Source organism: Rutidosis leptorrhynchoides, chromosome 4 (genome assembly GCF_046630445.1).
Source record: "Rutidosis leptorrhynchoides isolate AG116_Rl617_1_P2 chromosome 4, CSIRO_AGI_Rlap_v1, whole genome shotgun sequence".
NCBI classification, from domain to species: Eukaryota; Viridiplantae; Streptophyta; class Magnoliopsida; order Asterales; family Asteraceae; genus Rutidosis; species Rutidosis leptorrhynchoides.
In genome coordinates this window covers 369,594,577-369,666,665 of record NC_092336.1, presented here as the reverse complement: position 1 = coordinate 369,666,665, position 72,089 = coordinate 369,594,577, and the positions used below count along the sequence as shown (strand labels likewise).

The 72,089-nt window shown below is 33.7% G+C and overlaps 1 protein-coding gene across 1 annotated transcript; it reads left to right on the top strand.

The window, feature by feature from the left end:
• The first annotated feature begins 27,583 nt into the window (after positions 1–27,583).
• Positions 27,584–40,433, top strand: LOC139841825 (uncharacterized). Its single transcript, XM_071832020.1, has 3 exons — positions 27,584–27,742; positions 27,808–28,440; positions 40,035–40,433. Exons 1-3 carry the CDS (start codon positions 27,584–27,586, stop codon positions 40,431–40,433), a joined length of 1,191 nt encoding a protein of 396 aa, XP_071688121.1.
• Positions 40,434–72,089: the final 31,656 nt, after the last annotated feature.

Genomic DNA, 72,089 nt, shown 5'->3' with positions numbered 1-72,089 from the left:
TCTCCTCCTCCGGTTATTATTCATCGACCACACAACAATTGGAGATCACCTTCGATCATCATCATTAAACGGTCACTAAACTGCTACTATTCCGGACATTGCCAGTACCACCATAACAACCAGACTGCTCTTCATGTTTCGTGTGCAGTTTCAAACCCATTGTAAACTACTATTACAATTTTCTGTTGAGATATCATCAAACATCATAGGTAATAATCATCATCATTAATATCCACACTGTTGATATGTTTACGATCATCTCATAAACTTGCTGCATACAAGAGAACACCAACACAAACACACACATATAATAATTAGTCATTACTATCCGATTTTAATCTCCACCTCATCGAAACCCAACCATATTTTCTTTTTCTGTTATTCGATACCTCCCACATATTGACTGTTTTCGATACAAGATTCCCAAATCATCAACAAAAATTGTTACATGTCGTAGCTGTCAGTATAATTCTGAACCGATCACAACAAACCACCATGTTAATCTTCTGAGACTGATGTTATTGTTCGAAGACCCAACCACAATCAATCATCGAAACCCATTTAATTATTGTTGTTGTTGCATATGTGTTATGTGTAAATAATCATGAAGTTGGGGATTCTGGTGATACGTGTATTCCTATTTTCCAAACAATCACAGCGATATATCTAATTAAATATGATGATGAATCAAACTTTTGATTATGGCTGTTTTATTTATTTTTTTGTAGCCAACAACTCCAAAAACGTTTTGTGGCCGACAACCACAAACAACTTACAAATAAACAAATTATTAAACTTGCATGCGTTTTTTTTTTTGCCGTGATTTGTTTTAGAGTGGGCCGAGTGCCTACTTTCCTTGTTGGGCCATCGTGAACTTATTTACTAGTTGGGCCGAATAGATTTCTTTTCTGTTGTTGGGCCGTTGAGTTCAAGGTACTAGCTGGAGCCAAAACCCAAATTAGAATGATGATGATTAATGCATAGTTGATGAGCATGTTAATTATGCTTATGATCATGATGATTATAACGACAATGATAATGAAAGGATAATTATGTTATACGTTTGATAATGATGATCATGAAAGGATTATGATAATGGTTAGGGATAAAATGTGTTGGGTATGATAATGATATTATGATCATAACGAATGATGATGATAATGATGAAAAAGAAGAAGGAAAAACAAAAATATAAATGGTTAAATAAAAATAATTACTAACAGAGAAATTGATACGGAGTAATGGTTAAAGGTGGTGTTGGTGTTTAAGCGAGAGGTTTCGGGTTCGAGCCTAAGTTATGGCATTTTTTTATAAGAAGAAGAAGAAGACATACATTTGTATTAGGATAAACAGATTTGGTGTATCCATTAAATCAGAAGTGGGGTGACAAAGGAATGGTTAAAAGCATTATCGGGTTAGCGGGACGTCGCGGGTTCAAACCCGGACTTGGGCATTATTTTTAGGGCTACTTCGTTGAGGTAGTTTACTTATTACTCATTATTATTATTATTATTATTATTATTATTATTATTATTATTATTATTATTATTATTATTATTATTATTATTATTATTATTATTATTATTATTATTATTATTATTATTATTATTATTATTATTATTATGATTATTATGATTATTATGATTACTACTCTTAATATTATTATTATCATAGTTATTATTATTATTATCTGTATTATTATTATCATTATTATTATTAACATAACTTTTATATAATTTAATTTACATTATTTTTATTATCATTATTATTATCATTAATATTAATATTATTACAATATTATTATTTCTACAAACAAAAATGGTTATTATTATTATTATCAAAAATTATTATTTTCATTTTCACTATGAAGATTATTATTATTAATGTACTAAATAAATATTATATATATAAGAAAAATATATTTACTACATATAACATAACTATATTAATATTTTTATGATGAATATTAAGTATTTATTTAAATATATATAAAATAAATACAGTTAATTAAGTAATGAAACATAAAATTTATTAATATAAAAAGTATATCACTAATAATAATATATATATTTATTCGATTACGATTATATATATTAATGAATACACAAATGATATAGGTTCGTGAATCCGAGGCCAACCCAGCATTGTTCAATGTCGTCATATGTATTTTTACTACAAAATACAGTATCGCGAGTTTCATTTGCATTTTTACCCTTTATATTTTTGGGCTGAGAATACATGCGCAATTTTTATAACTGTTTTACGAAATAGACACAAGTAATCGAAATTACATTATATGGTTGAATGATCGAAGCCGAATATGCCCCTTTTGCTTGGTAACCTAAGAATTAGTAAACCGATCTACTAATTGACGCGAATCCTAAAGATAGATCTATTGGGCCTAACGAACTCCATCCAAAGTACCAGATGCTTTATTACTTCGAATTTGTTTTATCATGTCCGAAGGATTTCCCGGAATGATAGGGGATATTCTTATATGCATCTTGTTAATGTCGGTTACCAGGTGTTCACCATATGAATGATTTTTGTCTCTATGCATGGGACGTATATTTATGAGAACTGGAAATGAAATCTTGTGGTCTATTAAAATGATGGAAATGATTATTTATGTTAAATTAATGAACTCACCAACCTTTTGGTTGACACTTTAAAGCATGTTTATTCTCAGGTATGAAAGAAATCTTCCGCTGTGCATTTGCTCATTTTAGAGATATTACTTGGAGTCATTCATGACATATTTCAAAAGACGTTGCATTCGAGTCGTTGAGTTCATCAAGATTATTATCAAGTCAATTATTGTTGGATATATTATGAAATGGTATGCATGCCGTCAACTTTCGATGAAATGAAAGTTTGTCTTTTGAAAAACAAATGCAATGTTTCTAAAATGTATCATATAGAGGTCAAGTACCTCGCGATGTAACCAAATGTAATGTATTCGTCCAGATGGATTAGGACGGGTCCTTTCAGTTGGTATCAGAGCGGTGGTCTTTGTGAACCAGGTCTTGCATTAGTGTGTCTAATTGATAGCTATTTAGATGCATTAGTGAGTCTTGACTTCGACCGTGTCTGTATGTCAAAAGTTTTGCTTATCATTTCGTGTCGAAAATTACCTGCTTATCATTCTTAGGGAATCATTTGCTTATCATTCTTAGTCTAGACACATCTTACTGCATTGATTGCATGAATAGCGAATAGACAAAATTCATATCTTAGTGTATCTGTTATTGTTACCTTTGCCTGACAGCTTCCGTAGATTCCTCCGTAACTTATGGGATTTTAGTATTATATATGCATATGTAAATTATGTATTATAGGGTACTAATCTACATCCTATAATCTATTTCTCATCGAAAATCCTTCATCTGATCGTACAAGATAAATCCCTCAACCAGTTCGAGGCCCTCAGATTTCGATAGCTATTCCGACAGTTATTCCGACAGCTATTCTGACATGGATATCCACCTAAGCTCTGAAAGCAGTGTAAATGAAATGAATCAACCAATCAGCCATCCCCAATTCATCTGATGGGTTCGTAGTCGACTTAATCAATGGAGACGCGAAGGAGGCGATCCTTTCCACCAACCAAATTGCCCTCTTGGCGAAGAACCTGAAGCACTCACCGGCGAACCAATTTGAAACACTATTTTCGCCCTCATTACCCGAATATCTCACCATGATTATATACTATCTAAAATTCTAAACCTTATTCATCCGCTCGTTCCAACGACAATCATCCAGGAATAATTGAAGAAGTCAACGAGCTTCACGCCCGAATTGTAGCCTTGGAAAATATGGTGCAAAACATACCAGCTTCAGCAGCATCACCGACACTAACAGTACCATCAGTAACAGCACCCGTACCATCAATAACACACGCCTCAACATCTCATTCTGTACATCGATTATAATCATCAATCTGCGTATCGTTCTACATTATTTATCTTCATTCGACATGTTGATTATGTAATATCTAATGTTTTAGAGATTATGTACTCTAATTCTAACCGAAAAGCAAATGAGTTTAATATTATATTAACTCATTAAATCCATAATTACATTTGAAGAAAGTATATATGTATATATGTTTTCATAAAGATTGTAATTACAAATTCTTTTGTACAAACTGTTAATGGTGAAAATATTTTAACGGGTAGGTAATATCGGAGGAATATTTAGATTTCACATTAATAAGTTACACTGTACATTCTTTGAATTTGATTCAACGATCATTTACTATCCTATTTACAACCACTGATATACGTATCCGTTCACCAAAGAATAACTATTTTCATTCAAATTCAATTTCATATTTGGATTTTTGAAAGGACCCGTTCATATACATTATAAACGATTCACAATAGTTGATTACATCGCGAGGTATTTGACCTCTATATGATACATTTTACAAACATTGCATTCGTTTTTAAAAGACAAACTTTCTTTACAACGAAAATTGACGGTATGCACACCATTTCATAATACATCCAACTATAATTGACTTAATAATAATCTTGATGAACTCAATGACTTGAATGCAATGTCTTTCAAAATATCCCATGAATGACTCCAAGTAATATCCTTAAAATGAGCTAATGCACAGCGGAAGATTTCTTTAATACCTGAGAATAAACAAGCTTTAAAGTGTCAACCAAAAGGTTGGTGAGTTCATAGGTTTATCATAACAATCATTTCAATATATTAATAGACCACAAGATTTCCGTTTATAAATATGTGTACACTCGCAAGTGTATAAAAGTATTCTATAAGTTGTAGGCACCCGGTAACAAGCCTTAACGTTCATGTTTTACCCTCTGAAGTACACCAGATCAGGTGTGTTTAAAATAACCTCGAAGTACTAAAGCATCCCATAGTAAGGATGGGGTTTGTCAGGCCCAATAGATCTATCTTTAGGATTCGCGCCTACCGTACATAGACAAGTAGTTTAATGTTACCAAGCTAAGGGTATATTTCTGTTTTAAACCCACGTAGAATTAGTTTTAGTACTTGTGCCTATTTCGTAAAACATTTATAAAAACAGCGCATGTATTCTCAGTCCCAAAAATATATATAAAAGGGAGCAAATGAAACTCACAATACTGTATTTTGTAGTAAAAATACATATGACGTCATTGAACAAGTGCAATGTTGGCCTTGGATTCATGAACGTATCAATATTGAGATTCAATATTGCAGGAAAAGTATGTAGACGCAACGGAGATGATAAACACTAGTTTGACTCACGAGCAATACTCCCGAACCATACCCATAACCTCCATAGCTTTAACCCATAATTTCCTTAGCTCTATCCCGCTCGAAAAACAATTTCGAAATCACTCGGACAGCACTCCGTCGTAATATTTTATGTATACTGATAATATCTTGAAATAATACGGAGTAAATATATATATATATATATATGTAAATTAATTGAGGGAGTTTAGAGAAAATATTTTCAAGTTTCTATCAAATAATGAAACCTATTGAATTCTATTTATAATAGATTTTTGAATTATTAAAGTGAATTATTAAAGTATGAATTATTAAAGTGAATTATTAAAGTATGAATTATTAAAGTGAATTATTAAAGTATGAATTATTAAAGTGAATTATTAAAGTATGAATTATTAAAGTGAATTATTAAAGTATGAATTATTAAAGTGAATTATTAAAGTATGAATTATTAAAGTGAATTATTAAAGTATGAATTATTAAAGTGAATTATTAAAGATAAGGTAAAGTAAAAATAAAGTAAAGGTAAAGTTTAAGTGTTGTAAAAGTATGAAACTATGTACGTATAATACGCGTATAAATATATATAATATTAATTTAAATTGTTATATATATTTAATAAAATAAAATATAAATATCGTTATCTTTATCATACTGGTTAAGTAATGAGTTGTTAAAAGTGGTTCTAGATATTTATAAAAGTTATATACGTTTTAATAATAAAGTTCTTTTTAAATCTAAAACGTTTATGTACGTTTGAAACTAAATCAAATAAATATGATAATTTTGTTTTCAAAAACTAAATATATTTAAGAAGCATTTTGTTTAAAGGTTAAAATAATAGAAATCGTTATATCATAAAACGTTTTAGAAAAGTAAAATCATATATTTTCATAATAGGTTTCAAGTTTTTAAATTACAGTCTGTTGGTGAAGCATGCGATAAAGTTCAAAAGTTAAATAAACGTATGAAATAATCTTAATGAAAAATGTCGAGTTACTTAACTTGTCGATATCCAACATCTAAGTTATTTACACTCCACGTTCTTACTTATAAATCACTTTACCATTTTCCGAATGTCATCAAAAAGAATAGATTTCTTAAATCACAGTGGACCTTATAACATAGACCCGTAATCATATCACAATGTATCTGATAAATCAATCATTTGATATTATCTTCTAATTCCATCGATAAACATATTGAAACAAATACGTTCATGTAAAGTATTATACGTTTAATACTTTATTAATATTTTTAAGTTATAATATATATATATATATACACATATATATACATATTTATTTATATATAAAGGTTCGTGAATCGTCGGAATTTGGTCGAGGTTATAATAAATGTATGAACACAATTTAAAATTCTTGAGATTTAACTTAACAAACTTTGCTTATCGTGTCGGAATAATATAAAGATAAAGTTTAAATTTGATCGAAAATTTTCGGATTGTCACAGTACCTACCCGTTAAAGAAATTTCGTCCCGAAATTTGAGTAAGGTCGTCATGGTTAACCATAAAACTGTTTTCATGACGAATATGAGTTGATAAATAGAGTTTCATCATTACTGAGTAATGTAGATAAAACGATTCGATTATGTGAAGCGTACGAGGGTAGCTGTCACAACAGTTTGAGATAGAAATTTAACTTTTGACGTAGTCACGGTGGATTTCTGGAATTCAAGGGATTTAAAGAAATCTTTAAAATCTGAATAAAATTTGATTCTTCGGAGATTAAGGAATAGGATCTTCTTCGGTTAAATGCGATAATCTGTTTTGATTGCTCTGTCGGATATTTCATTATAAATCCACCCTCTTTATTTCCTTTATATTTTGGAGTTCCATCCTTTTGTTTTCTCTTCTCGACTTTAAGTCAGCGAATAATGGTTCATAATTCGTAAGTATGGAGTTTCGAACGAACATGACTAATGTTCTAAGGAAGAAATTGTAATAGCACAATCTTGATTGGTTAAATTACCAGAATTCAAGAGAAAAGACAGAATTATCAAGAAATTATGTTCTTGATATGTTTAGAGATTAGCTAGAATGTAAGAGTCGCGTCACATGGCACATGATGACGTTATGGTCTGTGAATCATCATGTTTCATTAGAAACTCAGCATGACTTACTGTAATATAATCACGTTGATCAAGTGTCATTATATTATACTAACTCATGCTTCAGTTCCCAACACTACTTCGAAAACATTCATACTTCAAACTTGAAGATTTTAGATTTTAGAAACTAAACAGTTTCCTTTATGATATAACACTGATATCGCGAAGAGATAAATGATTTCGGACAAGAATACTTATGAAAATATCCTCAGAAATATCGAAGATATTTATGATGATATTTTTGGAATTTCTAAGATCGAAGGTTGATGAAGAAAGATTTTCCGCAAGATTTTAACATGACTTCGAAGCAGGATATTCTCTAAAGATTTCATCGGATCCAGAATTACCTGGATTCTTTGAATATAGGGTTTGGTCCTTGTATTTGTCCTTGGTCTCCTTCATGGTTAGCTCAATCTATTTTTCAGTACCAAATTTTCTATCGAGCGTTCCCAACATTCCATTCTTTATTATCAAACTTTTGGCCGTTTAGACCATCTACGATTTTGCTGTTTCCTCTGCATTTAATGCTACCATATCTGGGTCATCGGTTATCAATCCGAGGTGGTTTCAAGAGAATTGTGTTTTTAGATGATTAAACGTTGATGGTAATATGGTGGAATATAAAAGGTTCCCCGGTAACAATAAAGAGCACGCATATATATCAAAATTATGATATGGTTGTTTCGAACGAAAAGTCGAAGTTGATTTGCTGGAGCTGTGACAAAATTTGCTACTTTGAAAAGGAATTGTAAAGTGATTTTTGGTAATAACAACGCCCAGGGAGCTAGCACAGATACGTGTTAAATGTTTACTCAGGTTCCGAGAGTTTTCAGGTGCATAACTATATGCATCGATCTTTTCTTCCGTAGATGAAGTGCGGTTGGTTTATCCTCTTGATTGAGGTGTTTTCAAGAATCATGAAAGATTTGAATGCAGATTGTAATCGTCAAGATACAAATGAAGTTTAGGAAGAAATCAAGTGGCAAACTTGAAGAATTGTTTAGTTTCATATGTTATAATCAATATTTTAATTCATTATAATTGTCCAATGTTATTAGTCCACAGTCGATAGTCCACAATTAACAGTCCAATAATTCATATATAGTTTAATATATAATATTCGAATTAATTAATACGTATCGTGACCTGTATACATGTCTCAGACTCGATCACAACTCAAAGTATATATATTATTGTAGAATCAACCTCAACCCTGTATAGCTAACTCCAGCATTACTGCATATAGAGTGTCTATGGTTATTCCAAATAATATATATATATATATATATATATATATATATATATATATATATATATATATATATATATATATATATATATATATATATATATATATATATGCGTCGATATGATATGTCAAAACCTTGTATACGTGTCTCGATATTTAAAATGCGTAAAAATAAATAACAGAAATTAAATGACGATAAATAAAATTGCAGGAATATAAATTGCGATAAATAAAATGTAATCAGTTAGCTAGGAACAGTTAGCTAGGAACAGTTAGCTAGGAACAGTTAGCGTGAATTCTTAACAAAATTTCTCATAGTTAATTTGTCTGTTTCTAACAAATTTTATTTTGTCCAATGTTTTCTTCATTATGCCACTTGTTGGATTCTGATAGGTCAAAATCCAAATATAAAATTGGATGAAAATGATTATTCTGCGGTGAACGGATACGTATATCGGTGGTTGTAAGTAGGATAGTAAATGACTGTTGAATATGATTCGAAAAATGTACAATGTAACTTATTAATGTGAAATCTAAATATTCCTCAGGTATTACCTACCCGTTAAAATATTTTCACCATTAACAGTTTGTACGAAAGAATTTTTAATTACAATCTTTATGAAAAAAAAAATATATATACCTATATATTTTCTTCGGATGTAATCATGGATTTAATGAGTCAATATGATATTAAACTCATTTGATTTACCGTTAGAACAAGAATATATAATCTCTAAAACATTAGAGATTACATAATCGCTATGTCGAATGAAAATAAATGATGTAGAACGTCATGTAGAACAATGATTATACTCGAGGTACAGAATGAGATGTCGAAGCTGGTGACGCGGATGTTGTTGTTGGTGGTACTAGTGCTGTTGGTGCTGAGGCTGGTGATGTTACTGGTATTGGTGATACTGCAGGTGCTTGCAAATTGTGTACCGTGCTCTCTAAAGTTAACACTCGAGCTCCGAGTTCTTTAACTTCTTCTACTAACCCTGGTTGGTTATCGGTGTGAGGTAAAGGTCGAATATCTTCTCTAGTTCCGTTAATGGTAGTCTCAAGACGAAAAATTCTTGCAAAAAGGGTATAAACGGTGTTACGAACGGGTTCGCCAGTTAGCGGGTCAAGTACTCCAAGGTTAGGTGGTAGATTTGGTTCATGATATGGAGTACCTTCTTCCCTTCTCCATAGGGTGAGTATGTCGCGAACCCACCCCCATTTTCTCCAGTAATCACGATAGTTGATTGGTTGGTGTGCTCCTGTCACGCTGTCTTCGGAATCAGAGGAACTTGGTCGATTCGTAGAGGCCATCTTAAGCGATCACAGAAAAGATTTTTGGTATGAAGAGTTTAGTGACAGAAATTGATAGTTGGATGGTATTCTCAATGCATAATGTGCATAGATATATATAGTACCAGGATCCCTTAAATTACGGAGAAATTTACGAGAGATATCAGGCAAGGTCTACAGTAACTGATACGCTAAGATATGAATTTTTTCTATACACTTATTCATGCAATCAATGCAGTAAAAGGTGTCTAGACTAAGAATAATGAGCAGGTAATTTCCTAAAGATGATAAGCAGATGATTTCTGAAAAAAATGATAAGCGAAACTTTTGACATGCAGACACGGTCGAAGTCCAGACTCACTAATGCATCCTAACGACTATCAGTTAGACACACTAATGCAGACCTGGTTCTCTAAGACCACCGCTCTGATACCAACTGAAAGGACCCATTCATATACATTATAAACGATTCACAATAGTTGATTACATCGCGAGGTATTTGACCTCTATATGATACATTTTACAAACATGGCATTCGTTTTTAAAAGACAAACTTTCTTTACAACGAAAATTGACGGTATGCACACCATTTCATAATACATCCAACTATAATTGACTTAATAATAATCTTGATGAACTCAATGACTTGAATGCAATGTCTTTCAAAATATGCCATGAATGACTCCAAGTAATATCCTTCAAATGAGCTAATGCACAGCGGAAGATTTCTTTAATACCTGAGAATAAACATGCTTTAAAGTGTCAACCAAAAGGTTGGTGAGTTCATAGGTTTATCATAACAATCATTTCAATATATTAATAGACCACAAGATTTCCATTTATAAATATGTGTACACTCGCAAGTGTATAAAAGTATTCTATAAGTTGTAGGCACCCGGTAACAAGCCTTAACGTTCATGTTTTACCCTCTGAAGTACACCAGATCAGGTGTGTTTAAAATAACCTCGAAATACTAAAGCATCCCATAGTCAGGATGAGGTTTGTCAGGCCCAATAGATCTATCTTTAGGATTCGCGCCTACCGTACATAGACAAGTAGTTTAATGTTACCAAGCTAAGGGTATATTTCTGGTTTAAACCCACGTAGAATTAGTTTTAGTACTTGTGCCTATTTTGTAAAACATTTATAAAAACAGCGCATGTATTCTCAGTCCCAAAAATATATATAAAAGGGAGCAAATGAAACTCACAATACTGTATTTTGTAGTAAAAATACATATGACGTCATTGAATAAGTGCAATGTTGGCCTTGGATTCACGAACGTATCAATATTGAGATTCAATATTGCAGGAAAAGTATGTAGACGCAACGGAGATGATAAACACTAGTTTGACTCACGAGCAATACTCCCGAACCATACCCATAACCTCCATAGCTTTAACCCATAATTTCCTTAGCTCTATCCCGCTCGAAAAACAATTTCGAAATCACTCGGACAGCACTCCGTCGTAATATTTTATGTATACTGATAATATCTTGAAATAATACAGAGTAAATATATATATATATATATATATATATATATATATATATATATATATATATAAATTGATTGAGGGAGTTTAGAGAAAATATTTTCAAGTTTCTATCAAATAATAAAACCTATTGAATTCTATTTATAATAGATTTTTGAATTATTAAAGTGAATTATTAAAGTGAATTATTAAAGTATGAATTATTAAAGTGAATTATTAAAGTATGAATTATTAAAGTGAATTATTAAAGTATGAATTATTAAAGTAAATTATTAAAGTATGAATTATTAAAGTAAATTATTAAAGTATGAATTATTAAAGTGAATTATTAAAGTATGAATTATTAAAGTGAATTATTAAAGTATGAATTATTAAAGTGAATTATTAAAGTTAAGGTAAAGTAAAAATAAAGTAAAGGTAAAGTTTAAGTGTTGTAAAAGTATGAAACTATGTACGTATAATACGCGTATAAATATATATAATATTAATTTAAATTGTTATATATATTTAATAAAATAAAATATAAATATCGTTATCTTTATCATACTGGTTAAGTAATGAGTTGTTAAAAGTGGTTCTAGATATTTATAAAAGTTATATACGTTTTAATAATAAAGTTCTTTTTAAATCTAAAACGTTTATGTACGTTTGAAACTAAATCAAATAAATATGGTAATTTTGTTTTCCAAAACTAAATATATTTAAGAAGCATTTTGTTTAAAGGTTAAAATAACGGAAATCATTATATCATAAAACGTTTTAGAAAAGTAAAATCATATATTTTCATAATAGGTTTCAAGTTTTTAAATTACAGTCTGTTGGTGAAGCATGCGATAAAGTTCAAAGGTTAAATAAACGTATGAAATAATCTTAATGAAAAATGTCGAGTTACTTAACTTGTCGATATCGAACATCTAAGTTATTTACACTCCACGTTCTTACTTATAAATTACTTTACCATTTTCCGAATGTCATCAAAAAGAATAGATTTCTTAAATCACAGTTGACCTTATAACATAGACCCGTAATCATATCACAATGTATCTGATAAATCAATCATTTGATATTATCTTCTAATTCCATCGATAAACATATTGAAACAAATACGTTCATGTAAAGTATTATACGTTTAATACTTTATTAATATTTTTAAGTTATAATATATATATACATATATATATATATATATACATATTTATTTATATATAACGGTTCGTGAATCGTCGGAATTTGGTCGAGGTTATAATGAATGTATGAATACAATTTAAAATTCTTGAGATTTAACTTAACAAAATTTGCTTATCGTGTCGGAAGATAAAGTTTAAATTTGATCGAAAATTTCCGGATCGTCACACTATCAGAATCCAACAAGTGACATAATGAAGAAATATTGGACACAATAAAAATTGATTAGAAACAGACTAATTAACAATATGAAATTTTGTTAAGAAACCACGTTAACAAGATCCTAGCTAACTGTTCCTAGCTAACTGTTAATTCTGTATTACATTTTATTTTATCGCAATTTATTTATCAAAATTTAATTATCGCAATTTATTTATCGTAGTTTATTTATCGCAATTTATATTCTCGCAATTTTATTTATCGTCATTTAATTTCTGTTATTTATTTTACGCACTTTATTTATCGTCATTTAAATACTGTTATTTACGCATTTTAAATATCAGGACACGTATACAAGGTTTTGACATATCATATCGACGCATCTATATATATTATTTGGAATAACCATAGACACTCTATATGCAGTAATGCTGAAGTTAGCTATACAGGGTTGAGGTTGATTCTACAATAATATATATACTTTGAGTTGTGATCGAGTCTGAGACATGTACACGGGTCACGATACGTATTAATTAATTCGAATATTATATATTAAGCTATATATGAAATATTGGACTGTCAACTGTGGACTATCAACTGTGGACTGCCGACATTGGACAATTAAACTGAATTAAAATATTGATTATAACATATGAAACTAAACAATTCTTCAAGTTTTCCACTTGATTTCATCTTAAACCTCATTTGAATCTTGACGATTTCAATCTGCGTTCAAACCTTTCATGATTCTTGAAAGCACCTCAATCGAGAGGATGAACCAACTGCATCTCATCTACGGAAGAAAAGATTTATGCATATAGTTATGCACCTGAAAACACTCGGAACCTGAGTTAACGTTTAACACGTATCTGTGCTAATTCCTTTGGTGTTATTATTACCCAAAATAACTTGGTAATTCCTTTCAAAGTAGCAAATTTTGTCACAGCTCCAGCAAGTTAACTTCGACTTTTCGTTCGAAACAACCTTATTATCACCTTGATTTATATGTATGCTCTTTTATTGTTACCGGGGAACCTTTTATATTTCACCATACTACCATCAGCAAAAAACACAATTCTCCTGAAACCACCTCGGATTGATAATCGATGATTCAGATATCATAGCATTAAATGCAGAGGAAATAAAAAAATTGTAGATGGTCTAAACGGCCAAAAGTTTGATGATAAAGAAAGGAGTGTTATGAACGCTCGATAGAAAATTTGGTACTGAAAAACAGATTGAGCAAACCATGAAGGAGACCAAGGTCAAATATAAGGACCATACCATATATTCAAAGAAACCAGGTAACTCTGGATTCGATGAAACCTTCAACGAATATCTAGCTCCGTACTGATGTTAAAATCTTGCGGAAAATCTTTCTTCATCAACCATCGAACTTAGAAATTCCAAAATATCATCATAAATATCTTCGATATTTTTGAGGATATTTTCATAAATATTCTCGTTCGAAATTATTTATCTCTCCGTGCTATCTATATCACATCATAAAGGAAACTACTTTAGTTTCTAAATTTCTTTAAAATTTGAGTATAAATTATGAATGTTTTTGAAGTAGTGTTGGGAAACTGAAGCATGAGTTAGTATAATATAATGACACTTGATCAACGTGATTATATTACAGTAAGTCATGCTGAGTTTCTAAATAGAATGTGATGATTCACAGACTATAACGTCATCATGTGCCATTTTACACGACTCTTACATTCTACTCAATCTCCAAATATATTGAGAACATATCTTCCTGATAGTTCTATCTTTTTCTCGTGACTTCTGGTAATTTAACAAATCAAATCGTGCTACTACATTTCCTTTCTACCTTGTATATTATGATAATTCAAAACTCCATACCTACGAATTCTGGACTATTACTTGCGAAAAGAAAACAAAAGCATGAAACTCCGAAATAGAAAGGGGGTATAAATCGCAGCAAATAGAGAGAGCATTAACTGTGAATGACAATGATTATAGAAAACGGAAGTAGGAACTCCGAAATATAAGAGGAAATATAAAGCCCAATAACAACACGGAGGTTACAAACCGTGAATATTAATACAAATAGCAATATAAAGATACGGTATAATTTAGAATAGTATCACCCCAAGATAATAGTAGAAGTAAAAAGATTTTCTGATGGATGATTTAAAAGAAGAATGACAGAAATGATAATTAGGAAAATATCAGGATTAGAACGGGATTAGGCATTTTCACAATGTTTTGGATGTATGAATTAAGAAAGAAAGTATAGGAATGGTGAGAATAATGGAACGAAAGAGCTTAATTTATAATGAAAATATCAGACAGAGTAATCGAGGCAGATCACAGTATTTAATTATGGAGATCCTAATTTCCTGACTTACCGAAGAATCAAATCTTATTTAGATTCGAAGATTTTCTTTAAAATCCCTTAAATTCTGGGATTCAACCATGACTAGTTAAAAGTTATGATGAGACATGTTTTTCTCATTTCACTATTTATTGATAGCTTCATTCGTACTATTCGAGTAATCGAATTATTTTATCCGTATTACTCAATGATGATAAAACTCTATTTATCAACTTATATTCGTCATGAAAACATATTTATTGTTAGCCATGATGACCTCACTCAAATTTTGGGACGGAATTTCTTTAACGGGTAGGTACTGTGACGACCCGGAAATTTCTGACCAGATTTAAACTTAATCTTTATATAATTCCGACACGGTAAGCAAAGTCTGTAAGGTTGAGTCTCATAAAGTTTGAACTGTTCAATTGACCTTCGACTGCTCTCGACGATTCACGAACAATTAATTGTAAATAGATATGTGTGTATGTATATATATATGTAAGTATATGTATATTAAATGTATATTTATATGATTTCAAATTTATCTAGTAAACGATAATAGCACTCGTTTGTCATTCAATCGATATTAAGCACGTTAAATTCAAACTTATATAGTTTTAAAATAAACGGTGATCCGAAAATGAGTTTTATAAATTATAGGCCTATTAATAAAACAATTAGAAGTCATTGATTAAATTTTAAAACTTTTTAAATTTTACTTGGGGTTGGGAGTGAATAATTAATGTAATATTTATTTAATATTTAAGGATCAAATTTTATACCATAATGACCAAAATAAATAAAGAAATTTAATTTAAAAATTTGGGATATTTTCGAAGACCTTTATTCGCCACTATTTAATCAACGGAGCACGATTTAATATCTGTGACAGACTGTCGGCATATATTAACAACTGGGATTTCTGTTTAATCAATCTAGTAGTAGAAACACGTTTCTTATTTATATTATTATTATTATCTTATTATTAATACTTTTACTAAATGTAACTGTAATTGTAATTGTATGTATATAGATGTTAGGTGAATTGGAATCCAAGAAAATAGAGTATTATTATTACTTTTGTGATATTTGATTGTATCCATTCACTGCATTTCTCTTTCTCTATATATGATATGTATATGAATATATACATGATACATCATGATATTACACACAACCACCATTACTCTTTCCCTTCATCTTCTTTCCATTTTCTGACCGAAGATCAAACACTTACACTTACTCCTACTAAAATTCATACTACTACATGTATACATATCCATCCCTAAAACAAATATCAAGCTTAAAAAAAATCCATTATAACAAACCACAATCGCCACCACCACGAACCACCTAGGCTTCGGTTATGTTTACTTGATCACCAAACCACACCCACTTCAACAACAATTATCGAAACCCGTCTGTTTTACTATTTTTTTAGATCATCAAATCAACCCATTGAACCCATGTGATAACTACTACTACTTGACTGTTTATTCTGGTTCGAACATTTCACCAAACCCGACTACCACCTTCTTCACTAATCACACACCCACTAACATAATCACGCAACCATCAATCTCCTCCTCCGATTATTATTCATCGACCACACAACAACCGGAGATCGCTTTCGATCATCATCATTAAACGGTCACTAAACTGCTACTATTCCGGACATTGCCAGTACCACCATAACAACCAGACTGCTCTTCATGTTTCGTGTGCAGTTTCAAACCCATTGTCAACTACTATTACAATTTTCCAGTTGAGATATCATCGAACATCATAGGTAATAATCATCATCATTAATATCCACGTTGCTGATATGTTTACGATCATCTCATAAACTTGCTGCATACACGAGAACACCAACACAAACACACACATATAATAAATAGTCATTACTATCCGATTTTAATCTCCACCTCATCGAAACCCAGCCATATTTTCTTTTTCTGTTATTCGATACCTCCCACATATTGACTGTTTTCGATACAAGATTTCCAAATCATCAACAAAAATTGTTACATGTCGTAGCTGTTAGTGTAATTCTGAACCAATCACAACAAACTACCATGTTAATCTTCTGAGACTGTTGTTCTTGTTCGACGACCCAACCACAATCAATCATTGAAACCCATTTAATTATTGTTATTGTTGCATATGTGTTCTGTGTAAATAATCACGAAGTTGGGGATTCTGGTGATACGTGTATTCCTATTTTCCAAACAATCACTGCGATATATCTAATTAAATATGATGATGAATCAAACTTTTGATTATGGCTATTTTATTTATTTTGTTGTGGCCAACAACTCCAAAAACGTTTTGTGGCCGACAACCACAAACAACTTACAAATAAACAAATTATTAAACTTGCTTGCGTTGTTTTTTTTTTTTGGCCGTGATTTGTTTTAGAGTGGACCGAGTGCCTACTTTCCTTATTGGGCCATCGTGAACTTGTTTACCAGTTGGGCCGAATAGATTTCTTTTTTGTTGTTGGGCCGTTGAGTTCAAGGTACTAGTTGGAGCCAAAACCCGAAATAGAATGATGATGATTAACGCATAGTTGATGAGCATGTTAATTATGCTTATGATCATGATGATTATAATGACGATGATAATGAAACGATAATTATGTTATACGTTTGATAATGATGATCCTGAAAGGATTATGATAATGGTTAGGGATAAAATGTGTTGGGTATGATAATGATATTATGATCATAACGAATGATGATGATAATGATGAAAAAGAAGAAGGAAAAACAAAAATATAAATGGTTAAATAAAAATAATTAATAACAGAGAAATTGATACGGAGTAATGGTTAAAGGTGGTGTTGGTGTTTAAGCGAGAGGTCTCGAGTTCGAGCCTAAGTTATGGCATTTTTTTATAAGAAGAAGAAGAAGACATACATTTGTATTAGGATAAACAGATTTGGTGTATCCATTAAATCAGAAGTGAGGTGACAAAGGAATGGTTAAAAGCATTATCGGGTTAGCGGGACGTTGCGGGTTCAAACCCGTACTTGGGCATTATTTTTAGGGCTACTTCGTTGAGGTAGTTTACTTATTACTCATTATTATTATTATTATTATTATTATTATTATTATTATTATTATTATTATTATTATTATTATTATTATTATTATTATTATTATTATTATTATTATTATTATTATTATTATTATTATTATTATTATTATTATTATTATTATTATTATTATGATTATTATGATTACTACTCTTAATATTATTATCATCATAGTTATTATTATTATTATTATTATCTTTATTATTATTATCATTATTATTATTAACATAACTTTTATATAATTTAATTTACATTATTTTTATTATCATTATTATTATCATTAATATTAATATTATTACAATATTATTATTTCTACAAACAAAAATGGTTATTATTATTATCAAAAATTATTATTTTCATTATCACTATGAAGATTATTATTATTATTAATGTACTAAATAAATATTATATATATAAAAAAAATATATTTACTACATATAACATAACTATATTAATATTTTTATGATGAATATTAAGTATTTATTTAAATATATATAAAATAAATATAGTTAATTAAGTAATGAAACATAAAATTTATTAATATAAAATGTATATCACTAATAATAATATATATATATTTATTCGATTACGATTATATATATTAATGAATACACAAATGATATAGGTTCGTGAATCCGAGGCCAACCCAGCATTGTTCAATGTCGTCATATGTATTTTTACTACAAAATACAGTATCATGAGTTTCATTTGCCTTTTTACCTTTTATATTTTTGGGCTGAGAATACATGCGCAATTTTTATAACTGTTTTATGAAATAGACACAAGTAATCGAAACTACATTATATGGTTGAATGATCGAAGCCGAATATGCCCTTTTTACTTGGTAACCTAAGAATTAGTAAACCGATATACTCATTGACGCGAATCTTAAAGATAGATCTATTGGGCCTAACGAACCCCATCCAAAGTACCGGATGCTTTAGTACTTCGAATTTGTTTTATCATGTCCGAAGGATATCCCGGAATGATAGGGGATATTCTTATATGCATCTTTTTAATGTCGGTTACCAGGTATTCACCATATGAATAATTTTTGTCTCTATGCATGGGACGTATATTTATGAGAACTGGAAATGAAATCTTGTGGTCTATTAAAATGATGGAAATGATTATTTGTGTTAAACTAATGAACTCACCAACCTTTTGGTTGACACTTTAAAGCATGTTTATTCTCAGGTATGAAAGAAATCTTCCGCTGTGCATTTGCTCATTTTAGAGATATTACTTGGAGTCATTCATGACATATTTCAAAAGACGTTGCATTCGAGTCATTGAGTTCATCAAGATTATTATTAAGCCAATTATTGTTGGATATATTATGAAATGGTATGCATGCCGTCAACTTTCGATGAAATGAAAGTTTGTCTTTTGAAAAACGAATGCAATATTTGTAAAATGTATCATATAGAGGTTAAGTACCTCGCAATGTAACCAAATGTAATGTATTCGTCCAGATGGATTAGGACGGGTCCTTTCACAAGGCACCTTGCTCCTTGCTCCCAGGTGAAATCAAGGACGCTAGGTGCATCTTGCTCCCTTGCTTCCATCTAGGAGCAAGGACGCAAGGACGCAAGGTGCCTCTTGCTCCCTTGCTTCCACCTGGGAGCAAGGACGCAAGGTGCATCTTGCTCCCAGGTGGAAGTAAGGAGCAAAATGCACCTTGCATCCTTGCTCCCAGGTGGAAGCAAGGAGCAAAATGCACCTTGCGTCCTTGCTCCCAGGTGGAAGCAAGGGAGCAAGAGACACCTTGCTCCCTTGCTCCCAGGTGGAAGCAATGGAGCAAGATGCACCTTGCTCTCGGGTGGAAGCAAGGGAGTAAGAGGCACCTTACGTCCTTGCTCCCAGGTATTAGCAAGGGAGCAAGAGGCACCTTGCTCCTTGCTCCAATGTGAAACCAAGGTCGCAAGGCCGCAAGGTGCAAGGGAGCAAGGCACCTTGCTCCTTTCGAAGGAAAATTGGCAATTGTTTTATTTTTTTCTGCTCTCACGCAAATAGGGTCAAAAAAATGGGCTTTTCGGTGATAATCCCTTAGTATATATACGGCAAATAGAATTTGTATATGATTATGTTTCCTAAATTAGTATAGGGTTAGCTTATATATATGTATTGACATTATCGATGGAATTAGACCATACGGGGTTTTATATTAATTCTGCTATTACACTCAGACACTAAAGTACGTGTATATGTTTTTCGTGTTGACGTGCAATAATAATTTGCTGATTTCAGACCAAACTCGAACAGTTAACATCATCACAATAACAAATTGCAAAAACGGGAGCTATTGTTTCTTTATCTTAATGATTTGTATGGTTTTGCTGCTGAGTGCACTTTCCTGCTTCCTAATACGAAGTTACTTACTGAGTGTTAAGAACTGGCTGTTCCTAAAAGTTCAGTCGTCGGACTTGAAAGTTGGATCTAAATGTGTAAGTTGTGGAGGCGTTGAAACAGATTCATACAAATCCTTAAGATAAAGAAACAATAACTCCCTTTTTTGTAGTTTGTCATCCTGATGATGTTAACTGTTCGAGTTTGTTCTGAAAAAAAATCAGCAAAATATTATTGTACGTCAACACCAAAAAGATATACACGTACTTTACTGTCTGAGTGTAAGAGTAGGATTAATATAAAACCCCGTATGATCTGATTCCATTGATAATTTTCATATATATGCAAGTCAACCCTATGCTAATTTAGGATACATAATCCTATAAAAGTTCCACTTGCCATATATATATATATATATATATATATATATATATATATATATATATATATATATATATATATATATATATATATATATATACACACATATATATATATACATATATACATATATACATACATATATACATGTATATATATATGTATATATGTATACATGTATATATATATATATATATATATATATATATATATATATATATATATATATATATATATATATATATATATATATATATATATACTAAACTTGGACTCTACTCCAAGTAATACAAGTCAGAATATAATTTTAATAACTAATATAGTTATTATGAATTTGTATCCATTATGTATTGAATGAAAATATGTTTGACATATGTTGGTTCTTTGTACATATATTATGACAACATATATCAATGTGTCATTACCAACATTTCTTTCTCTTTACTTGCAATGACATATCTTAGGGATCGTCATTACCGATTTGTGTTTGTTATTCCTTTTCTTGCCAAGACAAAATGTAGTCATGTCAATCATTTCTCTAAAGTAATAATGTTATGTGCATGCAGTACAAGACAAAATGTAGTCATGTCAATCATTTCTCTATATGATTAACGTAAAAATGATGATCGACGAGTTCCCATTTTCCAGATTATTTCATATCTATGTGGCTGGTGCATGTTGTTGTTGTTGTTGTTGATAATTTTCATATATATGCAAGTCAACCCTATGCTAATTTAGGATACATAATCCTATAAAAGTTCCACTTGCCATATATATATATATATACACTTAACTTGGACTCTACTCCAAGTAATACAAGTCCGAATATAATTTTAACTATATTATATATATATATATATATATATATATATATATATATATATACACTTAACTTGGACTCTACTCCAAGTAATACAAGTCAGAATATAATTTTAATTACTAATATAGTTATTATGAATTTGTATCCATTATGTATTGAATGAAAATATGTTTGACATATGTTGGTTCTTTGTACATATATTATGACAACATATATCAATGTTTCATTACCGACATTTCATTCTCTTTACTTGCAATGACATATCTTAGGGATCGTCATTACCGAATTATGTTTGTTATTCCTTTTCTTGCCAAGACAAAATGTAGTCCTGTCAATCATTTCTCTAAAGTAATAATGTTATGTGTGTGTAGTACAAGACAAAATGTAGTCATGTCAATCATTTCTCTATATGATTAACGTAGAAATGATGATCGACGAGTTCCCATTTTCTAGATTATTTCATATCTATGTGGCTGGTGCATGTTGTTGTTGCTAAACTCTTATGTATCTTTTCTCTTTATTATTTCATTGATATATTGCTGTTGTATGTTTTTCAAAACAAGATAAACAATTGATTTTAATCATCATAGAGCAATGCTAAAACAAACTTAAAGATGCTTAAAGTATGCCTTTATTAATTTTAAACATTCTCATCTATGATTTGGCTTCATGTTCATATCATCAGGCTTTATTTTTATAGTCATATGAACCTTTCTCAAGTGTTTCTTGTTATTACAAATGAACATGGTATATAGGATAAATATTAGGCGCAGGAGCATGCCGTGTATTATCTCAGCAGGGTATTACATGGACTCTTTTTTGGGGCTTCTTATTAGTCCGTTAGGTTACTAATTCATATATCTTTCTGATTCCATAGTCCGAACGCTATGTTGAATGTGCGATGTGACATGGAACAGGAAGGATTTGAGTTCGATGACTGGAGGAACTGCCAATGTGTTGAAAGCTAAGGTTTGCTTAACTTGGATTCACGAGAGTGTAAAACAATCAATCAGATTAACCTACTCAATTATATTGAGTAAATTAATATCTAAGAGGATTGAACTCCGGTGGTTAACCGGAAGTCAATCAAAGTGTTATTGATCGTAGTTATGTGAGGTACTTTTCGCAGAGTAACGTTGTTGTGATTGTGATCATGTCAATGAATGACCCATGTGGCTTATGTGTGAATACAACCTTAAGTCTAAGTGTTTCTTCACGGCATCCTTCGTTCGGATAATCTTCTAGACGGCATATACGTCGAAGCTTCGTTCGACATTATCTAGCCTGTTAACTTCTAGACGGCTTGAACACCTCATTCATGCCTCATGTTTTCTATCTGGTAGAGGGTTCTAGTACCGATTGTTTTTGTCTAGTGTTCTTATTTTCGTGACGGATCTTGCTTCTAGCCGGTGACGACTCTTTATTTATAAGTCAAGAGGATTTTGTTTGTTTAAATGTACATAAGTCTTATAAGTCTTATAAAAAATAAGACTTATTTGATACGGATCGAATGTGTATCATCGGTATGTGTGTGTTTGTGTCTGTATATGTATGTGCGTGTGGTATTTACACACACAAACACACATGTTTACATGTGTGTGCTACAAACGTTTTTTAGGATATTAGTTAAGATAATTGACACATGCACAATAGGTGAAAGACGTGTGTATAAATTAACATCAGTTGCCTTTAATCTATTATTTTTTCGTGAGATGCTTTCTTGCTTTTGAGATGGTTTCCAGAATATAGTAGCTTTTATTGATGATACATTAGCTGATATGGTTTGAATACAGGTCATCATCCAGATCTTCATCTTGTACGTCAGATGGAACAATGTGACAATTGAGATACAGACACATGCTTGTTAATGACGTATGTCCCGCCATGGCCGTCACGCGAGACGCATGGCGCATCTCCTAGCTGGACACTTGGGTTCTTTAGCTCTCAACTCGGCTAATAGTACTGCGAAGTCAACCTTGCCTTCAAACCACGATTATTACTACGCTACGCCACCCGTAGCATACCGTTAATGATGCTGTTGACCTGGTTTACTCAGCTGTTCGCCCGTTCGATAAATTAGGAGAACGTGGAGTAGGTAGTGGGCATGATTAGAGGATTCCAGGAGTGGTAATCGTGGGTTAGTGGATTGATGGTGGTTACCTTTGGTAACCATCATCTCATGCCTATAAATACTAACCATAATCAAACATTTAGATGTAATCAACACACTCACCATACTAATCATTCTTTTAGACCAACCTTGGAGGCTCAGCAAAAGTCAACCACCACAACACCCCTCATACCCATCACGTCAACCGGAGGAACTCCTTCTAAAGGTTAGCTATTTTCAATCACTGCACTTAAGTAGATTTTGGCTTGATCATTTGGCGCCATCCGTGGGACCGATTTGATCAACGTTTTCATACAAGATGACAGAAGGTTCCAACCTACCACCAGCTACCAACACGGGCAAAGAACCATATGACCCTTTGAAGCCTAACGACGATAGCACCTATGAAACTCTGAACGACCCCCTCAAGCGCACCAGATTGCATTTTGACAGCGACGAAGATGAATCTGATCAGCGCGACACAGAGGAGAGAGAAAATCTGGAAGGTTTCATTAGTCAGCTTAAGTCCATCATCGGTGAGGAAGCCATACGCTTCCTGGCTAAGGGAGGATTTGTCTTGCCCTCGCTCATGACTAAAGGTGGCGAGAAGCTAACCGTTATGTCAAAAGCTCCACCCCGCAGCTCTACGCGCTCGGCGTCCGAGACCGGTAAGAGTTCCGGTAAAACCAGGGAGGAGGGCCGCAAGGACTTAATTGAGAACTTGATTCTAGCCGCGCCAGAATCTATGAGCGCTCAAGTGGAACAGCCCGGCGTGGCGGACAACATGCTGAATAACTGGTACGCCATGATGGGAGGAGACAAAGTGAAACGACCGTTCGAGGTTTCCGTGACGTCAAAAAAATTTACTCGAGAAATTGCTACTCATCTGCTGCCAATAGTCCTCACTACCCCCTCACGCTAGGGATGTATGACGGCATCATAGATCCGGAACACTTTTTGCAACAGTTTGAACACGCTGTCAAGACACAGCATTGGGATAATCCCACAGCATGCCACATGCTCCCGGGATAGCTCCAGTCCGTCGAGAGGGAGTGGTTAGCCAAATTACCTGCCTTAAGCATCACCAGCTTTACGGATCTCAGAACTAAGTTCGTGCAACGCTTTCAGAACTTTAACGCTTTCAGAACTTTAAGCGCACATAATTGACTTATTTGGACACGCATAACATTAAGATGAGGCCGCGTGAGTCTCTGATGGATTTTACTACCCGCTTTACAGCGAAGTGCCAGAAGATTCCAGATTTGCCGAAATCGCAGCAGATCTCCGCGTACATTATGGGAATCTATCAAGCTCGACATTTATCTCTGGTAAAGACGATGCGGCGTAAGTTACCAAAAACGTATGTTGAGGAGGTAAAAATGGTGAGGGACTACGTGCGGTCAGAGGAATTTGCTGACGCTACCATCAGTGATCACATATCGGCGGACCGAAGTGATAAGGACGACAAAGGTAATGGAAAAGGAAATACAGGAAACAAGTACAAGGGAAGCGGCGGCGGAGGAAGTGGAGGCCACAGACGCTCTAGCCATAAGTTCGAAGGTCGTAACAGCTATCGTCCGTATGAACGGTACGCTTCCAAAAGGTTGTCACCCGAAGATGAAAGTCTGGTGAAGTCATTGTCGAAAACGCCAAAAGAAATTTTGGCAACGGAGGAGGTAAGCAAGCATTTTCTGCCACCAAAGCCGATGCAGCCGCGCTTCGTTGTCGATGAAAGCAAATATTGCATTTTCCACGAGGATAAGGGTCACGACGCTGACGACTGCAGGGAACTTAAGAAGGTGATAGTTTAACAGTTAAAGCTTGGGGAATTTGATTATCTGAAACCGTAGCGTGTCAAAACCCCCAGGATGAAAAAATTCGCCTGGCAACGGGGAAAGAAAAAGGCTGCAGAAAAACATATCCACATGATACAGATGTGGCACTCTGGCCACATTCGAAAGGCGGAAGTTTTGGAAGAATGGGAACGTGCCTCTATCACGTTCCCCGCCTTCTGGCGGGTCTATCCTACTGACCTGCCTGTTACGATAACCGTAACGGTAGGACGCTGCAAGGTTTCCAGGATTTATGTGGACACAGGAAGCGTAATTGATGTCTTGTATGAGCATTGTTTCTTGCAACTGCCGCAAGACGTACATGATAGGTTGAAGCCGCCACTTCATCCCGTCGCTGGATTCACGGGCGAAACTACTTGGCTCCTCGGCCGGGTAGATATTGACGTTACGCTGGAGGAAAATGAAAAGCGACGAATGGTGGCTCTGAATTTGGTGGTTGTTAGAAGTCAATCAAAGTATAACATTATCATGGGACGTGAAGCGCTATGCGAATTTGGCGCGGTAGTTTCCACCGTGCATGGAATGATGAAATTCCCAACCCCATTGGGCGTCGCAACTATTTTCTCTGATCGAGTTCCGATTGTAGGTCAAGTTGAACAGTCGCAGCAGCATGCAGCGCCGATTGAGCAGGGGGGAAATGTTATCATCAACCATTCTTTTCCCAAAAAAGTTGTACAAATTGGGAACACACTATCCAATAAAACAAAAAACGCGTTATGTGAACTTTTAGCAAACAACGCGGACGTATTCGCGTGGCAGGAGTCGGACATGATGGGGGTGCCCCGTTCCATCGCAGAACACCGTTTAAATGCTAACCCAACTTTGACTCCGGTACGGCAAAAGAAACGAGGCATGGCGCCGGAGCGCAGCGTCTTCCTAAAAAACGAGGTGGAGAAATTAGTGCAAGCTGACATATTGAGAGAAGTTAAATACCAGACGTGGGTTGCTAATCCGGTGCTGGCCAAAAAGGCGAACGGATCGTGGCGGATGTGTGTGGACTTCAAAGACATCAATAAAGTTTGTCCCAAGGATAATTATCCACTGCCAGAAATTGACTGGAAGGTAGAATCATTGGCTGGTTTCTGTTTCAAGTGTTTCCTTGACGCCTATAAGGGTTATCACCAAATCCAAATGGCGAAACGCGACGAAGACAAAACCGTGTTCCACGCAGATCAGGGCATCTTCTGTTACAAAAAGATGCCTTTCGGGTTGAAAAATGCAGGCGCAACGTACCAGCGAGTAATCGACGCTGCGTTCAAAGAACAGATTGGTCGAAATGTGGAGGCATATGTTGACGATATCGTGATCAAAAGTCATACCGAAGTGGATCTTTTGAAGGACATTCAAGAAACGTTTGACTCATTGCGAAAAATCAACATGAAGCTAAATCCAGAGAAGTGTAGTTTTGGATTCGAAGAAGGGAAATTCTTGGGACACGTTGTCACAACGCGCGACATCAGGGTGAATCCTAAGAAAATCCAAGCTATTGATGAAATGGTAGCGCCAAGGACAAAAAAGGAGGTACAAAGCCTGAACGGCAAGCTGACGACACTGTCTAGGTTCCTGTCAAAGGCAGCGGAAAGATTGTTACCCTTCTTCAAAGTATTGAAGGAGTGCATCGGCCGGAACTTTTATTGGACTCCCGATGCGGATCGCGCCTTTCAGGAGATGAAAGCTTTAATCAGGATGCTGCCGACACTGATCGCCCTGGATCCGGGTAAAGTAGCCATTTCATGAGATTTTTTACTAATCTTCGTACAAATCTTTTGACGTTAACATATTGAGCTCAGGAGAAACTTTGACAATTTATCTGGCGGCGAGATCTGAAGCGATCATCTCGGTGCTCGTTGCGAAATGAACAGATGCCGGTTTATTTTGTTAGCAAAGTGGTACAACATGGCAAAGTTACTTACAAACCGATTGAGAAACTTATTTTTGCATTAGTCCATACCGCGAGACGGTTGATACGGTACTTCCAAGCGCACCCGATGCTGGTGGTAACTGATTCACCTATCAAACAGGTACAGTACGATGATTGGGACCGAAGCATTATGGAGGAAATTTTTCTAGCAAGTTTTTGATGTAGGTGCTAAGCAAACCGGAGGTTTATGGTAGGGCAGCCAGGTGGGCAATCGAACTAGGTGAACATGAAATCAGTTACCCCCCCCTCCGTACCACAGTTAAAGGCCAGATTATGGCAGATTTTATGGTTGAATTCATATGCACCGCACCACCGGAGCCGGCTGTTGAAGAAGTGTCAAATACCGTCACGTGGGAACTATTTACTGATAGAGCGTCAAGTGCTGACGGTGCAGGTGCAGGCCTAACTTTGATTAGTCCAGATGGCGAGGAACACACCTACACATTGCATTTCGAGTTCCCCGCCTCCAACAATGAAGCCGAATACGAGGCGTTGCTGTCTAGTTTACGAATGGCTGAAAAGATGGGGATAAAAGCCCTGAAGGTATCGGTTGATTCTCAGCTCGTGTCAAATCAGATGAACGGGACGTTTGAGGCTAGAGATCTGGCCATGCAAAAATATCTGAAGTTAGCAGAAGAGATGGCCAATAAATTAGAACTTTTCTCAATCACGCAAGTACCGCGGTCCATGAACAAAAAGGCCGACGTACTCAGTAAACTTGCAACGAGCGTGTTTAGTCACTTTGCTAAGGACGTTTGGGTGGAGGTCCTATGTCAAAAATCCACTAACGTGGTACAGGTATCGACGCGCGTCGATGATAAATACGCTATATGCAAAATAAAAACAACATCAAAGATTTCTCTAAGATGAGCAAATGCACAGCGGAATATTTCTCCAAGTAATATCTCTAAGATGAGCAAATGCACAACGGAAGATTTCTTTCATACCCGAGAATAAACATGCTTTAAAGTGTCAGCCAAAAGGTTGGTGAGTTCATCAGTTTATCATAAATAATCATTTCATAATTTTAATAGACCACAAGATTTCATATTTCCATTTTTCATAAACATACGTCCCATGCATAGAGACAAAAATGATTCATATGGATTGAACACCTGGTAACTGACTTTAACAAGATACATATAAGAATATCCCCTATCATTCCGGGAAATCCTTCGGACATGATAAAAACAACATCGAAGTACTAAAGCATCTGGTACTTTGGATGGGGTTCGTTAGGCCCAATAGATCTATCTTTAGGATTCGTGTCAATTTGGGGGTCTGTTCCCAAATTCTTAGGCTACCAAGCTAAAAAGGGCATATTCGGCTTCGATCATTCAACCATATAATGTAGTTTCGGTTACTTGTGTCTATTTCGTAAAACATTTATAAAAATAGCGCATGTATTCTCAGTCCCAAAAATATATATTGCAAAAGCATTTAAAAAGGCAGCAAATGAAACTCACTTAATGTATTTTGTAGTAAAAATACATAAAACGATATTGAACAATGCAGGGTTTGGCCTCGGATTCATGAACCTATATTATTTGTATATATATTAAAACAAATAATCGCAATCAAACAAGTGTATATCTATTATTTTATGTATTAAGATTAATGTTCTTATATATATAATTTTATTAATACTTACTTTACATTATGATACTTATTTGATATTTAATTAATGTTACTAGTTAAAATGAATTTTTATGTAGTATTAGTATACTTTATTTAGTAAATATATTTGTGTGTATATATATATATATATATATATATATATATATATATATATATATATATATATATATATATATATATATATATATATATATATATATATATATATATATCTTTTGTTTTTTAAAATTATCAATTGTAGTAATACTTGTTTAAGGATAATAATAATAATAGTAGTAATAACAGTGATAATAATAATAAATATGTTAATTTTAATAATGACAATTTTAATAGATATCATAACTTTAATATTAATGATAATTTTACTAATAATGATAAAATGATAGATTTACTTATAATGATTCTTCTAATAAAAATACAGTTGTAATAATAATAATAATGATACTTTTTAATAATAATACTAATTTTTAATAAAAATGATAATTTTAAATAATAAAATGTTAATGATGATAACTATAATAATATACTTAGTAATTATAATAACAATACTTTATATAATAATTTCATTAATAATAACGATAATATTATTAATATTAATATTAATGATACTAATAATATTAATTATACTAGTTTTACTAATAACAATAATACTAATGATAATAATGATAATAATTTTAATAATAATGATAATACTAATAGCAATTAATATTAATAATAATAATGGTAATAATAATCTTAATAAGAATAATAATGTTAACGATAACAATAATAATAATAATAATAATAATAATAATAATAATAATAATAATAATAATAATAATAATAATAATAATAATAATAACAATAATAATAATAATAATAACTACCTCAAAAATGCCTTAAAAAAATAAATTGCCACAACATGGTCTCGAACCCGCGACCTCGCGTTCTCCTAACACACTCCAAGACCACTCCTCCATTTTAGTATTTCTGATAATACTCGATTCAATACTTTATTTATCCCGTATCTGTTTTCTCCTATCATCTGATTAAGTTTGGATTTGGCCCAAATAGAAACCGAAAATGGCGGCCCAATTATCAATCCAACATTAGCCCGATACCCTAAATAGATCAATTGATCCAAGTTGCATGATATAACAATTTAAAAGGGTTTCTGTGGTTTTCTTGTTTCCTGATCTTCGACAGTCGCTCCCACAAGAATAACGTTTATATTTTCAGGTTATCAATTATTATTATCGATGTTCAACCTTATTAATCATTATCATTTAGCATTTACGTATCATCGTCTTTAATATCATCGTTGTTGTTACACAGCAGCGAAGTATTAGCAATATAAGGATGGTTGTTTGGATTGGGTTGTGTTTACTCGATTTGAAAACAGAAAGCACTTGAGCAGTAGAAATATATAAATGGGTTTATGGATGGATGTTAGTCTTTGGTTTAACTCAAAAACGAGCAGTAGTAATATGTTCACGATGGTGGTTTTAATGGGTTGTGTGGGTTTTCGTTTTAAATGGGTTTCATTAACCCAAGTGGGTTTTGAAGGTTTTTCTTATACCCGAGAGACATATTAAATTAATGTGGCTAATACGTTGTGACCCAAGTTGGGTCATATCCAATAACAAGCTTAGCGACACTTTATATGTATTTAATCTCAACGGTTGGATCGTTAAATAAATACGTGACACTTGAACTTTAGAAAATCGGTTTTCTAAAATATTATCACTTGAGATAAATTATTTGGATAATTTATATTTAATTATTTATAGGTTTAAATAATTATATTGTGTTATATTTTATAAAAGGTTTATAAAATAAGCAAGTAACTTAATAAAATACATGATTTTATATATATTAAGACATTGTTATTTTATTAAATATGGGCAGAATTTTGTGTCTCCAAGGATGACAAACCCATGCATATTTTGTTACTTTTAATACAATATTCCTTATGTACATGCAAGGGTCTTAAAACCAAGGTTTGACTCAAGTTATACATGACATAAGTGATAAAAAAAAAACTACATTCAGCTCACCTTTTTTGGGGCATTCTGGCCGAACTGTTTTAAGAAAAAAAAGGGAGCATTTTGCTTATAAAATCAAGTGATTAAGTGTTCTAAATCCTAACCAATTTAAGGTTGTGTTGGTACATCAAAAGCTTGGGGTATTACACACTTGAGGCTTCAAGTTAGAGGCTTTCATTCATCATCTTCTTCATCATCTTACCACTTTGAAAACAGCCCTCAAACTCACTTGAGGAGGTATTAATATTACTTCCTTTGTTGTTATATTTAAGCATTATTTCATAACTTGATAACTATATAGAATTCATCTAAAATGGTTTAACATACAAACTTGTTTTATTAATCATCATGCTTCCGCTTGCTTTACTATCATAAAATGGATTGGTGATTATGTTGACATTATAAACATGTTGTTATGTTGAATTCCATCATGTTTCGGTTGTATGGTAGCTCCGGTTGGCATGGTAATGGGTGACGGTTTTAATGGGTGTGCCGTAGGTGAAAAAGTTGGTGATAGTATTAATGATCAAATGGGTGAGTGTGGTGATCTTCTATGGTAGTTCAAATGAAGAGGGTGTTTAGTGATTCAAACAAACAACGAAGATGGTGGTTGAGGTTGTAGTAAGGTGGCGGGTTTATGACAAGGAAGTGGGTTTGAGGTGGTAGAAGATGGTTGTCTACTGGGTTTCACTAGTAACCGGGTAGTAATAGTAGTAAATCATCAACAACAAAAGGAGTTGCAGGTGTAGTCGTGTAGTAGTAGTAATCTCGTGGGTTTTTAAATGGTGGTTTTGGTTTGAATTTGAATGGATCCCAGGAAGCATGTAAACAAAAACAATTTAAATGGGTTTTAATTTCCTTGAGATTGTATAGTCGACTAGTTTGAAGATTATGGTGGTTCGTGGTAGTGAAACAGAAAACGCTCGCAGCAACTTTTATGGTGATGGTAGTTGTTTGTTCCAAAAGTTGATGGTTGGTGTTTAGAAGAAGGAGAGGGATATATATCTCTATATATCATATACTAATAATATGTTCATATAGATATCGAGATTTAGATTAGATAGAATATAATATATATATATATATATATATATATATATATATATATATATATATATATGTATATATATATATATATATATATATATATATATATATATATATATATATATATATAAAGTAATATAATAAACTCAATCAGTGCATCAATCAGTGCACTAGTAATATGAAAACAGAAAGTATGCATAGTATAATAGTAAAGTCACCCGTTTATTTGGATTATATTACCGACAATTTTTATGGACTGTGTATCGTGCCCCGTTGTTTACTCAGTGGTGAATAAAAAGTCTTCAGAAAAATTCCATATTTTTATAATAATTATCTTTATTTATTTCAGTCATTATGGTATAAAATTCGATCTTTAATTTGTTAAATAAAAATTACATCAATTGTCCCTCTCAATTCTGAGTAAAATATAAAAAGTGTTAAATTTAAATAATTAGATCCTAAATACATTTTTAGTAAGCCTAAAATTTATAGAAATCATTTTCGGATCACCGTTTATTTTAAAATCATATAAGTTGGAAATTTAACTTGTCTAAATAATCATTGAATGTTAACGAGTGCTTCTATCGTTTACTTAACTAATTTAATATACATAAACACATTTTAGATACACGATGCAAGTTATGTATATATATAGTTCTAACAATTAACATTTGTATATATTCAGATTCATTCTTTAAAAGGTTTCACCTATATCATAAACGTTTTCAATAATATGAAACTAAATAATTATCTTATCAAAGACATATGGCAATCATTGAATTGAAAGTTAAGCAGGAATCTCTACTAACCTTCGTCCAGTTATCGTTAATTGACATATTTATTCTTACTTGTAATTCACTTTACCATTTTCCGAATATTGTTAAAATGGAAAGATTTCCCAAATCAAAGTGGACCTCTCAACAGAGACTCATAATCATACAATGTATCTGATAAATCAATCTTTTGATATTATCTTTTAATCTTGTCGATAAATATATTAAACAAATATGTTAATGTAAATTATTATTCATTTAAATACTTTGTTAACATTTCAAGTTATAATCTATACACATATATATATATATATATATATATATATATATATATATATATATATATATATATATATATATATATATATATATATATATATATATAATCATATTCATTTACTTAATGGTTCGTGAATCGTCATAATTTGGTCAAGGTTAAATGAATGTATGATCACATTTTAAGATTTTTGAGATTCAACTTAACAAACTTTGCTTATCGTGTTGGAATAATATAAAGATAAAGTTTAAATTTGGTCGAAAATTTCCGGGTCATCACAGTACCTACCCGTTAAAGAAATTTCGTCCCGAAATTTGATCGTGGTCGTCATGGCTAACTATAAAAATGTTTTCATGATGAATATGAGGTGATAATAGAGTTTTATCATCATTTAGTAATATAGAGAATACAATTTGATTATACTAAGAGTATAAATGAAGCTATCGCAAGAGAGCGGAATGAGTAAATGTATATTCGTTTTAATCGATGATGTAGTTATGATTGACTTCCGGAATTCACGAGATTTAAAGAGAATCTTCGTAATACGATTTAGTTCTTCGGTGATTTAGGAAATTAGGATCTTCTTTGATTAAATGCAATAATCTGTTTCGATTGCTCTATCGGATATTTCACTATAAATTCACCCCCTTCGTTTCCTTATTTTCCATATCTCACATCTTCTATTCTTCCTCCTCAATTCATACTTTAAAACATTTTTCAATATGCTCCATCCCATTCTGATCCTTGATATACTCTTAACTTTCATATATGTCATTCTTCTCTTTCATCTACCGCCAGAAGAATCTATTTACTTCTACTATACTATTGGGTTTATAGTGTTTCTAGTTCTTCCGTGTCTTTATATTGCTATATGCATCGACATATACGGTTTAAAATTTCTGGGTGGTTGTTGGGTTTTATATCTTCCCTTATATTTCGATGTCCCTGTTTCTGTCTTCTATAATCATTGTCATCTACAGTTAATGATCTCTCCTATTTGTTGCGATTTATACTCCAATTTCTATGTCAGAGTTTCATTCTTTCGTTTCCTCTTCTTGTGATTAAGCATCGCATGTAATGGTCCAGAATTCGTAGGTATGAAGTTTTGGATGAACATGTTTAATATTTTAAGAAAAGAATCGTAATGGCACGATCTTGATTTGGTAAATTACCAGAATATCCTAAAAGATAGAACTATCAATAAGATATGTTCTTAATATGTATAGAGAATGGGTAGAATGTAAGAGTCGTGTAAATGGCACATGATGACGGTATGTTCTGTGAATCATCACGTTCCATTAGAAACTCAGCATAAATTACTGTAATATAATCACGTTGATCAAGTGTCATTATATTATACTAACTCAAGCTTCAGTTCCCAACACTACTTCAAAAACATTCATATTCGAATTTTTTAGAATTTAGAAACTAACACAGTTTCTTTTATGTTGCAGATATTATGGAGAGATAAATGATTTCAGATAAGAATAGTTGTGAAAATATCTCCAGAAATATGGAGAATACATATAATGGAAGATACGAAGATATCTTATAATATTTAAGATAAGATGATGATGAAGAATATCATCTGGAAAGATTTAGAATAAGGGGTAAGGTGTTTGCTAACGATTTCAGCAGACACTGGATCATTTGGATCCTTTGAAGGCAGGTTTAGTCTTTGTGATTTGTCCACAGCCTCTTTCATACTTTGCTCAATCCGTTTTCCAGTTCCAAACCTTCTCTTTTTCTGAGCTTTACCAACACACTATTCTTTATCATCAAACTTTTTACTGTTAAGGTCGTTTACAGTTTTTGCTGCTTCATCAGCATTTCAAGAACTAGTTCGTAGTTCAGGGTGTTTTCAGAAACTTCACATTCGAAATCCGTAAGTCTTAGAGGTAGACGTTATATGTGAACTGTTGGCGTAAAATTGCTGCGACGCTCAAAGTACTGATTGCTAATTTCCCAGTAGTTGGTGTAACAAATTTTGTTACAGGATGTAGGTGAGTACATGATGGGGTTTCATGAATAATAAAGATATTTTTCAGAGAGACTAAGCCGAAGTTGCTGGTACATCTGCTGATAATATAGTGGAATATAAAAGGTTCTCCGGTAACGATGGCGAAAAGGCAACGTATCTATCGAGGTTATAATAAGACTAGTCCGACTGAAAAGTCGAAGTTGACTTGCTGGAGCTGTGACAAAACTGGCTACTTTGACAATGAATCGTAAAGTTGTTTTTGCTAATACATGCTAAAGAATCTGACGTAGTTACGTGTTAAACTATAATCTTGGTTTCGAGAGTTGTTCAGGCACGAAACTTCGGATAACGTGTGGTTGGATCATCATCTCGATTGTTCATTATTTGAAGTGTCTTTCGAAATTTTGAAGGGTTTTAAATGCAGATTGTCATTGTCAATATCCAAATGATGAAATTGTCATGAATCTCGAATGATTCTCATATCCTTCTGAGTGTTACAAATAAAAGTGATGTTCTATCACAGTTTTGAATTCAAAGTATGGCTTTGATAGATGTAGGAATTCTAAGAGTGATGTCTTCTGTTAAATCTTGACTTGGATTTTTGATTTGTCAAAATCAGAATATGTAATCAAATTTGGATGAGAATAGTTGTTTTGATTTCTATGAAAGAATGTATATTGTTGTGAAAGTAGTGAATATAGTTATAAAAAGGGCATATTCGGCTTCGATCATTCAACCATATAATGTAGTTTCGATTACTTGTGTCTATTTCGTAAAACAGTTATAAAAATAGCGCATGTATTCTCAGTCCCAAAAATATATATTGCAAAAGCATTTAAAAAGGGAGCAAATGAAACTCACTTAATGTATTTTGTAGTAAAAATACATATGATGATATTGAACAATGCAGGGTTTGGCCTCGGATTCATGAACCTATATTATTTGTATATATATTAAAATAAATAATCGCAATCAAACAAGTGTATATCTATTATTTTATGTATTAAGATTAATGTTCTTATATATATAATTTTATTAATACTTACTTTACATTATGATACTTATTTGATATTTAATTAATGTTACTAGTTAAAACGAATTTTTATGTAGTATTAGTATACTTTATTTAGTAAATATATTTGTGTATATATATATATATATATATATATATATATATATATATATATATATATATATATCTTTTGTTTTGTAAAATTATCAATTGTAGTAATACTAGTTTAAGGATAATAATAATAATAATAGTAGTAATAACAGTGATAATAATAATAAATATGTTAATTTTAATAATGACAATTTTAATAGATATCATAACTTTAATATTAATGATAATTTTACTAATAATGAGAAAATGATAGTTTTACTTATAATGATTCTTCTAATAAAAATACAGTTGTAATAATAATAATAATGATACTTTTTAATAATAACACTAATTTTTAATAAAAATGATAATTTTAAATAATAAAATGTTAATGATGATAACTATAATAATATACTTAGTAAATATAATAACAATACTTTATATAATAATTTCATTAATAATAACGATAATATTATTAATATTAATATTAATGATACTAATAATATTAATTATACTAGTTTTACTAATAACAATAACACTAATGATAATAATGATAATATTTTAATAATAATGATAATACTAATAGCAATTAATATTAATAATAATAATGGTAATAATAATCTTAATAAGAATAATAATGTTAACGATAACAATAATAATAATAATAAAAATAATAAAAATAATAATAATAATAATAATAATAATAATAATAATAATAATAATAATAATAATAATAATAACAATAATAATAATAATAACTACCTCAAAAATGCCTTAAAAAAATAAATTGCCGCAGCATGGTCTCGAACCCACGACCTCGCGTTCTCCTAACACACTCCAAGACCACTCCTCCATTTCAGTATTTCTGATAATACTCGATTCAATACTTTATTTATCCCGTATCTGTTTTCTCCTATCATCTGATTAAGTTTGGATTTGGCCCAAATAGAAACCGAAAATGGCGGCCTAATTATAAATCCAACATTAGCCCGATACCCTAAATAGATCAATTGATCCAAGTTGCATTATATAATAATTTAAAAGGGTTTTTGTAGTTTTCTTGTTTCCTGATCTTCGATAGCCGCTCCCACAAGAATAACGTTTATATTTGCAGGTTATCAATTATTATTATCGATGTTCAACCTTATTAATCATTATCATTTAGCATTTACGTATCATCGTCTTTAATATCATCGTTGTTGTTACACAGCAGCGAAGTATTAGCAATATAAGGACGGTTGTTTGGATTGGGTTGTGTTTGCTCGATTTGAAAACAGAAAGCACTTGAGCAGTAGAAATATATAAATGGGTTTATGGATGGATGTTAATCTTTGGTTTAAGTCAAAAATGAGCAGTAGTAATATGTTCACGATGGTGGTTTTAATGGGTTGTGTGGGTTTTCGTTTTAAATGGGTTTTGATAATCCAAGTGGGTTTCGGTTGTATGGTAGCTCCGGTTGGCATGGTAATGGGTGACGGTTTTAATGGGTGTGCCGTAGGTGAAAAAGGTGGTGATAGTATTAATGATCAAATGGGTGAGTGTGGTGATCTTCGATGGTAGTTCAAATGAAGAGGGTGTTTAGTGATTCAAACAAACAACGAAAATGGTGGTTGAGGTTGTAGTAAGGTGGCGGGTTTATGACAAGGAAGTGGGTTTGAGGTGGTAGAAGATGGTTGTCTATGGGGTTTCACTAGTAACCGGGTAGTAATAGTAGTAAATCATCAACAACAAAAGGAGTTGCAGGTGTAGTCGTGTAGTAGTAGTAATCTCGTGGGTTTTTAAATGGTGGTTTTGGTTTGAATTTGAATGGATCCCAGGAAGCATGTAACAAAAAACAATTTAAATGGGTTTTAATTTTCGTGAGATTGTATAGTAGACTAGTTTGAAGATTATGGTGGTTCGTGGTAGTGAAACAGAAAACGCTCGCAGCAACTTTTATGGTGATGGTGGTTGTTTATTCCAAAAGGTGATGGTTGGTGTTTAGAAGAAGGAGAGGGATATATATCTCTATATATCATATACTAATAATATGTTCATATAGATATCGAGATTTAGATTAGATAGAATATTATATATATATATATATATATATATATATATATATATATATATATATATATATATATATATATATATATATATATATATATAAAGTAATATAATAAACTCAATCAGTGCATCAATTAGTGCACTAGTAATATGAAAACAGAAAGTATGCATAGTATAATAGTAAAGTCACCCGTTTATTTGGATTATATTACCGACAGTTTTTACGGACTGTGTATCGTGCCCCGTTGTTCACTCAGTGGTGAATAAAAAGTCTTCAGAAAAATTCCATATTTTTATAATAATTATCTTTATTTATTTCAGTCATTATAGTATAAAATTCGATCTTTAATTTGTTAAATAAAAATTACATCAATTGTCCCTCTCAATTCTAGGTAAAATATAAAAAGTGTTAAAATTAAATAACTAGATCCTAAATACATTTTTAGTAAGCCTAAAATTTATAGAAATCATTTTCGGATCACCGTTTATTTTAAAATCATATAAGTTGGAAATTTAACTTGTCTAAATAATCATTGAATGTTAACGAGTGCTTCTATCGTTTACTTAACTAATTTAATATACATAAACACATTTTAGATACACGATGCAAGTTATGTATATATATAGTTCTAACTATTAACATTTGTATATATTCAGATTCATTCTTTAAAAGGTTCCACCTATATCATAAACATTTTCAATAATATGAAACTAAATAATTATCTTATCAAAGACATATGGCAATCATTGTATTGAAAGTTACGCAGGAATCTCTACTAACCTTCGTCCAGTTATCGTTAATTGACATATTTATTCTTACTTGTATTTCACTTTACCATTTTCCGAATATTGTTAAAATGGAAAGATTTCCCAAATCAAAGTGGACCTCTCAACAGAGACTCGTAATCATACAATGTATCTGATAAATCAATCTTTTGATATTATCTTTTAATCTCATCGATAAATATATTAAACAAATATGTTAATGTAAATTATTATTCATTTAAATACTTTGTTAACATTTCAAGTTATAATCTATACACACACACACACACACACACACATACATATATATATATATATATATATATATATATATATATATATATATATATATATATATATATATATATATATATATATATATATATATATATATATATATATATATATATATATATATATATATATATATATATATATATATATAATCATATTCATTTACTTAATGGTTCGTGAATCGTCATAATTTGGTCAAGGTTAAATGAATGTATGAACACATTTTAAGATTTTTGAGATTCAACTTAACAAACTTTGCTTATCGTGTCGGAATAATATAAAGATAAAGTTTAAATTTGGTCTGAAATTTCCGGGTCATCACATTGGGGTACCTCATGAAATTGTAAGTGAAAACGGCCAGCAGTTCGCTCACGACCCGTTTCGATCATGGTGTGACGGGTTGAATATCAAACAGACTTTCAGTTCCGTTGCCCATCCGCAGGCAAACGGGCAAGTTGAAGTTACCAACAGAGACATTGTTGCTGAGATTAGGGCAAGGCTGGACACGGATAGAAAGGGTTGGGCAGATGAGCTTCCACAAGTCTTATGGGCGTTCCGAACCACACCCCAAGGAAGCAACAGAGAAATGCCTTTCAGCCTCGTTTATGGGTCCGAAGCGGTAATACCGGCTGAAATCGCCGTTCCAACCCAACGCGTAATGGAATTCAATGATGAGTCCAACGTTATTAACTTGAAAGAAAATTTGGACTTGTTGGAGGAAAGGCATGACATCGCCGCCATCAGAGAAGCATTTAACAAACAGAAAATTGCCAAGTATTATGTGTGGCGTAACAACAATGCCAACCGGGTTGAAGATACTGGCAAATTGGGGCCGAATTAGGAAGGCCCATACGTGGTTGTAGAAGCTCTGGGCAACGGAGCGTATAATTTGATGATACATGATGGCAAGTTTGTGCCACGTACCTGGCACGCAACCAATTTAAAGAAGTTCTACGTTTGAGTACTTTGAAATTTTTTCATTCTGTCATTTAGAAACTTTTTCATTTTACCTAAGTTTGTGATTGATCACCACAAATGTAAGCGCGTTGCGCATTAAACTTCTTGGTTTCAGTTTTTCTTTCAATTCAATGCATTTTTCAATTTTTATATTCAATGTGTTGCGTAACTATTATGGCTGCGCTTAGGCATTATAAATGTAAGTCCATTCACGTTACTTATACCATGAACAAAGACATCATCTAATCTTTGGACTGCATTGGTGGCGCCTGGCGTATTGGAGGTACGCCTTCTGTAATGTAACATCCGTGTTACATCCATCCCACATCGGTTGGAGAGGGGAACGAAGCATGCCTTATAAGGGTGTAGAGACCTTTCCTAGCATGACGCGTTTTGGGACCACAAGCGCAGCAGATCTCATGAGAAATCTGCAGTTAAGCGTGCTCAGGCGAGAGCACTACCAGGATAGGTGACTTCCTGGGAAAGTGCTCGTCGTGTGTGGTTTCCAAGAAAAATCCGTGCGCCTACGGGCAAAGCGGACAATATCATGCTACAGGGAACGTTTACCTGGGATGTTACATTTGGTATCAGAGCATTGGTTGTAGGGATATAGTTGCATTAGTGTGTCTTGACCGAGTCAATTAGGATTCACTAATAGGACTAATCTACAACTTGCTCGTTTACTTGTTTCTGCGAAACTGTTGCATGCTACGGTTATATATTACTGCATGTTACGGCTTATTACTACTGCATGCTACTGGTTACCTGATACTACTACATGACACTACTATCCACTATAGTTTTGTGTACTGCAATAGACTACCTAGGTTATTGTTGATGCTGTTTCTTGCTACATGTCTGCTATTCGCTGTACCGACTTGGAAAATTTATCTTTCCTAGTTCAGATACTTTTCTGAACCCTTTTCCCACTCATCTAACCCTACGAACTAGTAATGCAATCCACCTGTTACTACCGTTCCACCGTTCCAGATATCGAAACATTACTTCACGCAATCTAGGAAGAGTACCCCTCGGATTACACGCCCAATAAAGTTGATCCTCGGAGGAGGAGATATGTGAGGACTTGTCGGAGTAACCGCACCTATTCCCACCCCCCGAGCTCACCCTAATTAGCCACGTACAACGTATGAACATTAGAAGGTTGTTCAATTTCCACAAGTTGACCCGTATCCCGTACACTTTCATGACCGTCACTTATCTCTTTCATTCTTCACCAGTACTCGACGATCTAACGACACTTCGGGACTTAGGTCCCTAACACTCTTAGGCATTGGAGAAGTCAGGAAGGCATCTCCTTTCATAAGGTTACAGTGTCTTCCACTGATGCTCAACCATACCTAAAGACTTGGGAGTCGCCTCAAGACATATCGTATTACTACTTGCTACACGTACAACTCGACACGAGACCCAGATTGAATTTCTAGAAAGGAACCTAATGACATTACCTAAACCCGAACATTTTGAAGAAATTTCGGGACATTTAGGCATTGATGCATGACCTATGGAACCTACGCACCCACACCGAGAAGCCGTGAGATTAATTATGTAGATTTTGTTTTGAAATAGCATAGATAAAGCACCGTTAGATGAAATTGAGTAGAACTTGAAGTGATCACGTTACATTGACCATATGGAGTGATATTGGAATGAGCGTATGATTTAGTACAATATAATGACACCCGGCCAGCGTGATTATATTGAAGTAAATCATGCAGAAGTTCCAATGTTATTACATAAGAAATATGAAGTAATTTAAAGAAAATTTTGGTAGGAACTACTTGAGTATACGCATTATGGTCTGTTAGAGGTAGGGAAAGAATAACCACGCAGCCCAGATACTGTACAAGAAGGGCGTTGATTGCAGAATTGATAACTTGAAAATTTGTTATAGATATAGACACCCTGGACACTTAAGGAAAAAGTTATCAAATAGGAAAAACTTTGGACTTACTTGTGGTAGAGCAATCGTTATCTCAGCTATGGAGACTCGCATGGATCCTGATGTTAGTTAGGGTACGTTTCGTCACAACGTTTTATTGTCTCGGAGTTGTTTAATACTAGAGCGATAGAAACCTTATATCTAAGAACATTAGTGTTATGATTAATAAGCCATTAACAACCATGAGAGTTAAGTATTCTATAGGACAAGCTAATGGTAAGCTGGCCGAGATAGAGGAATAATTTGAGGTAGTACCTTAAAATTAACAGGTGGGTCATTTGGAAATGACCTCATGTCAACAAAACTTGGAAGTTTTAAAGAAGTAGTTGGAAAGGATTAGCTGCCTACGCACAAGCAGATGTTATTTGAGAAGATTGATAGAATTTTTCACGGTAGTATAATAAGATTTGGTTGGAATGAACCTTAAGATTAACCTAATACCCATCAATTTGGGAAGCTTGATGTAAAAGTTGGAATGGACTGGCTTTCAAAGATGAAAACGAAGGTAATCTATAGTGAGAAGATTATTCGTATACCTCGCGGGAATGGTGAGCCATTAATAGTTTACGGAGAGAGAAGTAGCCTGAAGCTGAACCTTATTAGTTGCATGAAGGCACAAAAGATCATGAGAAAAGGGCGTTTCGCTATTTTGGCACATGTGAAAAAATTGGAGACTGAGGAGAATATTGCTCAAGAATGCTTGAACATTCTCGTCTCTCGATTCGAGGTTAAGGAGACCGAACTCCTATATTCGCCGAAAGAATTTGGGTACCTAGTTATGGGGATTTACGAGGCCTTATTCTAGACGAGACCCATGAGTCACGGTATTCAATTCATCCCGGAGCTGGTAAGATGTACCACGATCTCAAGGAACAATATTGGTGGCCGAACCTTAAAAGGACATTGTTACTTATGTTGGGAAGTGTCTGACTTGTTCCAAGGTCAAAGCCGAACACCAAAAACCATCTGGGTTACTTCACCAACCCGAAATCCCACAATGGAAATAGGAAGGAATAACAATGGATTTCATCACGAAGCTACCGAAAACGGTAGGCGGTTATGACGCTATCTGGGTTATTGTTGACCGTCTCACCAAAACTCCTCACTTTCTAACCATGAAAGAAAACGATACAATGGAAAAACTTGCACAACGATACATAAAGGAAATTGTATCCCGTCACTTCAGCGATTCAAATTCTATATTAAAGACTACCCAAGAATCTTATTTGATACTCATTCTTACGCGACTCTAAATCCTAACTTATTTCGAGAGATTTCTTATTTGATGATAATCACACCATCATCTTTCTTATTTCGATATTAGTCATACAAGTTCTAAATTTTACAAAATAAAGGGGTGGTTAATTCTCATCGTCATACTCTCTCGTTCGTATCTCACTTATAAGCAACAGCTTTAAACTTAAGTATTTTTGGTCGAAGGACTTATGCCCTACTAATAGTCATCAACCACATTTAAATTCAACAGTTTTCATTACCTCGTGATATTGTTGCTCAAATATCACCCGAAATTTTTCAAAAAAAAAAAAAAAAATCTTTCACTCGATCCTCATCAATCTTTTTCCAACTTGTAACCTCCGAAATATGAAAATTTTGTTTGCCAAAATTTTACACATACTATTTTACTGTGCGATCCTCTCGAAGTTTTATAAAAATAAATTTATTTTATTGCCATTCGTACAAACTTTAGAAATCGTATACGTTATATATAATAAGGTAAAAAAATTACTCATTTTTTACTAGTACATATGAAATTTTACTTTCACTTTTACAAATCAATTCTTTATTCAAAAGATATTTTACTTAAAATAGTACATGTTGTACATAACTCTAGTTTACTAAGAACTTCGTTTCTTTTCTTACATTGTCACCTTAAACGATTTCTATAAAATTTTCGTTGCTTGCTATATAACATTTTTCGTGTTATTCGTATCCAAGTCATCATGAAGACTTTACAACCGTCGCAATTAAGGGATTTATGTGGGTGTTTGTGTGATAAAGGCACTTACTGCCACGTCATGCAGAGCCTTCGGGCATCCACTAACACTTAATCCATTCAAGATTATTGCGTTACTCCAGGGATCTTATTTGCCATACCTGTTGGAACGATGCTCTTTCTTACATAACTCTAAGTCCTGACTTATTCCAGGGGATTCTTATTTAGTGATATTAACACCATCAGTATTTCGACTATAATATTAGTCATAACCTGTTTGGCATTTTGCAAAGTCAAGAAACGATTAACTTCTCATCCTCATGCTCTATCCTTCATACCTCACTTTTTAGCAACGGCTTCGCATGTGAACATTTTTTGCCCAAAGACTTATGTCATGATAATTATCAAAACTACATTTAATTCATTAGTTTTCATTACCTAGTAACATGTCACCCGATGATTCAAAGATTTTTCACTCGGTCTTTTTCAACTCGTAACCTCTGAAATATGAAAAACTATGTTTATCAAAAAATTTACACGTTTATTGTGCGGTCCTCACGAAATTTATGGACAAATGAAAGTAATAAAATTTTTCTGTCACTTATACGATTTATAAAATCATATATGTATGTATATAATTAAGTTAATAAATTTACCCTTACTTATTTTGGGTTAGTACATACTAAGTTATACCTTCAAATTATTTAAAAATCTCTCCTTTATTGAGTTGTTTAACTTAAGTCAAATAGTTTTGTGCAAAATGGTACACGTTGTACATACTTCTAAATTTACTAGGAACTTCGTTCCGTTTATGTTGTCACATCAAACGTTTAAAGGTTTTTCAAACCTTCCTTGGTTGATTTTATTAATAGTTTTCGTATTAGACTACACCATGTATGGATCACACTTCTTCTCACCCTCCGTTAGGGATGAAGCTTACCATTAAAAATAGCGTAGCGTTACACGGACAGAATTTCGACTTACACCCTTACAACATTCGCTAAAATACCCTTATTATTAGGATTAAAATTAAAATTAAAATTAAAATTTAAATATAAATATTTACGTATAGATATAGAGAGGATGGATATATTTATGGATATTTTTACGATCAGAATGCGTTGCCTTTTATAGGAATTTTCGTCCAGGTGAGCTCCGCGAGTCGCGGCCTTTTCCTTCTTTGAACTCCGCAAGTCGCGGAGTTCGTATTTCCAGCTCACACCATTTTGGCTCCTTTCTTGCCAACGGATTTTTATATAAATATAATATATATATATATATATATAATTTATATAATTAATTATATATTATATTACATGTATATACATAGTTAACTTGTAATTTTTAGTCCGTTGTGTCGAGCGTTGAGAGTTGACTCTGGTCCCGGTCCCGGATTTTCGAACGTCCTTGCGTACAATTTAATATCTTGTACTTTGCGTTTTGTAACTTGTACTCTTGTCATTTTTAGACGTTTTTCATCAATAAATTGAACCTTTTGAATTGTATCTTGTACATTTGAGCTTTTTGGTCGTTTGTGTCTTCAATTCGTCGAATCTGTCTTTTGTCTTTACCTTTTATTATTTAAAAGAATATCACTTATAAATAGAACAATTGCAACTAAAAGCTTGTCTTTCTTGAGGAATAATGCTATGAAATATATGTTCGTTTTTAGCATTATCAAATATTCCCACACTTGAGCGTTGCTTGTCCTCAAGCAATATAGTCTTGAGATACTAGAATCACTTCTTTATTCTTCACACTTTGTACATCAGTGATTTCTATACGGCGGTATAAACAATGGTAGTAACGATGTGGTTTACAGTCTCACATGACTATAAAAATTTAGATCCATTAAGGAAATTGGATCTTTATGAAAACATTTGATCTTTTTGAAAATTAAATCTAGCTTTTACCCTAGATAAGTTTTCCGGAATAACCCTTCACCGGTGTTTGCAAATTCTTTTTGTGGGTTTGGTGGGTTTCATATTTGAAAATTTTAGCTCAAAACTTGCGGTTTTGTGTCACCCACTTGCTAACCTTGTATTGGGAAAGCAACACGTCCAGTTTACTTGTTCTGTATATTACCTTTCGATAAACTACCGTCCGGTTGTAAAGGAAAGCGTTGAACAAGCACTGTTTAAGGCAATGTCCCCTGACATGCTTTTAATTATGGTCTATAACGTGTCGGACGCAATTACTATCCTTTGTAGGAGCAATAGTAAAGCTCACCCTTATAATTTTTTGGTCTGGCACAAGGTCCTGTCTTTGACCATGCTATGCAACTACCGTTCTTACGGTTGACACCCGATTTGGTTCAGGTGACCTAATGAATTCCAGGTGAATTCCTAGGATTTTACATTCAATGGTAATGAACGCATTGAAAATGGGTTTTCAGAAAACAAATCAGTTTATAATTTGATCAAAATATTTTCTCGTTCAAGCTCGAGTTTAGATATCATTGAATTCCATGAGTTTGTAATTCTCAATCTTTAAGGTCAATCTCTAGGATTGAGTAATATCAGTCTTAAAAGCTGATTTTTGATCTTTAAGGAGATTATCCTTTCTGGGGATTTGATTCATTAGTCTTATCCACCTAATTTGCACGGTGCCCTCCCCATTTTACAAGACAGATCCTCTCATGGTTAGGATAAATCTGACCACTTGGCGACCCTGTTTTATGCTGAGGTCCGTAGATTTCCTGCTGATTTTAGTGATGACTTTTCTAGATTTTTCATCAACCTACAGCTAGTCTGGACGACAACTTCATGACCTAAATCAAGAAGCGCGTTTCTTTTTTGGAAGACTTTACTTCCTTTTAACGATGGAATTGATTCATCGTGTAGATCCATTTTTCTTTCAAATATATTACAGTAAATCGGGTAAAACTGTTTAGTTTAGTCCAAAGCAAAAGTATCTTCAATTATTTGTTACAGAAATATGTGACATATGTTTAAGATAACTTGGTAATTTTTCCCACACTTGGCTTTTCTTTTCCTTTTTGTTCTCCTCTATTCCATTTTAAATGAATTCTAACATTTTGGTTTGTTTCTCAATTTATGTCCTTTCCAAGGTAACAATAATTTCGGTGTTAACACCTAGTTTTATCGTTCATAAATATGTATAAACATGATTTTGAGTTCATTTAATTGAAAAATTTGAAAAAATTTACTAGAATTGGGTAGTCAGTATATAAGAGTAGGGTTGTTCTTTATTATCAGAGAGCACTAGATTCTAATACAACTACTACTTTACTAGTATTTCTAATGGTAACCAAGTGTATAAAGTAAAAATTTTAAAATCCGAAAGAATTTAACCCCTTCCCACACTTAAGATCTTGCAATGCCCTCATTTGCAAGAAATCAGTAACAATTTAAATTATTGAGGGTGATTAGCATAGAAATGATTAAATTTTACCAAAGTTTCCAAACATATTTGTGTTTGTTTGCTGAATGATAAATGGTGCACATCATTTGTTCATTCCGTCTTGTTGTTATTTCACATATATTTTGCATCTTGTCATCAAAATTAGCTTTTGCTGAACTTAATGTCAGTCTTTGAAAATGCGTTGTTTTACCCTGGTGTGTACATAAGATAAACTGCAAACATATATACATATTTTTGAAGTTTGGTATATTACCCCACATTCAAAAATTATTAAAATCTAATAATAAAAGTTAGAAAATTATAAAAACTATTACAATATTAACATAAGTATTAAATGTATCAACATTACAAATTATAAAATAAATAAAACTAAGTAGACTAGGGATGATACTGATACCAGTAGGGGTTCCATGCATAACCGTATGTGTTATAGAATGCTTCAGCTGGGTTATACGTAGGATACGGTGGTTGCATCTCTATAGACCAGGGAGGAAATACGGGCGATGGAGTAGGAATATAGTTTCTACCTACATGTTGGCAATGAGCTATGATTTAGTTTTGATGAAGTTGCCAATCTTCAAATGCTATATGTCTAGCATTTTCATACTCTTGTGAAGCTATAAACCTTTGCATTTCTGTCATTTCATTTCCCCCTCCCACATTACCTGGCTGTTGGTTTCTCTCAACCTGTGGATGTCTACCATTATATCGTACTGCGGCGTTATTTCGCCTCTTCAAAACTTTAGCACCATGGTATACATTTAAACCAATTGTATCGTGGGGTTCTGGTTCTTCGATTAATAATCCCCCCCGACTTATATCCACATTGAGATACTTAGCAATTAATGTAATAAATATACCACCTCCTATTATGCTATGCGGTCTCATCCCCCTAACCATAGCTGATAAATAATAACCCACACAATAAGGTATACTTACAGCGCTTTGTGGGTGTCGAATACACATGTGGTAAAACAAATCCTGTTCATTTACGTTTTCCTTATTCTTACCTCGTTGTGTAATCGAATTGGCTAAAAACCTATGAATTACTCTTAACTCTGCTCTATCTATATCCAAATAAGAGTAATTTCCCCCTTTATATCGGTGATGGCTAGTCATTTGACTCCATACACCATGCGTATCAAAATTTTCATCAATTTTCCTACCGTTCAATATCAACCCTCTACAATCGGCAGATGCTAACTCCTCAGGCGTATATATACGTAAGGCCTGAGCCATGTCTAGTAAAGACATGTGGCGCATCGAACCTCCTAACAAAAATCTAATAAAAGATCGATCGGTTAAACTAACTACCCGATCATTTATTTCTATACTACACAATAATTCTTCACACCATACTTTATATACAGGTCTACGCATGCTAAATAATCGTACCCAATCATTAAAAGTAGAATTACCATACCTCTGTGTAAGTAATTCTCTAATTGGCCCGGCCAATTCTACAGCTTCTAATGGTCCCCATTCTATTACCCTAGGTACTTCAACAACTTTAGAATGAAGAGTATGCAAGCCCCTTTGGTATTTTGGATAATCTATCCAACGTCTGTCAAATCTCAAGTTCGGGTGCAAATCTTCCAAATGCATATCTGAAAATGTCATAACTGGATGAGGTATATCTTGTTTATAATAGCTATCAACATCCTGTTGTTCCGCATTCTCAGGAGGAGCATTGTGAGCTTGGGATGAAGATTCACCCCTTTCAGTCTGCAAAACACATCAAACACAATTTTTTTGTGCATCCAAAACGCATTAGTGTCAGCAAAATCATCAATCAAAATAATTACAATGACATGTCCAATTTATATCAAACTTATGCTCATTTTCATATTTTTATCAAATCTACACTTTTTCAAATAAGCATATACGAAAATGTTCGCCAAGTTCATAAGCATTCAACTCAAATAACATGTCAAAATAATCATTACTAGCAATTAAATAAGTTTCAAATGGCATTATCTCTCAAATCAAGTTCATGAATTTTAGACTTGAAAAAGTCCACTTTAATTCTCAAAAATCATGTTTAGGCTCAAAGTTTGGATCATTTAACTACCTAAACATGTTACACTACTCAATTTAGCAATAATTCATGACAAAAATCGGCCATAACCTGTTTATATCAAAAAGCCCCAAATTTGCTCAAGAACACAAACCCTAGATTACTCAAAATTTGAAGTTTAAGGCTTCTAATCATGTTAAATAGCATCAATCTAGGTTATACAAGTATAATACATAAACAATTTAAGCATAATTACACTAAAAAGCATCAAAATCGAATTGGGTATAAAATTGCTCAAGAACACTAATTTTCGGATTAAATGGTGTTTAGGTGTAGAAATTTACCATTTTTCTTGAGTAATTCCTTGATAGCATCCTTCTCAACATGATTTTAGTAAAAAATTTGATGAAAAACGGTGAAAAATTTCGATTTTGGGAGTTTTATTGTGTGTGTTTTCGCAGTTTTTTTGAGTTGTGGTGTGCAAACTGATCTGATCCAGCGTTTTTATTTTTTTCGGGATTTTTCAAGCTCCGCGACTCGCGGCATATACCCTTTACAAACTCCGCGAGTCGCGGCCTTTTATATATATATATATATATATATATATATATATATATATATATATATATATATATATATATATATATATATATATATATATATATATATATAAACCTTAACTTATAAAATAATTAATTAAAATAAATTTAAAATTTTGTTTTCCTTTGTTTTAGGACGAGGTCGTTTCGGAACGATGTCCTAGTCTGTCTCTCGACAAAATTTTAAAATTTGTCTTTTTCAAGCGATTGTTTTAAAAGCTTAGATTTTTGGGTTTTTTTTAATGTTTTTGGCATACTTTAATTCAATAAGATTAAAAATAATGATAATAAAAGTTCTAGTCCCTCCCTCGGGTAAAGCAATTTCGGTTCAAAGACCTAGTCTTCAAATCACGACGAATTTTAAAAATCATATTTTTAACTTAACGAAATAAAGTAAATTTTTGTTTTTAAATTCACACCAAACTTAAATTTAAAATGCATAAAATTAAAAATTCACACCAAACTTAAATTTAAATATGCATAAAATTAAAAATTCACACCAAACTTAAATTTAAATATTCATATTATAAATTCACACCAAACTTAAATTATATTTTTATTTTTATACATACAAACTTATATTAAAAATATTAATTTTCCAAATATTTACAATTTTAAAAGTTTACAATATTTATTTAATATTAATTTATTAATTTTAAAAACATGGTAAAAATTAAATTAAAAATCTTTTTGGCTTTTATCCCACTTTAATCAATCAAATATTATCAAAATATGCGCCCCTCTTTTCGGTAAAGTAATTTCGGTTCAATGACCTAATTTAACTCATGACGAATTTTTGAAATATTTTGGGTTGATTGATTAAAGATATTTATACCTTAAGAATAAACGTTAAATTTCGCAGTGATGTAATAAATTTTTGAATGATATCAATAATTTCGGTCGCCAAACCTAATTTTATTCAATACCAATTTAATACTTTATAGTGAACAAATTAGCGTTTATTATCAAAAGGTTAAAAATAAAAATAAAAATAAAAACTGTACAGACTTACCTGTGAGATAGTATTCTTAGTGATATGATCTATCCCATTCATAAGATAGTCGGTTTAATTGATTTTCCATGGCTACATAGGCGTAACCTCGAGCATTCAGTGTTTTTTCTTCTAAACATATGAACGGTCCATCTCTGCATAAAGTAACAAATTCGGTGTTTGAATAGGTTTGATTATTTGAACATTTACCTCCATGTGACCATTTTCCGCATTTGTGACATTTTTCAAGGTGTCGTGCTCTTCTTTTCGCTGCGGATTTTGATTTTCCTTTATCAAATTGTAACTTATTATCTTCACATCTGGATTCTTTTCTTACTCCATCCAATCTTTCTCTGATTACTGATACTAGTTCACTCGGAAGTGTGTCATTATTACGTTTAGTGATCAAAGCGTGTAGCATTAGACCATGGTTTAGTTCACAGGAAGTCTTCATTTTGTAAAAACCTAAAAAAAATAAAAATTCAGAATGGGGGGAGAAGACTAGTTCTTTAGGGTCTGCTAGGGAAAGACCATTCGGGTTCCATTTTCGAGAACTAAACGAAAACAGAAAATCTAACTCTAACAGAAATACATATTATCATTTAAAGACTTGATTCTCCCCACACTTAGTTAGCTGTGGTATCGAAATTGTGATTAACTTCGTTGTCGACTTCCATCGGACTATCTATGTAATGTTTAACTCTGTGACCATTAACTTTAAATTCAATTCCATTTGAATTTATTAATTCTATCGTTCCGTATGGGAAAACTCTTTTGACTATGAATGGTCCAGACCATCTTGATTTCAATTTTCCAGGAAATAGCTTGAAACGTGAATTGAAAAGAAGAACTCTGTCTCCTTCTTTAAATTCTTTTGAACTTTTGATTCTTTTAACATGCCATTTCTTTGTTCTTTCCTTATAGATTAACGAATTTTCGTATGCTTCATGTCTTAATTCTTCTAATTCGTTTAGTTGACTTAACCGTAGACGTCCAGCTTCATGTAAATCAAGATTACATGTCTTCAAAGCCCAAAATGCTTTGTGTTCAATTTCTACTGGAAGATGACATGCTTTTCCATAAACGAGTCTAAAAGGTGTGGTTCCAATTGGAGTTTTGTAGGCTGTTCTAAAAGCCCAGAGTGCATCCTCCAATTTTATGGACCATTCCTTCGGATTTGATCCTACAGTTTTCTCTAGAATACGTTTTAAAGCTCGGTTGGTATTTTCAACTTGTCCACTTGTCTGTGGATGATAAGCAGTGGAGATTTTATGAGTTACTTCATATCTTTTAAGAACTTTCTCAAGTTGATTATTACAGAAATGAGTTCCCCGATCACTTATTAAAGCTTTCGGTGTTCCAAACCTTGCAAAAAGACGTTTTAAAAAGTTGACTACAACTCGTGCATCGTTAGTTGGGAGAGCTTGTGCTGCCGTCCATTTAGATACATAATCAATGGCAACGAGAATGTAGAGATTATTATGAGAATTTGGAAATGGACCCATAAAGTCAATACCCCAAATGTCAAATACTTCACATACTTGAATGACATTTTGTGGCATTTCATCACGTTGATTTATTTTTCCGGCCCTTTGACAAGCATCACAGGATTTGCAAAGAAGGTGTGCGTCTTTGTAAATTGTAGGCCAATAGAATCCAGCATCATAAACTTTTCTTGCTGTTAGTTGAGGTCCATAATGCCCTCCTGTTGGTCCTGTGTGACCATGGTTTAAGATTTGATTGGCTTCATCTCCGAATACACATCGGCGTATTATTCCATCGGGACAACTTTTAAACAAATGTGGATCTTTCCAGAAATAGTGTTTTATATCACTGAAGAATTTCTTTCGTTTTTGGTACGACAATCCTTTTTCAAGGAATCCACATACTAAGTAGTTTGCATAGTCTGCAAACCATGGTATTTCATTATAATCTATCTTCAATAGATATTCATCAGGAAAGTTGTCTTGTATGGCCGATTCATTTAGAACTTCTAATTTGGGATTTTCAAGACGAGAAAGATGATCAGCGGCGAGATTTTCTGCTCCTCTTTTATCTCGAATTTCAATATCGAACTCTTGTAAGAGTAAGATCTAACGGATTAATCTTGGTTTAGCATCTTGTTTCGAAAATAAGTATCTAAGAGCAGAATGGTCGGTATAGACCACCGTTTTTGCTAGAACGAGATATGAACGAAATTTGTCAAAAGCAAAGACAATAGCAAGGAGTTCTTTTTCAGTAGTTGTGTAATTTGTTTGTGCTCATTGTAACGTCTTACTAGCATAATATATAGGTTGAAATCGTTTTTCAATCCTTTGTCCTAAAACGGCTCCCATTGCAAAATCACTTGCATCGCACATAATTTCAAACGGTAGATTCCAATTCAGTGTTATCATGATCGGCGCATTAGTGAGTTTCTCTTTAAGAATATTAAAAGATTTGATACATTCATCTGAAAAGATGAATGGAGCATCCTTTTCTAGGAGTTTATTCATAGAAGTGGCAATTTTAGAAAAATCTTTTATGAAACGTCGGTAAAAACCGGCATGCCCTAGAAAACTCCTAACTCCTCTAACATTGGTGGGATGTGGAAGTTTAGCAATTACATCTACTTTAGCTCTATCCACTTCAATTCCTTCTTTTGAAATTTTATGTCCAAGAACGATGCCTTCTTTAACCATGAAATGGCATTTCTCCCAATTAAGTACTAGATTTGATTATTCGCATCTAATAAGCATTCGTTCAAGATTAACTAAACATGATTCAAATGTATCACCGAAGAATGAAAAGTCATCCATGAAAACTTCCATGCATTCTTCTATCATGTCGTAAAAAATCGCCATCATGCACCTTTGAAAGGTTGCAGGGGCGTTGCAAAGTCCAAATGGCATGCGTTTGTAAGCAAAAGTACCATAAGGGCACGTGAATGTGGTTTTTTCTTGGTCCTCGGGTGCTATTGGAATTTGAAAATATCCGGAAAATCCATCAAGAAAACAATAGTAACTATTTCGGGCTAATCTTTCCAACATTTGATCAATGAACGGTAAGGGAAAGTGATCTTTTCTGGTAGCGTCATTTAATTTTCTATAATCAATACATACACGCCATCCTGTTACAGTCCTAGTAGGAATAAGCTCATTTTTCTCATTTGTGATGACAGTCATGCCACCCTTCTTAGGCAAGCATTGAACTGGGCTTACCCATGGACTATCAGAAATTGGATAAATTAAACCTGCATCTAGCAGTTTAATAATTTCTTTCTTAACAACATCTTGCATATTAGGATTTAGTCTTCGTTGGCGTTGCACATACGTTTTATGACGTTCTTCCATAAGGATTTTATGTGTGCAATACGAAGGACTTATTCCTTTAATATCATGAATCTTCCATGCAATGGCTGGTTTATGAGCTTTCAACACAGAAATGAGTTGTGATTTTTCATTTTCAGTAAGAGAAGACGATATTATTACAGGTAATTCAGATTCACCATGTAAATAAGCGTATTCCAAATGGTTTGGAAGTGGCTTTAACTCTAATGTCGGTGGTTCTTCTATCGATGATTTATATCGATATCTGTCTTCTTCTTTTAGCATTTGAATTTCTTCTATTGTTGGTTCATATCCATTAGCTATTAGTGTAGCTAACATTTCAGCTTCATCAATTGGTTCAGTTCCTTCTCCTAAAGAACATTCTCCCGTTCCTTGTAATTCTGAAAATTCTTCTAATAATTCTGCATGTGAATCTATAGTTTGAATATAATAACATGTATCATCTGCAGATTGCGGTTGTTGCATTACTCTATCAACTGAAAAGGTAACACTCTCGTCCTCTATACTTAGGGTCAGTTTCTTACCAAACACGTCCATCATTGCTTTAGCCGTGTTTAAGAATGGTCTTCCTAATATGAGAGGAACTTGAGAATCTTCTTCCATGTCCAGAACAACAAAATCTACTGGAAATACTAAAGTACCAACTTTAACTAGCATGTTCTCCATTATCCCTCTAGGATATTTTATTGATCGATCGGATAGTTGTATACTTATTCTTGTTGGTTTCAATTCTCCAAGGTCTAGTTTAGCGTATAGTGAATACGGCATTAAATTTATACTAGCACCTAAGTCTGCCAATGCTTCTATTGAACTAAGACTACCCAGAAAACATGGAATTGTGAAACTTCCTGGATCAGATAGTTTTTCTGGTATCATATTCAACAACACTGCTGAACAATTAGCATTCATAGTAACAGCCGAGAGTTCTTCCATTTTCTTTCTATTTGTGATTAGATCTTTCAAGAATTTAGCATATCTAGGCATTCCTGAAATTACATCAATGAAAGGAAGGTTTACATTTATCTGTTTAAACATATCCAAGAATTTGGATTGCTCGGCTTCAAGTTTCTCTTTTTTCATTTTACTCGGGTAAGGAAGTGGTGGTTGATATGGTTTAACATAAGGTTTAGCCTTAACTGTGTTATCTTCAATAACCTTTTCAACTACCGGTTCTTTTTCCTTATCTTGATCAGGTTGTGGTTCTTGTGGAGTAGGAATAGCTTCATCAGAAGTTACAGGTATTTCAGGTGGTTTAAGTGTTGTACCACTTCTTGTGGTAATGGCTTTAGCTGTTTCATTTTGGGGGTTTGCATTTGTATCACTAGGTAAACTTCCCGGTTTTCTTTCACCTATTAACCTTACTAGGTTACTTACTTCTTGTTCCAAGTTTTGAATAGAAGCTTGTTGATTTCTAAATGCTTGAGCATTTTGTTCATTAGTTTGTTTCTGAGATGTGAAAAACTGCGTTTGAGTTTCAACTATCTTCGACATCATATCTTCTAAATTCGGCTTTTTATCATCGGTTTGTGGTGGTTTGTTTTGAAAATTAGGCCTTTGCTGGTTGTAAGTATTATTGGATACTTGTTGATTGCTAGGACCTTGTTGGTTGTTGTATGGAACATTTCGGTTATAATTCTGGTTTTGATTGTAAATTGGTCTTGGCAGTTGATAATTATTCTGATAATTATTTTCAGGCCTTTGGTTTATGTATAAAATATTCTCTCTTTGTTCCATTGTTAGTTCAATACTAAGACAATCTTTTGTCAAATGTGGTCCTCCACACTGCTCACAACTAATTCGTATTGAGTGGATATCTTTAGTCATCTTTTCCATTCGTCTCTCGACAGCATCTATCTTTGCAGAAATGGAATCTAAGTCATGGCTAGAATCGGCTCTAGCTGCTTTAGATGATCTAACAATATCTTTTTCTTGGTGCTACTCATGTGAGTGGGAAGCAGTGTTATCAATAATTTTATAAGCATCAGTTTCGGTTTTCTTCATAATAGAACCACCAGCTGCTATATCGATGTCTTTCCTTGTAGTGATGTCGCATCCTTGGTAGAATATTTGTACTATTTGACAAGTGTCTAAACCATGCTGCGGACATCCTCTTAATAACTTTCCAAATCTTGTCCACGCCTCATATAGAGTTTCGTTTGGTTTCTGTGTGAACGTAACAATTTCTCCTTGAAGTCTTACAGCTTTAGATGCCGGAAAGAATTGTTTAAGAAATTTTTCAACTAAAACGTCCCATGTATCAATCGCCCCTTCAGGTAACGATTCCAACCAATCTTTGGCTTCTCCCTTTAAAGTCCAGGGAAATAACATGAGATATATCTGTTCATCCTCAACTTCTCTTATTTTAAATAGTGTGCAGATCCTATTAAAGGTACGAAGATGTTCGTTTGGATCTTCCTTCGGCGCACCACTAAATTGTCATTGATTAGTCACCATGTGTAGAATTTTTCCTTTGATTTCATAATCTGGCGCATTAATGTCTGGATGAGTAATTGCGTGACCTTGGCCAGTGCGTTTAGCTCTCATTCGGTCTTCCATACTTAAAGGTTCCGGATTCTCCATAATTGAATTTGTTGAATCGGAATCACTAGAGGATTCTGATTTAATGGTTCGTTCCTCAACAATCTCTGTTTGAATGATTGGTGGTTCCGGAGGAAAAATTAATGGTTCAGGATCTATGAATTGTCCCTGAATATTCTCCGGATTCTCAATTATGAGGTCGGTTTCAAAAAATGGATTATCGGAAATTTGAATTGGAGTATTTGGTCGACTGGATGACGATTCTAAAGAAAAATCAACGGCGGTAATATTTGCTAGATGTCTTGATCTAGTTACAGGTGGTGAACGTACAAAAGGTGGTGAACGTCTTGCTCGGTGCATTCACTGAATATCCTATTAGTTTTTAAAAAGAAAAGAAAAATTATATAAGTTATCCAATTAATAGACTTTTCTGATTTTGCCCACGTTTCGAATAGCCAAAAGATGCAGCAGAGGGGTAGGATTCGTTTGGTCTCAATATAATTGAGGACTGTTTGGCTCCAATAACCCGGTCCACGTACAAATCCAACTATTACTACGAACCAGAAAATTTTGATGTCTATCAATTTAACCACTTAACATAAATTTTCGTAATTTTAAGAAATTTAGATAAGAAGTAGAATAAAAATCTATGTCGTAAAACTAGAATTATGAGAAATAAGAAAGAAAAAGAGCGCGTCGAAAAAGAAAAGAATTGAAAAATAAAAAGGCGTCGAAAAATAAGAAAGAAAAAGAGTGACTTATAGAACTTAAAAACACTCGACTAACCCAACCTTATTACTATCACTAACTTAAAATTAAAATTGCAAATTGAGATTACTAATTGGAGTGATAATTGATACATAGGTAAAAGGTGTCGAAAAATAAAAATAAAAAAGTAGCGCGTTGAAACTTAAAAAGGAACTAAAAACTAAAAACTAAAAATTGCGTCTAAAAATATTAAAGCTTACAAGTAAAACTATATCCCAAATGGCAATAACTTAAAAAGGTACTAAAACTTAAAAAGACGTCGCAAAATTCTAAAGCACCTAAATCTTAGTCTAAAGAAAAAGCACTTAAGGGATTTTACGGCAAAGCCTAAAAATCTAGAAGTAAAAATAACTATGGCAAAAACTATATTTAAAACTAAATACGATCGAAAAACACAAATATTACGCTAAAACAATTAAAAAAGGACAAAATATAAAAATATACTAAAAGTTGTAAAAAGTACAATTTTTATAAAAATATTATTTTTATGTTATTTATTTATTAAAACTATTAATTTTACAATTTAATTAAACTAATTAAACAAAATAATAATAAAAACTAAAATAAATAATTAATTAAAACCTAATTAGGGTTTTATAATAATAATTATAATAATTACCCCGTAATTAATTGCTGACTAGGGTTTCTGTTGGTGTCAGAGTGGCTCCGCGAGTCGCGGTTCCACCTGGAAAAAATCTCCGCGAGTCGCGGTGAATGAAAATTCAGATCAGGTGCAGTATTAACTTTGACGTTTTACTCTTTTTTTTTTTTTGATTTCTGTTTTATATTTTTTGTTTTAATAAAAATATTTATATAATAAAAACTTATATTAAAAAACTAAAATAAAAATAGAAATACTTTATAATTTTATAAATAAAAAATCTTAAAAATAGATTTATATATATATTTTTTTCGGTTTTTGATTTTATGTTTTAATAAAAATAAAATATTTAAATAAAACTTATATTTTTTTTAAAAAAAATAAAGAAACTTTATAAAACTTAAATATTTAACAAACTCTTAAAAATATTTAAATTTTTGTTTTCTTTTCTATGTTTTCGAATATTTAAAACGTATTTTTATAAAAACGTATTTTTATAAAAGTAAAAAAATAAAAATCTTTTTTTTTATATTAGCGTTGCGCTTCCGGCGTTTAAGCTAGATTTTATGATCCCCGGCAGCGGCGCCAAAAATACTTGATGTTATGCGAGGTGTATATAAAATAGCTTAAATTTTACAAGGAAATACTATTAAATACGATACAATTTTTACACAAGATATTTATTTATTTATAGAATGGATATACTTAAACCTTACTACAACACTTATAGGCAGTGTACCTAATCGTACAGTAGTGTAGTTTTTAGTAAGTCCGTTTCGTTCCACAGGGAAAAAAAATCTTTAAACAAAGCTTAACGCTATATTAGTTTTATTTTATAAAAATACGAATATATATATATAAGTAATATTATTATTTTAAAGGGGGTTTTTACCGTTTAATGACCGGTTTGTCGATTTTAAAACTTTAGTCGCAGTTAAAACCTAAATGTAAAATATTAAAAATAAATACAAGACTTAATTTAAAGCGTAAAGTAAATAACGATAATGAAATTGCGATAAATAAAAGTGCGATAAAATAAACTTGCGATAATTAAAAAGTACGATAATTAAAAGTGCAATTAAATACAATAACAATAAATAAAAGTGCGATAATTAGAAGTGCAATTAAATATAAAATAAAGGAAATTAAATATGAAATAAAAGAATTATGCTTATTTAAACTTCCGTAATCATGATGTTTGACGTGTTGATTTTAGTTTTATGCCCATGGGTTAATTGTCCTTTGTCCTGGATTATTTAATATGTCCGTCTGGTTTTTGTCCATAACAGTCCATCAGTCATAAATATAAAGTGCGAGTGTCCTCGTCAAATTCTCCTTATACCCGAAGTTAAATATTCCAACTAATTGGAGACTTAAACTGTAACAAGGTTTTATTACTTTGTTTAATAATTACACCAGGATATCGACTGCGTGTAACCCAAGGTTTTAATACTTTGTTATCAATTATGCCAAGTGTCCTTGTACATAATTTCATCCCTGTTTTAATAATTCTAGTGGCTATTAATCCATTCCCGTGTCCGGTTAAATGAACGATTATTCGTACATATAAATATCCCGCCCATCGTGTCCGATTGAGTGTATATGGTTATTTATAGGGACGTCCAATTGTAGATCTTTATATTTAAAATTAACAAACTATCATTTAGTTAAACAAATATAAAGCCCATTAATAGTCCATAGTCTAATTTCCACAAGTGTCGTTCTTTTGTCCAAACCCCAATTATGGTACAAAGCCCAATTACCCAATTTTAGTAATTAGCCCAACATCATGATTACTTCGGATTAAATAAGCATAATAATAACTTAGCTACGAGACATTAAATTAAAAAGGTTGAACATTGAAATGTCCCGTTCTTATTGATTAAAAACGTTCCATATTAATTGATTTCGTTGCGAGGTTTTGACCTCTATATGAGACATTTTTCAAAGACTGCATTCATTTTTAAAACAAACCATAACCTTTATTTCATAAATAAAGGTTTAAAAAACTTTACGTAGATTATCAAATAATGATAATCTAAAATATCCTGTTTACACACGACCATTACATAATGGTTTACAATACAAATATGTTACATCGAAATCAGTTTCTTGAATGCAGTTTTTACACAATATCATACAAACATGGACTCCAAATCTTGTCCTTATTTTAGTATGCAACAGCGGAAGCTCTTAATATTCACCTGAGAATAAACATGCTTTAAACGTCAACAAAAATGTTGGTGAGTTATAGGTTTAACCTATATATATCAAATCGTAACAATAGACCACAAGATTTCATATTTCAATACACATCCCATACATAGAGATAAAAATCATTCATATGGTGAACACCTGGTAATCGACATTAACAAGATGCATATATAAGAATATCCCCATCATTCCGGGACACCCTTCGGATATGATATAAATTTCGAAGTACTAAAGCATCCGGTACTTTGGATGGGGTTTGTTAGGCCCAATAGATCTATCTTTAGGATTCACGTCAATTAGGGTGTCTGTTCCCTAATTCTTGGATTACCAGACTTAATAAAAAGGGGCATATTCGATTTCGATAATTCAACCATAGAATGTAGTTTCACGTACTTGTGTCTATTTTGTAAATCATTTATAAAACCTGCATGTATTCTCATCCTAAAAATATTAGATTTTAAAAGTGGGACTATAACTCACTTTCACAGATTTTTACTTCGTCGGGAAGTAAGACTTGGCCACTGGTTGATTCACGAACCTATAACAATATATACATATATATCAAAGTATGTTCAAAATATATTTACAACACTTTTAATATATTTTGATGTTTTAAGTTTATTAAGTCAGTTGTCCTCGTTAGTAACCTACAACTAGTTGTCCACAGTTAGATGTACAGAAATAAATCGATAAATATTATCTTGAATCAATCCACGACCCAGTGTATACGTATCTCAGTATTGATCACAACTCAAACTATATATATTTTGGAATCAACCTCAACCCTGTATAGCTAACTCCAACATTCACATATAGAGTGTCTATGGTTGTTCCGAAATATATATAGATGTGTCGACATGATAGGTCAAAACATTGTATACGTGTCTATGGTATCTCAAGATTACATAATATACAATACAAGTTGATTAAGTTATGGTTGGAATAGATTTGTTACCAATTTTCACGTAGCTAAAATGAGAAAAATTATCCAATCTTGTTTTACCCATAACTTCTTCATTTTAAATCCGTTTTGAGTGAATCAAATTGCTATGGTTTCATATTGAACTCTATTTTATGAATCTAAACAGAAAAAGTATAGGTTTATAGTCGGAAAAATAATTTACAAGTCATTTTTGTAAAGGTAGTCATTTCAGTCGAAAGAACGACGTCTAGATGACCATTTTAGAAAACATACTTCCACTTTGAGTTTAACCATAATTTTTGGATATAGTTTCATGTTCATAATAAAAATTATTTTCCCAGAATAATAACTTTTAAATCAAAGTTTATCATAGTTTTTAATTAACTAACCCAAAACAGCCTGCGGTGTTACTACGACGGCGTAAATCCGGTTTTACGGTGTTTTACGTGTTTTCAGGTTTTAAATCATTAAGTTAGCATATCATATAGATATAGAACATGTGTTTAGTTGATTTTAAAAGTCAAGTTAGAAGGATTAACTTTTATTTGCGAACAAGTTTAGAATTAACTAAACTATGTTCTAGTGATTACAAGTTTAAACCTTCGAATAAGATAGCTTTATATGTATGAATAGAATGATATTATGAACATCATTACTACCTCAAGTTCCTTGGATAAACCTACTGGAAATGAGAAAAATAGATATAGCTTCAACGGATCCTTGGATGGCTTAAAAGTTCTTGAAGCAGAATCATGACACGAAAACAATTTCAAGTAAGATTTCCACTCGAAATAAGATTGTTATTTTGATGCCCCGTACTAAATCAACATGTACGGACCATCATCAACAGAATCATTACAAGGTCAAACACTATATGCGTTTTCAAAACAAGTTTGCATTCAAGATAAAAGGTGACATCATAACTAACGTCAAATGTTTTACATCAAAAGTATGCTTCAATGAACAGAAGCAATAGGTAATAGTACGTGACCCTAAGGTCGTTACAAATCATAGTTCAAAAGTAGTAATGTTTGAATGCAAGTAAACGTTCATGCAGTGACATCTCTAAAGCAGCGGGTGTCTATAGCAAGACTAGTACACAGCAGAAGCAAGCAAACCTTAAGCACCTGAGAAAAACATGCTTAAAAACGTCAACATGAATGTTGGTGAGCTATAGTTTAAGTATAACAGTAATGTAAGGTAGGCCACTAGATTTCAGTGCTACAAAGAGCGTTTCAAAATAGTAATCCAAATCAGTATGTTTAAGTATATGCTCAACCGTGGACACTCGGTAACTAACTTAACGTTTATGTACCCCCTGAAAGTGCACTTGGCAAGTGCGTATAACCTTGAAGTATTAAACACTCATTAAATGCTAGCGCGACTAGCCCGAGTGGGGATGTCAAACCCTATGGATCCATATCTAAGATTCGCGTTCATGGTTCAAAAACCAATGACTAAACGTTACCGAGCTAAAGGGAATGTTTCTGCCGTTATATAACCCACACATATATAAAGTTTAAGTACTCGTGCCTATTATGTAAAACATAAAATGCGCATGTATTCTCAGTTCCCAAAATAAGTTAAAGTAAAAAGGGAAAGCTATAACTCACAATGATAAGTAGCGGTAAAATAGTAGTAATGTAGAGTCGGGAAAGTGTGCAAGTAATCGGTCCAAAAGTCCTCAACCTAAGTCAAAAAGTACTAAGTCAGTAGCTTGTCTTAAAAGGTTTATAAGTATGTAAATAAGGTCATAAGGGTCATCATCAAACATCATCAAACGGAAGGTATAAGTATGTTTTGTTCATAAAGGAAGTTTTAAAACGAAGGCTGACTTCGGTCAGTCACCACGGTCTCTATACCTACTGAAATAAGGTGAGACCAGTGGCCATGGCTCCGTATATGAGTCCCTTAAGCGTGGTAAAAATCTCAGAAGCAAACTCGTCTTAGTTTGACCGTGGCGACGGTTTAAGTGCGAGTAGGTCAGAATTTTCTGCACAACGTTAGAGGACCTAGTGACAATCGGAGGGCCATAAATCCTAAACCGTAACTCGTATTAAGACGAGTCCTAAACGAAAAATTATCTACTCGAACAGAGCTAACTGAATATCACAGTTACAGTAGCCCAGGTGTTTAGGTCTGACTCAGAAAACAGTAAACAGAAAACAGAAATAGAAAACTAGAAAAGTAAATGGACTTAGTGACGCTCGGAGGACCATAGACTCTAAACCGTAACTCGTATGAAGACGAGTCTTATATGAAAAGTTATCTACTCGAAAAGTTCTATCCAAAAATCAAGGTTAGATCAGCCCAGACCTACTGGTCTGTTACGGATTCAGCTGATCAGAAAGTTTGGACAGAACAGTAAGTTTAAGGGAGTTCCGGTGGTTTTGGTGCTTGATGTTCATCATGGTTCTCATCCTTGATGCATATAGCTTCAAGTGTACAACTCATGGATGTGTTTACATCATTTTAACCAAGTCTTGACCATCATAACCCAAGTGAAAGTCTAAGTAAAGTCATTAAGTTAAATCATAATTACCATCCCTTGAATCTTTACTTTAGTGAAACCATAGGTTACAAAACTTTGATTATCAACTAGTAAAGTGTAATTAGAGTGCAAGAATGAAAGTGATAAACTAAATAAACAAGTAACAAGTTCATGAGTTTCATACTTTTAAAGATTCAAGCCTAGGTCTTGATCTTTAGAAAGTAAACTTTTAAGTTTACTAACATGAATGCATGTATGATTTTTAGAACTTATGAACTTTAAATCTTTGAAACACTAATTGTAGAACCATAAACTAGAGAATTTAGATCCTTGTATGTTCTTGAATAACAAGATAATATGAAGAACAAACTATGAAGTTTGGTTCTTGCAACAAGTAAGTAAACATTAACTAAGAACATGTAACAAAATAACAACAATGAACAAGTAACTAAACAACAAAAAGAATCAAGTAAAAGAGTGATGATGATGGTGGTTTTTAGGAGAGAAAAAGGAGAGGAAATATGCCTTGTTACTTACCAAGTAGAGAGAATAATGATAGAAAGAGAAGTATCAAAGTGAAGTGTGTGTAGAAGTGAGATGAATGCAAGTAATAAGTATCAAAAAAAAAAATTGAATCTTCCCCCTCCCCATACAAAGGGGACGGTTTTTTGGGCCATCCATGGGGTGGTCAACATGCATTATTCTTGCATTGAAGTGTGGTGTTTGTGTGGAATGGGAAAAGCTAAGTGCATGAGGGAATATTGCTAGCATGCTTGTAAGAAATTGTCTTCCACCTAATTAATTATTCCATGTTTATTATTTACTAGCAATTAGCATAACATGGGCTCCTAGTAGTCCATCATGGGAGGTAGAGTGGACTCATTAGTCTACTAACATTTATAAGGCCCAAGTTCCATTACTTAACAAATAAATCCAACAAGAGCCCAATTAATTAACTAGTAGCCATAATTAATTAAAATGATTAATAAGATTAATCATGAATGTAAATAATATTCTAAAATATTATTCGAGTAATGTACGCATGTCACAAAGACGTTTCGGGCATTAAAGAATCAAGTACGGTTAATCATGGCAACAAGTAAATGGAATAACATACATTCGTTTAATCACAAGTATTAATAATAATAATTATTAATAAATAAAAGTTGGAAATTCCAGGGTCGTTACATTACCCACCTGTTAAAGAAAATTTCGTCCCGAAATTTTAAGCTGAAGGTGATGGAGGAGCGGGGAAAAGGTGAGGATACTTTTGCATCATGCGGTCCTCTCGTTCCCAAGTAAACTCGGGTCCTCGTTTGGCATTCCATCGAACTCGGACAATCGGAATCCTATTGTGTTTCAACTCCTTGACTTCACGTTCCATAATTTTAACAGGCTCTTCCACAAAGTGAAGTTTGTCATCAATAGTAAGTTCCTCCAATGGTATGATCAGTTCAGGTGGAGCAAGACACTTCTTCAAGTTTGATACGTGGAAGGTAGGATGAACTGAGCTCAATTGTGTTGGAAGGTCAAGACGATAAGCAACGGGTCCAACACGCTCTAAAATTTCAAAAGGACCAATGTACCGCGGGTTTAACTTTCCGCGCTTTCCAAAACGAATCACACCCTTCCAAGGTGCAACCTTCAACATAACGCGGTCACCAACGTTGAATTCAAAGTCTTTACGTTTACTATCAGCATAACTCTTTTGGCGATCACGAGCTACCTTGAGTCTGTTTTGAATTTGGGCAATCTTCTCTGATGTTTCGTGGACTATCTCGGGCCCGGTGAGTTGCACTTCACCTAGCTCGGCCCAACAAAGAGGAGAACGGCACTTGCGGCCATACAATGCTTCGAAAGGTGCAGCTTTAATGCTCGAGTGGTAACTGTTGTTGTAAGAGAATTCAGCGAGTGGCAAATGCCTTTCCCAGGCCTTTCCAAAATCAATAACACATGCACGTAGCATGTCCTCCAAGGTTTGAATTGTTCGTTCACTTTGCCCGTTAGTCTGAGGGTGATATGCAGTGCTCATGTCGAGACGAGTTCCCATGGCTTCTTGCAAAGAACGCCAAAATCTAGAAGCAAATCGAGGATCGCGATCGGAGATGATCGATAAGGGTATACCGTGTCGTGATACAACCTCTTTAATATAAAGTTGAGCAAGTCTCTCCATTGTATCGGTTTCTTTCATTGCTAAGAAATGTGCAGTCTTGGTAAGACGGTCAACAATAACCCAAATGGTATCGTATCCGCCCACTGTCTTTGGCAGTTTGGTGATAAAGTCCATAGTTATCATCTCCCACTTCCATTGTGGGATTTCCGGCTGTTGAAGTAACCCAGAAGGTTTTTGATGCTCGGCTTTAACCTTTGAGCAAGTCAAACACTTACTAACATAAGCTGCAACGTCTTTCTTGAGATTCGGCCACCAATATTGTTCTTTAATATCATGGTACATCTTGCCCGCTCCGGGATGAATCGAATATCATGACTTGTGAGCTTCATCCAATATGAGGCTTCGTAAGTCTCCATAGCGTGGTACCCAAATTCTTCCGGCATAACATCGGAGTCCGGATTCTCTAACCTCGAATTTAGAGACGAGAATGTTCAAATATTCATATCGTAAGTGCTTCTCTATGAGAGCCTGTTCTTGGGCTGCTCGGATTTGGTTCTGGAGATTGGAATGAATCGTGATGTTCAATGCTCGAACGCGAAGAGGTGCCGACCTCTCCTTTCGGCTTAAGGCGTCAGCAACAACGTTGGCCTTACCCGGATGATAGCGAAGTTCACACTTGTAATCATTTAGCGTCTCAATCCACCTTCGTTGTCTCATATTCAAATGTTTCTGATCGAATATATGCTGGAGACTCTTGTGATCGGTGAAGATAGTGCATTTAGTTTCATAAAGGTAGTGCCTCCACAATTTGAGCGCGAAGACAACGGCTCCAAGTTCAAGATCGTGTGTATTATAGTTTAGTTCGTGGATCTTAAGTTTACGAGAAGCATAGGCGATGACCTTCGTGCGTTGCATAAGCACACAACCATAACCAGTTTTCGAGGCGTCGCAGTAAACAATAAAATCGTCATTACCCTCAGGAAGTGATAGGATAGGCGCGGTGGTTAACTTCCGTTTCAAGAATTGAAACGCTTTCTCTTGCTCGTCTCCCCAAACGAATTTCTTTCCTTTGTGAGTGAGTGCGGTTAGCGGACGTGAAATCAGAGAGAAACCTTCGATAAACCTTCGGTAATAACCGGCAAGACCCAAAAATTGGCGGATGTGAGTCGGAGTAGTGGGGGTCTCCCACTTGCTGATAGCTTCGATCTTGGCGGGATCAACTTTGATGCCCTGGTCACTCACAACATGACCCAAAAACTGAACTTCCTTCAACCAGAATTCACACTTGGAAAACTTTGCGTAAAGTTGCTCACGTCTCAAAAGTTCAAGTACTAATCGGAGATGATGCTCGTGTTCTTCTTCGCTCTTAGAGTAGATGAGGATATCATCTATGAAGACTATAACAAATTTGTCCAAGTACGGCTTGCAAACACGATTCATAAGGTCCATAAATACAGCAGGTGCATTGGTCAGACCGAATGGCATTACAAGAAACTCATAATGTCTGTAGCGGGTTCTAAATGCAGTTTTCATCACGTCACTTTCCTTCACCCTCAACTGGTGATAGCCGAATCGTAAATCGATCTTTGAGTAAACACACGATCCTTGCAGTTGGTCAAAAAGATCGTCAATTCGTGGGAGAGGATATCGATTCTTGATTGTTAATTTGTTGAGCTCACGGTAGTCGATACACATTCGGAAGGATCCATCCTTCTTCTTTACAAACAACACAGGCGCGCCCCACGGCGAAGAACTCGGTTGAATAAACCCTCGATCAAGTAACTCTTGTAGCTGGCTTTGCAATTCTTGCATCTCGGAAGGTGCAAGTCTATAGGGTGCGCGAGCTACAGGTGCAGCTCCTGGTACTAAGTCGATTTGAAATTCTACTGCCCTTGGTGGCGGTAATCCCGGCAATTCTTCGGGAAAGACATCGGGAAATTCGTTCACAATACGCACATCTTCCACTTTCTTCTCCTCGGTTTCTACGGTTTTCACATGAGCTAGGATAGCAAGGCGTCCTTTCTTCATTATTTTCTGTGCTTTAATGCAACTGATGAGGTTCAATTGAGAGCTACATCTCTCTCCATAAATGATCAATGGCTCGCCATCTCCTTGCGGTATACGAAGAGCTTTGTCTCCACAAATAATCTCGGCTCTTATCTTAGTCAACCAATCCATGCCAACAATAACATCAAAACTTCCCAACTTAATGGGTATCAAGTCTATCTCAAAGTCTACACCGGCTATGTTGATAATAGCCCCTCGGCCAATTTGGTCAACTTTTTCAAGTTTTCCGTTGGCTACCTCGACAAGCATACTTTCCTTTAAAGGAACTAACGACCAATCTAACTTATCACAAAAGTGTCTACACACATAGCTCCTATCGGCACCAGTATCAAATAGGACAGAAGCTAAAAGATTATTGATTTCGAATATACCTGTCACCAAGTCGGGGTTGTCACGTGCGTCCCTTGCATTAACATCGAAGGCTCTAGCACGTGGTGGTCCGCCATCTTTACGCTTGTTTGGGCACTCGTTTCTGAAATGGCTCGTCTTCCCGCATTCATAACACTTCTTAGGCCCATTGTGGTTGTGGTTTAGCTTCACATTCAATGTAGTAATCTTGCAATCCTTGCCAACATGCCCGGTTCGTTGGCACTTCTCGCAAACAACATTACAATACCCGGTGTGGTGCTTGTAGCACCTCTTGCATTGTGGTAGGGTTCCCTTGTAGTTCGGGTTAGAGCTTGTGCCAGGGTTGGTGTTGTTGTTTTGCCTGAAACCTTCATGTCGCTTTGCTGGGTTTTGATCATAGTTTCTACCTCGGTTGTTGTTGTTGTGGTTGTTGTCCCATTTCCTCTTCTCGCCACTACCAGTTTCAAACTTAGCCTTCTCCGGCTCGTCAAGGATGATTTGATTCAAGAGAGTATGCGCCATGCGCATTGCTTCGGGAACACTTGGTGGCTTGGATGAGGTAACATTGCCCTTGATGGACTTAGGAAGTCCCGAGAAGTATTTTTCCAAGCGCTTAAATTCGGGGGTGACCATGGTCGGGCACATAAGAGCCAACTCCAAAAACCTACGATTGTAACTGTTAAGGTCGTTCCCTACGGTCTTCAATTGCATAAATTCAATTTCCATCTTTTGGATTTCGGTCCTCGGACAGTATTCCTCGATCATAGCAGATTTAAATTCTTCCCAAGGCGTAGCATACGCCTCATCAATTCCTTGCGCTTGGGCCATGGTATTCCACCATGTAAGCGCGCCATCGGAAAGCGTGCAAGATGCAAATTTCATTTTGTTAGCCTCAGAGCAATTGCTAACCCTGAATACCGATTCTAACTTTTCGAACCATCTTGTGAGACCGACTGGTCCCTCAGTGCCACTGAAGTAGTGCGGCTTACAGCTTTGGAATTCCTTATATGTACACCCAATTTGGACGGGTGGAACAACCGGTGGTGGTGGTGGTGGAGCTTGGGGTTGCCTTTCAGCTAGAGCAGCAGCAACACGCTCGTTAATCATTTCTTCAATTTGTGCTGCGGTAGGGGTTGATCTCCCGTTGGCCATGATGTTCTAAACAAACATTTTTGACTCAAGTCAAAATCCAGTATGCAAATAATAATAATATAGTATATAACAATCAACATGAAAACAGCACAACACATGTTGATTAAGTAACGCAAGCAGATATAAGTACCACAAAACTATGATAATGTAAATAGAACACTTGTGCAAAAAGTAAACAACACAAATTTCCATTCATTAAAGATAATAAGTTCCATACATTACAATCAGTTCGTACGATACATAAGTGAAATATGAAATTTCAAAAGAGATTACAATACAGAATCTAATACAAAGTTCTACGGTGATGGTGGGTGCAAGATGTCCAAAACCTGAGCCAACTGCTCCTCAAGCTCAGTAACTCGGGCCTGAAGAATCTCAATCTCCCGCCTCAGTCCCTCATTAGAGGAAGATGGTGGGGCAGGTGGTGCTGGCGGTGCAGGTGGTGCTGGTGGTGCAGGTGGTGCTGGTGGTGCTGAAGTAGATGGTCCGGCTCTGGGTGGAGATGGTGATATCAGTGGGTCAGCAGGGTACGGCACCAGCCGTTTACGAGCAGTAATCCTCTGACGTCGACCAAAAGCGTCAGTGATAGTACGACCCGGAATAATGCCAGCGAAGCAATACCGCTTCTTCGGCGGGGTAGAGGGTGCCTGAATCGGTCTGTCAGCGGGATCCTCCTCATCACTGGAGTCATCAGATGTGGTGTCGTCTGAAGGAGCATCGGTGGAAGACCCATCGTCTGAATCATGTGGTGGTGACACGGGTGGCTCAACTGGATATCCGAAGGCGGCCAACATCTGTCGGTGTCGGCCTGGCGTAATCACGGTTAGGTATCCGTCGGGAGTGCGTCGGCAGGGAGTGCCCCAGTGATTACGAAAAGGACCCTCCCCGAACTCCGCGGGGATCTCCATACCACCAATGCGAGCCAGTTGCCTCGGGGGTCTGGAAGAAGACGCTTGGGCAGGTGCACTAGAGCTAGCTCCGGAAGTGGAAGCGCCGGGATCGCCAGTGGGTGTCGGGGCCGAAATATCGGCAGCAGCAGCAGCAGCAGCAGCAGCAGGTATAGCAGTAGGTGGGACAACGGGGTCTAAGCCTGTACTGCCCGAATTGCCAGCAGGTGGAACGTCCGACATCTGAACAAGGAAAAATAAATTTTTCCATGTCAGTAAGTCATAAAGCACGCAAATAATTGGCCAATAGTTTAAATCATGTATAACAGTAACTAGCATGGCAATAACAGCAAATCGTATGAAAGTAGCATGCAATCGAAAGCAAATAATAGCATGCAGTAGTGAAAACATGTAGTAACATACTGCATATAGCAGTAAAGGTAAGCAGCAACATGTAGTAAACACAGCGGAAACAAGTAAACTAGCAAGTTGTAGATTAGTCCTATTAGTGAATCCTACTCGGGTCGGTCTTAGACTCACTAATGCATCCTAATTCCCTACAACCAACGCTCTGATACCAAATGTGATGCCCCGTACTAAATCAACATGTACGGACCATCATCAACAGGATCATTACAAGGTCAAACACTATATGCGTTTTCAAAACAAGTTTGCATTCATGATAAAAGGTGACATCATAACTAACGTCAAATGTTTTACATCAAAAGTATGCTTCAATGAACAGAAGCAATAGGTAATAGTACGTGACCCTAAGGTCGTTACAAATCATAGTTCAAAAGTAGTAATGTTTGAATGCAAGTAAACGTTCATGCAGTGACATCTCTAAAGCAGCGGGTGTCTATAGCAAGACTAGTACACAGCGGAAGCAAGCAAACCTTAAGCACCTGAGAAAAACATGCTTAAAAAAGTCAACATGAATGTTGGTGAGCTATAGTTTAAGTATAACAGTAATGTAAGGTAGGCCACGAGATTTCAGTGCTACAAAGAGCGTTTCAAAATAGTAATCCAAATCAGTATGTTTAAGTATATGCTCAACCGTGGACACTCGGTAACTAACTTAACGTTTATGTACCCCCTGAAAGTGCACTTGGCAAGTGCGTATAACCTCGAAGTATTAAACACTCGTTAAATGCTAGCGCGACTAGCCCGAGTGGGGATGTCAAACCCTATGGATCCATATCTAA

Excerpts from the sequence above, each read along its gene's own strand:
- LOC139841825 (XM_071832020.1), top strand. The coding sequence starts at position 27,584 with ATGCCGGTTTATTTTGTTAGCAAAGTGGTACAACATGGCAAAGTTACT. Across the intron at positions 27,743-27,807 it reads CTGATTCACCTATCAAACAG|GTGCTAAGCAAACCGGAGGT; the intron begins GTACAGTACGAT and ends TTTTTGATGTAG. Across the intron at positions 28,441-40,034 it reads AATCCACTAACGTGGTACAG|GCAAACGGGCAAGTTGAAGT; the intron begins GTATCGACGCGC and ends GCCCATCCGCAG.